This window comes from Salmo salar, chromosome 13 (assembly GCF_965601325.2).
Source record: "Salmo salar chromosome 13, fSalSal1, whole genome shotgun sequence".
Classification (NCBI taxonomy): domain Eukaryota; kingdom Metazoa; phylum Chordata; class Actinopteri; order Salmoniformes; family Salmonidae; genus Salmo; species Salmo salar.
The window spans coordinates 41,588,633-41,660,721 of record NC_138303.1 but is presented as its reverse complement, the minus strand read 5'-3'; the positions used below and the strand labels follow the sequence as shown (position 1 = coordinate 41,660,721).

General features: G+C 41.8%; 3 protein-coding genes across 10 annotated transcripts; 1 reads left to right on the top strand and 2 right to left on the bottom strand.

The window, feature by feature from the left end:
* Positions 1-16,949: 16,949 nt before the first annotated feature.
* Positions 16,950-24,042, bottom strand: LOC106567120 (zinc finger protein 217). 3 transcript variants are annotated; one of them, XM_014136039.3, is made up of 6 exons: positions 23,628-24,039; positions 20,908-22,350; positions 20,604-20,729; positions 18,930-20,381; positions 18,637-18,748; positions 16,950-18,534 (listed from the first exon to the last, which is right to left on the bottom strand). In XM_014136039.3, exons 2-5 carry the CDS (start codon positions 22,208-22,210, stop codon positions 18,648-18,650), a joined length of 2,982 nt encoding a protein of 993 aa, XP_013991514.2. In that variant the 5' UTR covers positions 22,211-22,350; positions 23,628-24,039; the 3' UTR covers positions 16,950-18,534; positions 18,637-18,647. The 3 variants fall into 3 exon arrangements, with proteins under 3 accessions (XP_013991514.2, XP_013991513.2, XP_013991515.2); XM_014136038.3 differs by having other exon boundaries at positions 23,763-24,039; XM_014136040.3 differs by lacking the exon at positions 18,637-18,748 and having other exon boundaries at positions 23,763-24,042.
* Positions 24,043-35,275: 11,233 nt separating this feature from the next.
* Positions 35,276-50,632, bottom strand: LOC106567121 (uncharacterized). Of its 6 annotated transcripts, XM_014136041.3 has the most exons (13): positions 50,351-50,632; positions 49,963-50,025; positions 49,374-49,458; positions 47,916-48,298; positions 42,668-42,847; positions 41,434-41,493; positions 39,207-39,242; positions 38,859-39,080; positions 38,653-38,730; positions 37,466-37,594; positions 37,260-37,340; positions 36,610-36,816; positions 35,276-36,407 (listed from the first exon to the last, which is right to left on the bottom strand). In XM_014136041.3, exons 2-13 carry the CDS (start codon positions 50,005-50,007, stop codon positions 36,354-36,356), a joined length of 1,560 nt encoding a protein of 519 aa, XP_013991516.1. In that variant the 5' UTR covers positions 50,008-50,025; positions 50,351-50,632; the 3' UTR covers positions 35,276-36,353. The 6 variants fall into 6 exon arrangements, with proteins under 6 accessions (XP_013991516.1, XP_013991519.1, XP_013991518.1 ...); XM_014136044.3 differs by lacking the exon at positions 37,260-37,340; XM_014136043.3 differs by lacking the exon at positions 38,653-38,730.
* A 12,261-nt stretch (positions 50,633-62,893) lies between these two features.
* pfd4 (Prefoldin subunit 4) lies at positions 62,894-66,017 on the top strand. Its single transcript, NM_001140679.2, is given in 4 exon segments — positions 62,894-62,941; positions 63,748-63,855; positions 63,983-64,123; positions 65,182-66,017. Coding segments are annotated over 4 exon segments (408 nt in total). The 5' UTR covers positions 62,894-62,914; the 3' UTR covers positions 65,314-66,017.
* Positions 66,018-72,089: the final 6,072 nt, after the last annotated feature.

Here is a 72,089-nt window from a genome sequence, read left to right as displayed (position 1 = left end):
TGTCCATACCACCCTCTGTAGCACTATGCGATCGTGGGCATTGCTGTTGCCATACCAAGCAGTGATACAGCCAGTCAAGATGCCCTCCATGGTGCAGCTGTTTAATTTTTGGAGGATTTGAGGACCCATGCCAAACCTTTTCAACCTCCTGAGGGGGACGAGATGCTATCGCACCTTCTTCATGACTGTGCGCGCGTTTGTGGACCCTTTTAAGTCCTTAGTGATTTGGACACTGAGGAAGTTGAAGCTCTCGCTATCGATTTTGATGAGGGCGTGCTTTCCCCCGTTTCCTGTAGTCCATGATCAGCTACTTTGTCTTACTGACGTTTGAGGAAGAGATTATTGTCCCGGCACCACACAGCCAGGTCACTGACCTCTTCCCTGTAGGGTGTCGCATTGTTGCAAACTGATGATGGTGTTGAAGTCATGTGTGGTCACGCAGTCATGGGTGAACAGGGAGTACAGGATGGGACTAAGCACACACCCCCGTGGGGCCCACGTGTTGAGGGTCAGTGTGGGGGAGGTGATGTTGCCTACCCTCACCACTTGAGGTCGGCCCATCAGGAAGTCCAGGATCCAGTTGCAGAGGGACGTGTTTAGTCCCAGAGTCCTAAGCTTGGTGACGTGCTTGGAGGGGAAATTGGTGTTGATCGCTGAGCTGTAGTCAATGAACAGCATTTTCACATAGGTATTCCTCTTATTTGGGTGGGTGAGGGCAGTGTGGAGTGCAATTGATTGAAAACTCACCCTAGTTTTTACCCAATTACTTCAATTAAGTAAATCAAATAAACCAAACCACCGAAGAAATGAAAATCAAATTATCCTCTCCTAAAAACCCTGCAAAGTTCACTGCATGGTTCAACAAAGATCATATAATGGAAAAAAATAAGCACATGCTCCAACAGTCGCTTTTGCCGTAACGTGCGTGTTTTGATTTCCCCAAACTGGGTCTCTTGACGGCTTCTCTGCAACATGAAACATGACACATCATCCATTATTCTGTACGTGTGCCTTGCTATCTACGCCCGCTCCATATGGCCCCTGTTCTCTCCAGACACCCAAATCCCTTTCCTGGGGCCAGGGGCTGTTTTTGTGGGAACCATTACATTGTTCCTCTTCCTCTGAGGGACGGGGTGACGATGATGAGCAATCACAGACAGCAGCAGATTATCTGCCTCATATTCAACAATTGACCATGTGTCTGCTCTGTTGGCCCAATTGTTAATTCATGTAAGTTGACAATCTGGAGGGGACAATTATGAGTGACGACAGTAGTGGAATTAAAGAGAAAACAGCACTTACACAACTTATATGGGGTTTACTTTTTGAGTAAGATATAAGGAGAAAACTATGGTACTGTCGGACAAAGAGACTGATAATACTACTACAGTAATGCATAATGTACTAAGGGAGTGCCGTCAGCTTTACTGTATTTCTCTTTATCTGCCATTCTACTTTGGTTCAGAAGAATTTGACCTATATAGTATGAAACTGAGAGAGTAGTTTCCTCCACCAAGACTATTTTCCTTCCAAAACTGAACCAAACCAAACTCCATGTAAAAATATAGCTGCGACCAGCAACGAACGGGGTTAACAGTATGATAGAAAGGACACAATATGCTTTGGATAACAAAGGAAGCACTCTATCATGTAAGAAATATCTTCCTTTATCTTCCTTTGTTTAACTACAATATCTGGAGTGAATCTGATGTACACTGTAACAAAAAGTATGTCATTTTACAGAAAATGAACTGTATAAGTTTACAGTAATTTCCTTTATTTGGAAAATGAACAAATTCTCGTAAATTACAGTAATCACCTCTTATTTAAAATGTCCTGATACATAATGATTTATGTCAATAATAACAAATTATGGAAATTAGCTTTGGGGGGGGGGTTATGATTTTGCATATGTAAATGGCCTTTTATGTGTAAATCAGAGACAAAAGACATTAAGTTCACTGTAAATAAAATGTATAAACAACTGGATATTTACAGTTTTCAACAGTAATTCTAGAGAAATGCACTATCCAAATACATTAATGCCTGATTAAAGTAGCTGTTTTAAGATGTCAATTAACTGAAACATACAGTTGAAGTCGGAAGTTTACATACACCTTAGCCAAATACATTTAAACTCCATTTTTCACAATTCCTGACATTTAATCCAAGTAAAAATTCCCTGTCTTAGGTCAGTAAGGATCACCACTTTATTTTAAGAATGTGAAATGTGAAATTTACATACACTCAATTAGTATTTGGTAGCATTGCCTTTAAATTGTTTAACTTGGGTCAAACGTTTCGGGTAGCCTTCGACAAGCTTCCCACAATAAGTTGGTTGAATTTGGGCCCAATTCTCCTGACAGAGCTGGTGTAACTGAGTCAGGTGTGTAGACCTCCTTGCTCTCACACACTTTTTCAGTTCTGTCCACAAATGTTCTATAGGATTGAGGTCAGGGCTTTGTGATGGCCACTCCAATAGCTTGAATTTGTTGTCCTTAAGCCATTTTGCCACAACCTTGGAAGTATGCTTGGGGTCATTGTCCATTTGGAAGACCCATTTGTGACCAAGCTTTAACTTCCTGACTGATGTCTTGAGTTGTTGCTTCAATATATCCACATAATTTTCCTCCCTCATGATGCCATCTAGTTTGTGAAGTGCACCAGACCCTCCTGCAGCAAAGCACCCCCACAACATGATGCTGCCACCCCCGTGCTTCACGGTTGGGATGGTGTTCCAAGGCTTGCAAGCCTCCACCGTTTTCCTCCAAACATAACGATGGTCATTATGGCCAAACAATTATATTTTTGTTTCATCAGACCAGAGGACATTTCTCCAAAAAGTACGATCTTTGTCCCCATGTGCAGTTGCAAACCGTAGTCTGGCTTTTTTATGGCGGTTTTGGAGCAGTAGCTTCTTGCTTGCTGAGCGGCCTTTCAGGTTATGACGATATAGGACTTGTTTTACTGTGGCTATAGATACTTTTGTACCTGTTTCCTCCAGCATCTTCACAAGGTCCTTTGCTGTTGTTCTGGGATTGATTTGGACTTTTCGCACCAAAGCCTGCCAGCTTAGTCTGCCACTAGCACAGTCAGCGTAGTCAGCTCAGCTTTCGCCATTGAGACCGTGTCTGTGCCTCGATCTAGGTTGGGCAAAATTAAAAATGGCGGTGTTCGCTTTAGCAATCTCACTAGTATAAAGACCTCCTCCATTCCTGCCATTATTGAAAGAGATTGTGATACCTCACATCTCAAAATTGGGTTACTTAATGTTAGATCCCTCACTTCCAAGGCAGTTATAGTCAATGAACTAATCACTGATCATAATCTTGATGTGATTGGCCTGACTGAAACATGGCTTAAGCCTGATGAATTTACTGTGTTAAATGAGGCCTCACCCCCTGGTTACACTAGTGACCATACCCCCCCATGCATCCGGCAAAGGCGGAGGTGTTGCTAACATTTACGATGGCAAATTTCAATTTACAAAAAAAAAAACAATGACGTTTTCGTCTTTTGAGCTTCTAGTCATGAAATCTATGCAGCCTACTCACTCACTTTTTATAGCTACTGTTTACAGGCCTCCTGGGCCATACGCAGTGTTCCTCACTGAGTTCCCTGAATTCCTATCGGATCTTGTAGTCATAGCAGATAATATTCTAATTTTTGGTGACTTTAACATTCACATGGAAAAGTCCACAGACCCACTCCAAAAGGCTTTCGGAGCCATCATCGACTCAGTGGGTTTTGTCCAACATGTCTCTGGACCTACTCACTGCCACAGTCATACTCTGGACCTAGTTTTGTCCCATGGAATAAATGTTGTGGATCTTAATGTTTTTCCTCAAAATCCTGGATTATCGGACCACCATTTTATTGCGTTTGCAATCGCAACAAATAATCTGCTCAGACCCCAACCAAGGAGCATTAAAAGTCGTGCTATAAATTCTCAGACAACCCAAAGATTCCTTGATGCCCTTCCAGACTCCCTCTGCCTACCCAAGGACGTCAGAGGACAAAAATCAGTTAACCACCTAACCGAGGAACTCAATTTAACCTTGCGCAATACCCTAGATGCAGTTGCACCCCTAAAAATTAAAAACACCTGTCATAAGAAACTAGCTCCCTGGTATACAGAAAATACACGAGCTCTGAAGCAAGCTTCCAGAAAATTGGAACGGAAATGGCGCCACACCAAACTGGAAGTGTTCCGACTAGCTTGGAAAGACAGTACCGTGCAGTATCGAAGAGCCCTCACTGCTGCTCGATCATCCTATTTTTCCAACTTAATTGAGGAAAATAAGAACAATCCGAAATTTCTTTTTGATACTGTTGCAAAGCTAACTAAAAAGCAGCCTTCGCAAATGGAGGATGGCTTTCACTTCAGCAGTAATAAATGTATGAACTTCTTTGAGGAAAAGATCATGATCATTAGAAAGTAAATTACGGACCCTAGGATCAAGGGAGATACTAAAGTGTTTTAGTACTATATCTCTTGACACAATGATGAAAATAATCATGGCCTCCAAACCCTCAAGCTGCATACTGGACCCTATTCCAACTAAACTACTGAAAGAGCTGCTTCCTGTGCTTGGCCCTCCTATGTTGAACATAATAAACGGCTCTCTATCCACCGGATGTGAACCAAGCTCACTAAAAGTGACAGTAATAAAACCTCTCTTGAAAAAGCCGAATCTTGACCCAGAAATTATAAAAAACTATCGGCCTATATCGAATCTTCCATTCCTCTCAAAAAAAATTGAAAAAGCTGTTGCACAGCAACTCACTGCCTTCCTGAAGACAAACAATGTATACGAAACGCTTCAGTCTGGTTTTAGACCCCATCATAGCACTGAGACTGCACTTGTGAAGGTGGTAAATGACCTTTTAATGACGTCAGACCGAGGCTCTGCATCTGTCCTCGTGCTCCTAGATCTTAGTGCCGCTTTTGATACCATCGATCACCACATTCTTTTGGAGAGATTGGAAACCCAAATTGGTCTACATGGACAAGTTCTGGCCTGGTTTAGATCTTATCTGTCGGAAAGATATCAGTTTGTCTGTGTGAATGGTTTGTCCTCTGACAAATCAATTGTAAATTTCGGTGTTCCTCAAGGTTCCGTTTTAGGACCACTATTGTTTTCACTATATATTTTACCTCTTGGGGATGTCATTCGAAAACATAATGTTAAATTTCACTGCTATGCGGATGACACACAGCTGTACATTTCAATGAAACATGGTGAAGCCCCAAAATTGCCCTCGCTAGAAGCTTGTGTTTCAGACATAAAGAAGTGGATGGCTGCAAACTTTCTACTTTTAAACTCGGACAAAACAGAGATGCTTGTTCTAGGTCCCAAGAAACAAAGAGATCTTCTGTTGAATCTGACAATTAATCTGGATGGTTGTTCAGTCGTCTCAAATAAAACTGTGAAGGACCTCGGCGTTACTCTGGACCCTGATCTCTCTTTTGAAGAACATATCAAGACTGTTTCAAGGACAGCTTTTTTCCATCTACGTAACATTGCAAAAATCAGAAACTTTCTGTCCAAAAATGACGCAGAAAAATTAATCCATGCTTTTGTTACTTCTAGGCTGGACTACTGCAATGCTCTACTTTCCGGCTACCCGGATAAAGCACTAAACAAACTTCAGTTAGTGCTAAATACGGCTGCTAGAATCCTGACTAGAACCAAAAAATTTGATCATATTACTCCAGTGCTAGCCTCCCTACACTGGCTTCCTGTTAAGGCAAGGGCTGATTTCAAGGTTTTACTGCTAACCTACAAAGCATTACATGGGCTTGCTCCTACCTATCTTTCCGATTTGGTCCTGCCGTACATACCTACACGTACGCTACGGTCACAAGACGCAGGCCTCCTAATTGTCCCTAGAATTTCTAAGCAAACGGCTGGAGGTAGGGCTTTCTCCTATAGAGCTCAATTTTTATGGAATGGTCTGCCTACCAATGTGAGAGACGCAGACTCAGTCTCAACCTTTAAGTCTTTACTGAAGACTTATCTCTTCAGTAGGTCCTATGATTAAGTATAGTCTGGCCCAGGAGTGTGAAGGTGAACGGAAAGGCTGGAGCAACGAACCGCCCTTGCTGTCTCTGCCTTGCCGGTTCCCCTCTTTCCACTGGGATTCTCTGCCTCTAACCCTTTTACAGGGGCTGAGTCACTGGCTTACTGGTGTTCTTCCATGCCGTCCATGGGAGGGGTGCGTCACTTGAGTGGGTTGAGTCACTGACGTGGTCTTCCTGTCTGGGTTGGCGCCCCCCCTTGGTTTGTGCCATGGCGGAGATCGTTGTGGGCTATACTCGGCCTTGTCTTAGGACGGTAAGTTGGTGGTTGGAGACATCGCTCTAGTGGTGTGGGGGCTGTGCTTTGGCAAAGTGGGTGGGGTTATATCCTGCCTGTTTGGCCCTGTCCGGGGGTATCATCGGATGGGGCCACAGTGTCTTCTGATCCCTCCTGTCTCAGCCTCCAGTATTTATGCTGCAGTAGTTTATGTGTCAGGGGGCTAGGGTCAGTCTGTTACATCTGGAGTATTTCTCTTGTCTTATCCGGTGTCCTGTGTGAATTTAAATATGCTCTCTCTAATTCTCTCTTTCTCTCTTTCTGTCTTTCTCTCGGAGGACCTGAGCCCTAGGACCATGCCTCAGGACTACCTGGTATGATGACTCCTTGCTGTCCCCAGTCCACCTGGCCGTGCTGCTGCTCCAGTTTCAACTGTTCTGCCTGCGGCTATGGAACCCTGACCTGTTCACCGGACGTGCTTGTTGCACCCTTGACAACTACTATGATTATTATTATTTGACCATGCTGGTCATTTATGAACATTTTAACATCTTGACCATGTTCTGTTATAATATCCACCCTGCACAGCCAGAAGAGGACTGGCCACCCCTCATAGCCTGGTTCCTCTCTAGGTTACTTCCTAGGTTTTTGGCCTTTCTATGGAGTTTTTCCTAGGGAGTTTTTCCTAGCCACCGTGCTTCTTTCACATGCATTGCTTGCTGTTTGGGGTTTTAGGCTGGGTTTCTGTACAGCACTTTGAGATATCAGCTGATGTACGAAGGGCTATATAAATAAATTTGATTTGATTTGATTTGATCTCTAGGAGACAGAACGCATCTCCTTCCTGAGCGGTATGACGGCTGCGTGGTCCCATGGTGTTTATACTTGCGTACTATTGTTTGTATAGAGAAACGTGGTACCTTCAGGCGTTTGGAAATTGCTCCCAAGGATGAACCAGACTTGTGGAGGTCTACAATTTTTTTTTCTGAGGTCTTGGCTGATTTATTTTGATTTTCCCACGATGTCAAGCAAAGAGGCACTGAGTTTGAAGGTAGCCATTGAAATACATCCACAGGTACACCTCCAATTGACTCAAAAGATGTCAATTTGCCTATCTGAAGCTTCTAAAGCCATGACATCATTTTCTGGAATTTTCCAAGGTGTTTAAAGGCACAGTCAACTTAATGTTTGTAAACTTCTGACCCACTGGAATTGTGATACAGTGAATTATAAGTGAAATAATCTGTCTGTAAACAATTGTTGGAAAAATTATTTGTGTCATGCACAAAGTAGATGTCCTAACCGACTTGCCAAAACTATAGTTTGTTAACAAGAAATGTGTGGAGTGGTTGAAAAACGAGTTTTATTGATTCCAACCTAAGTGTATGTAAACGTCCAACTTCAATTGTATTGTAGAAATACATTTTAAACAGCCAATTTTAGGGTTAAATGACTGTATGTTTACCATTTTCAAAAGGATTTCTATAGAAATACACAATCAAAATACAGTAAGTTCTGATTAAAGTAGTTGTTTTAAGATGTAAATGAACTGAAACATATTGTAGAAATGCATTCTAAATAGCCCATTTTAGGGGTAAATTACTGTATATTTATAGTTGAACAGTAATTAGATAAAAATAAACAATGAAAATATATTACTATCTGATTAAAGTAGGTGTTTTAAGCTGTAAATCAACTTTCCAATTTTGTAAAAATACATTCAAAATAGCCACATTTTGAGGTAAATCTAAGTACTGTATATACAGTGCATTCGGAAAGTATTCAGACCCATTGACTTTTTCCACATTAGGTTACACTACAGCTTTATTCTAAAATGCATTAACTAGTTTTTTTCCTCATCAATCTACACACAATACCCCATAATGACAAAGCAAAAATTTATAAAAAAGTTTTCATCAAGGATCTCTGTACTTTTCTCTGTTCATCTTTACCTCGATCCTGAAAAGTCTCCCAGTCCCTGCCACTGAAAAACATCCCCACAACATGATGCTGCCACCACCATGCATCACCGTAGGGATGGTGCCAGGTTTCCTCCAGGCGTGACGCTTGGTATTCCAGCCAAAGAGTTCAATCTTGGTTTCATCAGACCAGAGAATCTTGTTTCTCATGGTCTGAGAGTCCTTTAGGTGCCTTTTGGCAAACTCCAAGCATCCTGTCATCTGCCTGAGGAGTGGCTTCTGTCTGGCCACTCTACCATAATGATTGTTGGAGTGCTGCAGAGATGTTTGTCCTTCTGGAAGGTTCTCCCATCTCTACAGGGGAACTCTGGAGCTCTGTCAGAGTGCCATCGGGTTCTTGGTCACCTCCCTGACCAAGGCCCTTCTCCCCAGACTGCTCAGTTTGGCCAGGCGGCCAGTTCTAGGAAGAGTCTTGGTGGTTCCAAACTTCTTCCATTTAAGAATGATGGACGCCACTGTGTTCTTGGGGACCTTTAATGCTGCATAAATGTTTTGGTACTCTTCCCTAAATCTGTGCCTCGACACAATCCTGTCTCGGAGCTCTACGGACAATTCCTTCAAACTCATGGCTTGGTTTTTGCTCTGACATGCTCTGTCAACTGTGGGAACCTTATACAGACAGGTGTGTGCCTTTTCAAATATGTCCAATCAATTTAATTTACCACAGCTGGACTCCAATACTATAAAAATACATTGTAAATTGTAATTTAATCTGAAATGTAAATTACATTTAGCTAAATGTTTAAATATTAAATCATGTTAAAAATACTGCAGTTTATTACCATTTTTCTATTATTTTACATAGAATTTAAATGGTTACTTTCCATTATTTTAAAGAAAATCTGTCATTTTAAACAGATCTATTAATTCATGGCTATTTTCTGTTATTTAACAAACCAATATTTCCCTCTCCTTCTGTAGAAAAACAGAATATTCTGTTAAAAAAGGGATAATATACTGACAGTTTCATATATGGTTCATGAGGAGAAGATTTTGAGCATTGGCGTTACATTATGCAAATCATTCGTTGTTAATAGTTTCTTTGCTGTTTGAGATATCAACACCAAATTCAGTGTGGTTCATCTTAGGAATGACCATGATAGACATGACAAGTTTCAATGGACACGTAAATGGACACGTAAAATCTGATTTGGGATTTGTCAAGAAATCTTTGGATCAATCACTTATCTTTTCTCAAACTAAGTTACAACATGTAACACTTTCCGAATTTGGTGTCATTTGTTCCTATAGTTCATGAGAAGATTTCTGAAGTATTTCTTGCATATTTTTGCATATTAGCGTATGTGCTAATATGCATCTAACCCTCATATGTGGCCATCTTTGAATGCATCAATGTTATTTTCTCAAACTTTAGGGATTATTAAATTTGTTCAGCATGAGGAAAGACACCTACTTCAAAGTCTAGGTCAAACGGGCGGCGGATGTGAGGGTTTAACTGAGACTGTTTATAACAGCGCCATCTATAGGCCAATCTGTGCCAAAAGAATAACAAGTTACTACTGGCCTCTCATGGTCTCTAGTTTCCGTGTGCCAAATTAGAAAAAAGTTACCAATCTATGCTTGAGTTATTTGACTTTTTTTTAAAGAATAACAATAGGTTTCACTTTGCTATGATCCCTAACTAGGCTTTTTTTTTTTTTTTACAGGTGAATGTCAACATTCAGTAGGCATGATAGAACATTGGGTATTGAAATATACACTAAACTAGCTGCTGACTGAAACACCTTCTCAGGAAAGCAAACACGATGAAATCACCATCAAAGATAGAACAGAAGTTGACATTAAAGAGGCATCAAAACCTTCAAAATGGGCTTACTACAGTACAAGCAGTAGCTGATTCATTGTTAAGGAATCCTTAATGATTTCTACATGGATGAATATAATAATAAAATGAAAATGGAATTAATGTGACTAAACAGCACTCATTGGCTCAATGTATTTTGAAGGAATGCACATGTGTCTTGTCAATGAAATCTTCCTGCTTTCTAACAATAGCTTATAGAACAAAATGTTTCAATGCAACCTCTTCTTGCAGATATAGCTTTGAGATGCATAGTTGTACCACCTTCAAAATAGTACTTGGTACAACATCCGTTACGTGGTGTGATACAGATACAGTTGAAGTCAGAGGTTTACATACACTTAGGTTGGAGTCATTAAAACTCGTTTTTCAACCACTCCACAAATTTCTTGTTAACAAACTATAGTTTTGGAAAGTCGGTTAGGACATGTACTTTGTGCATTACACAAGTAATGTTTCCAACAATTGTTTACAGACAGATTCCTACACTTATAATTCACTGTATCACAATTCCAGTGGGTCAGAAGTTTACATACACTAAGTTGACTGTGCCTTTAAACAGCTTGGAAAATTCCAGAAAATTATGTCATGGCTTTAGAAGTATCTGATAGGCTAATTGACATCATTTGAGTCAATTGGAGGTGTACCTGTGGATGTATTTCAAGGCCTACCTTCAAACTCAGTGCCTCTTTGCTTGACATCATGGGGAAATCAAAATAAATCAGCCAAGACCTCATAAAAAAAATGTGGACCTCCACAAGTCTGGTTCATCCTTGGGAGCAATTTCCAAACATCTGAAGGTACCACGTTCATCTGTACAAACAATATTACGCAAGTATAAACACCATGGGACCATGCAGCCGTCATACCGCTCAAGAAGGAGACGCGTTCTGTCTCCTAGAGATGAACGTACTTTGGTGCAAAAAGTGCAAATCAATCCCAGAACAACAGCAAAGGACCTTGTGAAGATGCTGGAGGAAACAGGTACAAAAGTATCTATATCCACAGTAAAACAAGTCCTATATCGACAGCAAGGAGGAAGCCACTGCTCCAAAACCGCCATAAAAAAGCCAGACTACGGTTTGCAACTGCACATGGGGACAAAGATCGTACTTTTTGGAGAAATGTCCTCTGGTCTGATGAAACAAAAATAGAACTGTTTGGCCATAATGACCATTGTTATATTTGGAGGAAAAAGGTGGAGGCTTGCAAGCCTAGGAACACCATCCCAACCGTGAAGCACGGGGGTGGCAGCATCATGTTGTGGGGGGTGCTTTGCTGCAGGAGGGTCTGGTGCACTTCACAAAATAGATGGCATCATGAGGCAGGAAAATTATGTGGATATATTGAAGCAACATCTCAAGACATCAGTCAGGAAGTTAAAGATTGGTCGCAAATGGGTCTTCCAAGTGGACAGTGACCCCAAGCATACTTCCAAAGTTATTGCAAAATGGCTTAAGGACAAGAAAGTCAATGTATTGGAGTGGCCATCACAAAGCCCTGACCTCAATCCAATAAAAATGTGTGGGCAGAACTGAAAAGCGTGTGAGAGCAAGGAGGCCTACAAACCTGACTCAGTTACACCAGCTCTGTCAGGAGGAATGGGCCACCTTATTGTGGTGAAGCTTATGGAAGGCTCTCCGAAATGTTTGACCCAAGTTAAACAATTTAAAGACAATGCTACCAAATACCAATTGAGTGTATGTAAACTTCTGACCCACTGGGAATGTGATGAAAGAAATAAAAGCTGAAATAAATCATTCTCTGTACTATTATTCTGACATTTCACATTCTTAAAATAAAGTGGTGATCCTAACTGACCTAAAAACAGGGAATTTTTACTAGGATTAAATGTCAGGAATTGTGAAAAACTGAGTTTAAATGTATTTGGCTAAGGTGTATGTAAACTTCCGACTTCAACTGTAGTTAGCTATGCACCAGATCCCTTTATCAGCAAAAGAAAGGGATCCTGTGAATACGACTGCCCCAGTGGATATTGGTCTAATAATCTCAGGGGAACTGTAGCCTTCAGTCTCAGTTATCAGACCCTGTTAGATTAGAGAAAGGGGTGCAATATCTAAACTGCATCATGTTGTGTTGTCTTAGGTCTCTCTTTATGTAGTGTCGTGATGTGTGTTTTGTCTTACTTTTTGTTTTGTTTTATCCCAGCCCCCGTTCCCACAGGAGGCCTTTTGACACTTGGTAGGCTGTCACTGTAAATAAGAATTTGTTCTTAATTGACTTGCCTAGTAAAATGAAGGTAAAATATTTATTTTTTAATAAAAATAATTACAGGCCATGGCCATATACTGTATACAGTGCATTCGGAATGTACTCAGACCCCTTGACCTTTTCCACATTTTGTTACATTACAGCGTTATTTTAAAATTGATCAATTATTTATTTTCCTCATTAATCTACACACAATACCCCATAATGACAAAGTGAAAACAGGTTGACATTTTTGCAAATGTATTACAAATTTTAAAAAAGAAATACCTTATTTACATAAGTATTCAGACCCTTTGCTACGAGACTAGAAAATCAAATCAAAGTTTATTTGTCATGTGCGCTGAATACAACAGGTGTAGACCTTACAGTGAAATGCTTACTTACAGGCTCTAACCAATAGTGCAAAAAAGGTATTAGGTGAACAATAGGTAGGTAAAGAAATAAAACAACAGTAAAAAGACAGGCTATATACAGTAGCGAGGCTATAGAAGTAGCGAGGCTACATACAGACACCAGTTAGTCAGGCTGATTGAGGTAGTATGTACATGTAGATATGGTTAAAGTGACTATGCAAATATGATGAACAGAGTAGCAGTAGCGTAAAAGAGGGGTTGGCGGGTGGTGGGTGGGACATGCGCGGGAGCACTGGTTGGTCAGCCCAATTGAGGTAGTATGTACATGAATGTATAGTTAAAGTGACTATGCATATATGATAAATAGAGAGTAGCAGCAGTGTAAAAAGAGGGGTTGGGGGGGGGCACACAATGCAAACAGGAGTCTAAAAACTGTTGAGAAGCCTTTTTGTCCTAGATTTGGCACTCCGGTACCGCTTGCCATGCGGTAGTAGAGAGAACAGTCTATGACTTTCAGGTGCATCCTGCTTCCATTGATCATCCTTGAGATGTTTCTACATCTTGACTGGAGTCCACCTGTGGTAAATTAAATTGATTGGACATGATTTGGAAAGGCACACACGTCTATATAAGGTCCCCCACAGTTGACAGTGCATGTTAGAGCAAAAACCAAGCCATGAGGTCGAAGGAACTGTCCGTAGAGCTCTGAGACAGGACTGTGTTGAGGCACAGATCTGGGGAAGGGTACCAAAAAATGTCTGCAGCATTGAAGGCCCCCAAGAACACAGTGGCCTCCATCATTCTTAAATGGAATAAGTTTGGAACCACCAAGACTCTTCCTAGCGCTGGCCGCCCGGCCAAACTGAGCAGGGCCTCGGTCAGAGAGGTGACCAAGAACCTGATGGTCACTCTGACAGAGCTCCAGAGTTCCTCTGTGGAGATGGTAGAACCTTCCAGAAAGACAACAAATCAGGCCTTTATGGTAGAGTGGCAAGACAGAAGCCACTCATCAGTAAAAGGCACGAGAAAACGCTTGGAGTACGCCAAAAGGCACCTAAAGGACTCTGACCATGATAAAGAAGATTCTCTGGTCTGATGAAACCAAGATTGAACTCTTTGGTCTGAATGCCAAGCGTCACATCTGGAGGAAACCTGGCACCATCCCAACAGTGAAGCATGGTGGTGGCAGCATCATGCTGTGGGGATGTTTTTCAGTGGCAGGGGCTGGTAGACTAGACAGGATCAAGGGAAAGATGAACGGAGCAAAGTACAGAGAGATCCTTAATGAAAACCTGCTCCAGTGCGCTCAGGTCCTCAGACTGGGGTGAAGGTTCACCTTCCAATAGGACAACGACCCTAAGCACACAGCCAAGACAACGCAGGAGTGGCTTCGGGACAAGTCTATGAATATTCTTGAGTGGCCCAGCCACAAATCCTTCTTTAACCTGACTGCTCCCCTTCATTGAAGTGGATTTAACAAGTGACATCAATAAGGGATCATAGCTTTCACCTTGATTCACCAGGTCAGTCTGTCATAGAAAGAGCAGGCATTCTTAATGTTTTGGATACTCAGTATATATGCCATTTCTAAATGTCAAGAAGGTCGACTGTTGACAACCTACACAAGCTCACAGAAGGTGATCTGATGGGATATTTTTGCTGTAAATGTGTGGAAATCATGCACTGAAATGAAAATACTTTTTAAAAATAAATACAAATTAGCAAGCTCCTGGAACTCCTCTGAACTATGTGGAAAAAAGGTACGGGCCGCAAAAAAAAACACTGGGAAAACTGAGAGTAATAGTCCTATATATTTGCTTGTTGTGGTGAATCTTTTACATAAAACTCTTGAGCAAGTTTTGAAAAGCAGAATATCTTTACAAGAGCATTAGTGTGGAGTTGGAGGATTCGGCACAACAGGAAGTGTCATCAGATGAAGTCTGCTTCCATGCTCTTCCTCTCTGCATTGCCACGCATCTGCACCAACTTCTCCACAGTGTTGGGGATCTGAGGGTGATGCTAAGTGAAATGCTCATTTTGCGTTTATGATTACCCATGGGCGATATGCACTAATGTGAGCTAATGCAATAGATTACACAGCACTGGCCCTGGGGAACAGACAGCAAACAGATGTGGTGTACTCCAAAATAAGAACAAATATCAAAGTTTAAAGTGTTCAATGTGCTGGAGACTGTCCCTTGCAATTTAGCATTGACAGAATGCACAATTATGATATGCTTTGTCAGTCTCATCCTTTTCACTCAGGATTCTGATGCAGGCCAGGAACATTCAACAATAGTGTGCTATTGTATGATACAGTGCATTCGGAAACAATTCAGACCCCATTACTTTTTATTAATTTTGTTGTGAACTTTTTCCTGATCTACACACAATACCCCATAATTTCTGCACAACTATTTTCAGGTCTCTCCAGAGATGTTAGATCGGGTTCCAGTCCAGGCACTGGCTGGGCCACTCAAGAACATTCAAAGACTTGTCCCGAAGCCTCTCCTGTGTTTTCTTGGCTGTGTGCTTAGGGTCATTGTCCTGTTGGAAGGTGAACCTTTGCCCCAGTCTGAGGTTTTGAGCATTCTGGAGCAGGTTATCAAGGATCTCTCTGTACTTTGCTCTGTTCATCTTTCCCTCGATCCTGACTAGTATCCCAGTCCCTGCCACTGAAAAACATCCCCACAGCACAGTGCAAGGTTTCCTCCAGGCCAAAGAGTTCAATCTTGGTTTCATCAGACCAGAGAATCTTGCGTCTCATGGTCAGAGTGTTCAGGTAACTTTTGCAAACTGCAAGCGGGCTGTCATGTGCCTTTGACTGAGGAGTGGCTTCCGTCTTGCCACTCTACCATAAAGGCCTGATTGGTGGAGTGCTGCAGAGATTGTTATCCTTCTGGAAGGTTCTATCTCCACAGACGAACTCTAGATCTCTGTCAGAGTGACCATCGGGTTCTTGGTCACCTCTCTGACCAAGGCCCTTCTCTCCCGATTGCTCAGTTTGTCAATGCGGCCAGCTCTAGGAAGAGTCTTGGTGGTTCCAAACTTTATCCATTTAAGAATGATGGAGGCCACTGTGTTCTTGGGGACCTTTTAATGCTGCAGACATTTTTTGGTACCCTTCCCAAGATCTGTGCCTCAATACAATCATGTCTCTAAGTTCTACGGACAATTCCTTCGACCTCAGGGCTTGGTTTTTGCTCTGACATGCACTGTCAACTGTGGGACCTTATATAGACAGGTGTATGCCTTTCCAAATCATGTCCAATCAATTGAATTTACCACAGGTGGACTCCAATCAAGTTGGAGAAACATCCCACAGATGATCAATGGAAACAGGATGCACCTGAGCTCAGTTGAGTCTCATAGCAAAGGGTCTGACTACTTATGTAAATAAGTATGTTTATTTATTTTTTTTTTATAAAAAAATTCAAACTTTCCGCAATGTCATTATGGGGTATTGTGTGTAGATTTGAGGAAAAACATGTATTTCATCAATTTTGGAATAAGGCTACAACATAAAATATGGAAAAAGTCAAGGGGTCTGAATACTTTCCGAAGGCACTGTACCTCAATCTGATGGATACAACCCATTGACTATAAGCAATGTATAACCGTATTACCATAGGAATACGGCGCCAATTTACACGTGGACAGTTTAAATTTAGTGATGTCCAAAAATAAGTGTCCTGCTTGTCCCTTTTATTACAAAATGCCACCCAGCAGCAACACAAAATACTTAAGAAATGCTATCATCAACAATATAAACCTGACCTTACAGAGACAAACCAAAGATGTGCAGCTAAGCATTCCTGCTCCAGTCTACCAGAATGTATCACCACAGCACAGAACCTCTACCTGCCTGTGTTGCTGAACTCTTTGTATACACTGCCCTCTGGTGTTCACCTACCGTTAAGACATTGAATGAACCAAAGTACAGGTTTGTGGATTAAGATGTAACTGAAAATGCAATTTCTCAATACTTTACACAATATCTTAATTGTGCTAAGACGAAAACACTATTCTCATTACAGAAATTGAATACATTTTCAAAAATGTCAAATGATTTGTACATAAATTGCAGTGACATTTTACCAAAGTTTCATTTCTGCTAAGACTGAAGGTCTGAGTGAATTGGTCCCTCTATTCTCTTTTACAACAACTGCCACAATTGCACTTGATCTAAGTCAAAAGACCATGAAAACAAATGGAGATTACAACATTGAAAAGTACAAACTGAAAAAAAAAACAAAGGCATGTATGACATGGCCACAATTTATTAGGCTTACGTAAGCCAAAACGGGGAAATCATATCAAGTACAGTATAGGCAGACATAGCATTGTTGCATTAGTAATTTCAACCAAACAGGTCAAGTCCAGAATCTGGTCACAAGAACTACCGAATACATGAACCAAACTTAAATGTTAATAACTTAACCCCATGCTAATAATGACAGCAGGACAGGGGAAATCAGTACATTTTGGCTCCTCGTCTATTGCCAGTGATCAGACATGAAAACTATTTTAGATTGACAAGTTGTTTCAAAGGTTACATAAACAGGAAGGTGATAGGCCTATAGTAACACTTGAAAAGCTACCTGTAGACATTTTCAAAGTGAAAAAAATAACACTACTTGCTATGCCCCACGTCATTAACTATTAAATTGTAATGGTCATACAAATCTTAAACGGTATATTTAACATTTTACATGTAAAAACCAAAACAAATGTAACAGAAATAAATAAACACCCCAAAAAAAGATAACAGCAAAAATATGAAATAACAGAAGTCTGATGTATCCACATTGCTTGAAATTATCGCACTGCTTCCTACAAAATGTGCATTAAATTTGTAATAGTTAATGCAAAAAGGAAATTGAGTTGTATCAGAGCCCAAATCGAGGTCTGAAACCTGAGACTGTTTTGTTTCTTCACAGTATACAGCTATTCCTTCAGTGAGCCCTTCCGCTATGCTCTTCCTGACTTACATACAGTATCAACAAATAGTAGACCAGAGCTTCAGAGCAACCAGTGACAAAGCAGGCAGCCAAGTTAACAAAACCCATTGCAAAAGACTCAGTAACAATCAAGATCCTGCATAACATGAGCATACTTTTTTTTTTTCTACACAAAAAGTAGAATCCCTCAAGAATTCTGTTGATATTTGGTCCATGTTTTCCCGCCGTTTTAGAATAGTTGGTTTTGAGGAATCTATAGAAGGAAAATAACCAGCAGTCTTTTCTATGTACATTTCACAGAATATCTGGTAACAGGTTTCAGGCCCCGGTCATGTTTATCCAGGGAAACTACTACCGAATGGCACAGAAGACGTTTTACTCTTAACTCTCCAAAATGCATTGGCTCAATAGTAGACATGATAGCTACAGCAGCTTCATATCACAAAAATAACTGACTACTTGAGCGTCAACCGTCTCTAAACTGACTTTGAGGTAACATATGTCAACATATAGCTTGTTAATATAGCTTGTTTTGCAAACAAAGACGTAAAGCTGTATGCCAGATAAAACCCTACATCAGTGCTTTGACAAATACATAGCCCTTTGATTGCTGACGTACAATCAGAGAGAGCAGCATATTAACAAACAAAAAAAAGGTAATTGATCCTCCGAACACTTAAAATAAATGTTTTATCTAGTACAACCATACCAATATGATATTCAAACAGTCATTCTTCAATACATACAAACTGTAAACTCGGTTGGTATTGGATAGATGTGTATCTACAGAACACAGTTGGGCTGGGTCATCTATGGGTTAAGCCTTCCCTCCAGGTAAGCTCTCAAAAGAAGATGGTGGCTGCAGGACGTTCGCAGCGTACTTCGAACCTACAGAAGGCGATAAAATATGTTCTATTCACCCGAACACAAAACTTAAGACGGGCATAGTTACTTACGCGGCCAGTGAAGTCAACCAAAATAATAGCCTACCATTAGAACCGCTAAGTACTTTTGTCAGGGGGTCCACTGTGTTCACTACTGATGGGGCTGGAATAGGCTCTCCTCTGTAGCATACTAGCTGGGTAGGGTGATGGCCTACTCCCTAGGAAGAGGAGAAGGACAATCTTAGGAGTAGCCCCAAAGTAATAGTTTGATATAAATTGTAATAGTGACAATATGAACATAGCCGTTCAACTCGAAGGAACCCCGTGACATTTTACCTACACTAACATGGTACGAATGAATTTCACATGTATAGAAAAGATTAAGATTTTAGCTCATACCTCTTGGGTTGGTCAGCACTCCGTGACTGGGGTTAGCCACGGTGGGGTGGTAGAGGGAGGCCAGGTCACTGGGGGTGTAGGAGCGGAGGATGTTGATCATATTCCAGTCAGTCTCCATGCTGCTGCTGCTTGCAGAGGCTGGAGGATTGGACGCTTTGATCGGGGCATAGGCCTGAGGCCTGTTGTTAGAGAGAGAGGTTCCTTGTGACGAAAATGAGTTTTTCACTTGGGGTCTCCCGGAGTTCAGCAGTCTGTTGTACTCGGTCCTAAAGCTAGACGTCTCTACAGTGTCCGTTTCCCTTCCGGGAAGCCCTGAGTACCTTGGTCTCTTGCTGGAGGGTTCACCACCAAAGTCCATCGGGGGCAGACTACCGAACCGGCTGGAGAGGCACAGCTTAGCAGTGTCGGAGGGCCATACCACGCCGTTCCAATTTCTGCCTGGGCCACTTCTTACACTCGGTCCGCTCGCCCCTCTGCTGTCTGATGGGCTCTGCCTTGGTCTGTCCACTACAGACCTGTTATCCTTTGTACCTTTGGTGTTGGATTGTTCAGCTGGCTCTGTAAACCTGGACTGGCCCTGACTGGTGCGATGCTCCATCATCATCCTGTACCGCCGAGTGTCCAGGGCTGTCTCCCTTTGTGGTGGTTCGCTGGTCTGGGACCGTTTGGGCCCATGAGGAGAGTCGGTAGGGTGGGTCTTCTCTGCAGATTTTCCAGGAGGCTGTGGAGTTGGGGATTTGGTCCGCCGAGGGTGTCTTCTGTCAATAGGAGGTAGCGGGAGGACATCTTTTCCCTCTAGGGCAGGGGGGCAGCCAGTGTAACGCTTCTGTTTAAGACTTCTGTTCTTCTTGATCGTTTGCAACTTCTCCTTGTGAACCAGCTTTTTGTGCATGAGCAGAACCTCTGGGTACAGAGTGCTAAAGGCACAGGACGAACAGACATTTGAAATCAATGCGTTCCTTGGTATTAGGGTGGCGGAGATGGAGAGTGATACTTTTAAGGACAAATTTAATGGAGCCTCAAAGCCCTTGTCCATCTCCTTTCCTTCCATCTTCGGGTTAATAAGTACAGGGCATTTTATGTGCGCATCATCAGCAGAAGAGGAGTAAGCAGCCGTAGTAATCAATTTCCCATACTCAGCATTCACTTGGGCAAGCGGGCCATCAAGCTTGCCACCGATGCTATTAAATCTATCCTCTGGTTTTACATTGGCACAAGATTTGGTTGCTAGTCTGACATTGGGAGTCTGCCATAGTTTGGACCTGTTGGGGACCTGGTTGTCTTCTCTGTTTCTGGGGAATTCTTTCAAAATGGGAGATGGCACGGATACCACAGGCTTATTAGGGATGTCAGTGTATGGTTTGTCCTTGTGACGTCGATCCAAGTGATATCTCAGTGAGGTCTTCTGGGCTGCAGCATAGTCGCAGTATATACATTTGTATGGTTTTTCACCTGAAAAGACACATTTAATTACATAAGCATAATATGGACCAAACAACAGCAAATAGTCTTCAGATTGATAAAACGCTGAAATAATTTCATTCAGCACACAAGTAATCCAATCCAACTTCATGTTACACCTTAAAGCCAAATACAGGCTATACATCTCAATTTGCAATTGTGCAGCCTATTTCTTAATCATAATCAGGCTTCCCTGTATTATATAAGGTTTACCTGTATGCGTCCTGAGGTGAATGTTGAGGTAATAGCTGGAACGGAATGTCTTGCCGCAGTAACTACATTCCCTGGAGGACACAAGATGTTTCACCTTCATTCGATCAAAGCCATCTTCACTTTTATCTGTAGAAGAAGCAAAAACAGGAGATTAGTCATGTGAAGAAATCAAATAGCCTACTTACAAAAACTTGTGAAGCAAGTGCATTTGCATAGTCCACAAACGAACAGCAGAGGGAGCCATTGTAAACAAATAGCAATTGAAATAAAATGAACCTTTGCTTAACATTAAGTTGATGCATACCTGAATAGAAGGCATATCCCGGTGCTCCCACTTCTAACCCGTCTTCAGACCCCTCCTCTCTGGGGGACCCTGCTCTGGAGAGCTTTCCATCAATGGAGGCGGTGGGGCTCTCCCCCTCGTCCCTCTCCCTCTTGTGCACCCTGGAGTGGAGAACAAGCTGGTGGTACGTCCTGAACGTCCTCCCACAGTCCTCACAGCGGGTCGGCTTATCATTTCTAGTTGACTTCTGATCAGGCTCTGGTGATGGAGTCTCTTCTGTAGTCTGTCTGGATTTCAGATCTCCATCTATGTTTTCCTTAACACCCTTGTCGTCACCTCCTTGGCCTTCTGACCAGATATTTGTCAGTTCTTCTTTATCTGAGCCAGAGTCCTCGTTGTCGGAGCTGTTGTTTTGGCTTAGGCCTACGTCTTTAGCCACACTTGGACCAACTGCGACCTTTCCCTTGGTGGCAAGTTGCCAGGCCTGGTAAGTGTTGAAAGGGTCTAGTTGGGCTATCCATTTGGAGGATCTCTCTGGCGTCGTACTACTTTTCTCAGATATGGGGCAAAGGTTGAGGCCCCGTAAAAAACCTTCTTGACTGAGAGAATCTTCCCGTCTATCATTTTCTCTGTCTTCATCAGCTTCTGATTCTTTACGATGTACTTTACTGTGTTCCACCAAACTGTCTTTATCGGGGAAAAAGAATCCACAGGTAAAGCACATTTTGTAAGGCGTGATTACAGGCTCTGAGACTTGGTCTTGGATGACTTCATTGATAATAATTGGACCGTCCAGGTTCTGCTGGGCCTTTGTCTTATGGAACCTGATATGGTTCCTGAGAAACCAGGGTTCCTTGAACCGCCGGCCACAAAGGTTACAGTGAAAAGTGAAACAGTCCTTGTGTGTCCGCATGTGGCTCTCCAGCTCGCTGGCGTCCTCTGTGGTTCGATCACACACAACACAGCTAAACACCTCCACCTCCTTTACAGATGGCAAGCTGGGTTTGGACCTGGCCCTTTCACCTGGGATCAAGTACTCTGCCTCCACACACAAAACAGCAGGTTCAAACAGTGTTGTGGGGTGCTGGGTCAAGACGTGTGGGCCCAGGTCATCTTGGTGTGTGAAGGTCTGGTCACAAAACATGCAGTCCAGGGCTTCCAGCAGGCTTTCCTCAGGCTGAGGCTCAGCCTTGTCAACGATGTTACAGTGAGGGGTCATGCTGGAGCCGGCCCCTGGCGTGCTAGCACCACTACTAATGTTTAGACTGTCTTGTCCAAGTCCATCTGGACTTTCCACATATGGCAACAACAGGTGAGTTGGCATTTCCTCCCCAAAAGTTGTGCAATTGATCTATATACACTTGAGTATTTCCTTAGGCAAGGAGTTACTGGATGAAGTTGCTGAATATCATTGTGGAAGACTGGCAGTGAATCACCCAGGGGAGTTAGGTCTTAAGTACATTCCTGTAGAAGAAACAGGGGAAAACTAGTTGATATCATCATGGCAAGGTGAATTGGCCTAAGAATGCTAAAAGGCACCAAGATGACTCAAATAAAACAGAAGTTGAGTTCTCATATTGAAACTAGATATGAGACTATATACATTTCCTAGTATGATAAACTAGTGTGAAGAATGCATCATTTTGCTGCACGTTCGACAGTTTGCTATTACTGCAAAGATACTAAACATGACTGGCAAAGCCTTGGCTTGGTTCTCTTTTTAGCAGTTGGATAAAATGTGGAATAACTGGATAAACTAGTTCATACAAGATTACATATTTAAAATGACGACATTGCATAAAGAGTTTGATAGTATCTACAAAAAGATGGTCAATTATTTGTAATTAATTTATTTCAAAATGTTCCTATTTTGGTTTCCACTTCTGAGTAAATGTATTCTGACCTAGCAGAATATGTTCATTCTTTGTTCAACAAGCCAGTGTTGGCAATCAGTTAAAGCTGTACACAGTTTCATAAGGAAGTTACAAGGAAGTTACAAGTTTCATCCTCCATGATGAGAAAATACTCAACCTAAAATATGAGGCTTCTCTGTATGAACCATCCCAGTCAACCACCTATTTTTTTTTAATATGATAGTTTTTTTCTAGTCGTATTTGATCAAACAGGTCTCCAATTTGTTCTCGAGCGATTATTGTTATGCAACGTGATAAAACAAATGATGCACTGGTCGAGTTAATCCAACGGTTATGAATCTGTAATGCATGCCAAATTAAATGGCTAATAGATGAAGTTTTATAGCTATAACTATTCATGTCACACACAAAAAGATAAATCGTGCATATCATGGATTTTCTATTGGAGATACATTTGCTATTATTCAATAATACAGACAAAAGTTAACACTTTTGTAACTCGTTTTGCTAGCTATGCGGCTAGCTACATCCTGCTTACTAGCACTAGCTAGTTAAATTAACGTCTGCTAACCACCCATATTATTTGAAACATTGGGACAGCGGTTTCCTATCAAACATTGCAAAATTCAGCCATTTGGATAAAATAGCTGGCTAACGTTACCTAGCTAAACACGCTAGTTCCTAATTTAGCAGGAACAAAGTCAAAGACATCGCTAACAATTTCTGGACTCAGACATAGCTAATAAAACAGTGATCCAAATTAACCATAATTTGAGTTCACCTTCAGAAATACTTAGATAGCTAGCAATCAATGCTGGTACACTGATTGTTGTTTGTTTCAGATAAAACTGCAACACGAAAACTCACCAATATCTACCAATTCAGGCTTTCCAGGTAAACTTTCGATTAATCGAAAAAATAGTTATCTAGCTAATTGTGAAATAAACTGCGTGTTATGTCCTCTCCCCAAACTAGTTCAAGAATAGTAGCTACTATAGTCACCTTGCTACAATTGTTTGTCGGTCATATTGTTCTTTTTCAACGCTTGCATCCTCACTGTGCAGCTGTTGAGTTCTGAAGCGCGTTCTTAACGAATCCGGGAGAGATGTAGCGCGTGCACTTCACGGCCCCAAAAGCGAGACAGGGACAGTCACGTGGTCGAAACTTTTGATGAAGTAAATTATTCTAATCTAAAGAATAAACAAAAGTTGAATATGCTATTTCGCAAGGTCTCCGCTGTCTTGTGGGACGCACAAATGGACGCGCAAAAAAAAACGTATCTCTTATGAAAACAAGGTTACAGAACGTCTGTAGATATATTAGGCCTGTCCTACAAAAGACAAGAACAAATGTAATCATTGCAGTGGCGTTTGTGTCACGGGATGATTAGTCAGCTATTGATTTGGTCTGAGAGAGGATAGGCCTAGATAAGATAATTAATTGGCTAGTGTTACTCTATTCTGTATAAGACTGATGTATGGGCTAGTACACATTTGATTGTATCCTACATCATTTCCATTTGAGACAGCCACAGTTAGTTAGCAACTAGGCCTAAATAAATTAGCAATGTTTTAGCAACTCTTTGTGCTAAGCAAAATTCTCAACGCCATGTTGACTACCTTTTACATGTCTCTCACTCCACTTCCCATTGCAACAGAACAGAGCACCATTTGGGGAGGGGGGATGGGGACCTAAAACTCAGCTACGTGTGGGATTATGTGCTATGCAGGAGCAGGTCATTGTGCTTTTCAAGCATTGAATGATAGCCCTTGTGACATTAGTTTGAATGTTTAGCTCAAAGAAATAAGTGGTTTATAATTAAGCAATAAGGCCAGAGTGGTAAATGGCCAAAATAGTGGTAAATGGCCAAAATACCACGGCTACGGGCTGTTCTTATGCATGATGCAATGTGGAGTGCAGCCCTTATCCGTGGTATATTAGCCATATACCACAAACCCCTGAGGTGCCTTATTGCTATTATAAACTGGTTACCAACATAAATATAACAGTAAACAAGTATTTTTTCATCATACTAGTGGTATATTGTCTGATATACCACAGCTTTCAACCAATCAGCCAGCATCCAGGATCCAAACTAACCAGTTTATCATCCATAACATGCCATAGCCTACTACAGTACAACCAATAAATACACCTACGGGGTCTACCGAATGGAACATTAAATGAATATCCATTCAAGCTATAAAAAGTGGATGAATGTATTTACTCAAAGAGAGTGTAAAGTCGAGACCAATACTTTATGCTTTCTTAGTACAGCTGATCACCTTTCCTCTTCTTTTCATCAGAGTACTTGCATGTCAAAGCAACAGCTTCTCCCCTCCCCCACACCAGCTCCTCTGACAGCTGGCAGTAGCATAGATCTCACTGTGGTTCTTCTCTCAATCATTATGCCATTGACTACTCCAAAAAATCTATTCACAATTTGCTTTTTCACATAAATGATGTACTAATCCTACTTTACCTCATGAATAGGTAAACTCGCCCTTTTTTATTTTGTGAGGGCTCAAGAAAGTCAGGAAACCTAACTAATAACAATCATATTGTCTTTGGATGTTGGATGTTAACCCCACCCCAACCTAACCCTCCTCCTACTACTAGCATAGATAAACAATACTTGAGTGATTAAGGTTCTATGTTACAGTTTTGTTAGTTTCAGATACTTTGACTTGATGATTAATGAACAAAGATATGTAGATCTTTTTTACTTGCTTTCCTGGTTAGAAACACATTCAATCAAATAATTATATATAATAAAACAATTATATGAATTATAGGATCTCTAAAACTAGACATTGAGATTAACATTTTCAATGAAGAAAGCATTCATCACACCCTCCTAAACCATTTGAATTTTTTTTTCCTATTCTGAATGGTTTAAGGAATACATCACAGTGCAGTAGTCATTGGGAGAGAAACCCATCCCCAGCTGTCAAGAGTGATGAAGAACAGTGAACAAATCCACATCGACCGCTGTCAGCAGGCATTTGCCAAAACATCTCCAGCAACTGGCTGGAACATTGCCATGGATCTCCACCCAGCCTGTATGATGAACACAGAAAGACGACAGAACACACGTTGGGTGATAGTGTGGAGAACAACCACAGCCAATTGGGACATGTCCAACTCCAACTGTTGTCTACAGATCACGTTAAGTCCCCAGGAAATGTACTCTGAGTGACACAATTTTGATGTCTCAAAAGTCCACCAGGCTTGTGTCGGAAACTTTAATTTAGGCTACGTAACACAGTTATGTCAGAATGAAAACCTATTGAGGACAAAAATCCACAGAGCAGTCATTTCATGCCACTTTTGATACATGAATATTGTGTTAACAGCCAAATAGATTTTAGATTAAGTTTTTGATCACAATTTCATGTGATCATTGCTTTATCTATTTGACTTATGCAAATGTATTGAACTAAACATATGGCCAAGGAGGGTATTCTATTCTTCACCAACAGGTTGCTTATTGTTGAATGAAGTATCAATACTGTACCTTTTTTACTTTAGTTGTATGAAACAACATTAGGGAGTTGCTTGCTCTTTTTAGCCTTTTTTATATCCTTGTTTAATCCTGAGGTCCTGTCATACAAATAAGTCTAGAATGTTAATCAAAGGCACCACGTCACGTGACACGCACTGTGTCCTCCCGCTCATTTCCATTGTTCCCTAGCCACAAAGGCTTTGTGAAAACCTAGCAATCTGGAAAGGCAGTATTATGTCTGAGAATCATTTAATGGTCTCAACATGAAATAGCATTTGGTCCTGGTGCAAAACTTGGTGCTTACAAGTTGTATTGTCCAATGATCCTAACAAAAAAAGATATACCAAGCATAAAAAGTTGCTCTCTTTAGTCAATAATTTAGGAAACAATAGAGCACACTGTCTGCCTCTGACTTGAGTTGCAAAACATCCTATTGGCAAAATTAAAGAAATTATAGACATTATTGTTTTTATTTACAGACCTTTAGAATAGACTAGAATAACCTACATTTTCCATTTATTGTTACATTTCAAGTCATTGGTACAATTTTGGAGCTAATATCAGCCTCTATTTTACAAAACAAATTGAATTATAGACTTGGTGAGAGAGGTGTGCATATAATCTTTTAGCATATTAGCAAAACAAAGAATGATTTTGTATTCAGTTCACAGCACTTATATGTGATGGAGGGATGGGTGCATGGGTGAGGTCCTGCTAACAGACTATGCATGTAGAATTGTTTTTGTTGGCATGTGCCAGGAGCAGCTGACTGCATTGTTCCCTTCCAGGCTCAGGGATCAGCTTCCTTTATGATCATACCGATGTTGGATCTTAATTTGATCACCCTGTTGCAGGAGAACTTTACTGCAATGCGGGAAATGTAAAACTTGTAGTGTATTTTAGGTTTAAAAAGGCTTCTGAAGTTTGTAATTTTCCCATAGGAAAATAGATCAACCCCTACAAAAAACTCCATTAATTAAAATCCACATAATAATTCACATTACTTGTTGTTGCAGGATTATTATCCTTGTTTAGCAAATTGTCTCAAATGAAGATCCTGCATCTGTAGTGTTGCTCCATCTGAAAGACACTGATAATACTGTATATAATCCCTCTGCTTACCCAGTCATGATCAGTTCTCTATATCTGTTTTCATCATACATTTTAAGCCTATCAGAAGGATAATTATATTTACAGCATAAGGTACAAGAGTTGTAGTTTGATATTCTAAACTGGTCAGGATTAGTCGTATTAGTTGTATTTTAGGGCTCCTGAGTGGTGCAGTGGTCTAAGGCACTGCATATCAGTGATAGAGGCATCACTACTGACCTTGGTTCAATTCCAGGCTGTATCACAACTGGCTGTGATTGGGAGTCCCATAGGGCGATGCGCAATTGGCCCAGCGTCTTCCCTGGTTAGGGTTTGGCTGGGGTAGGCCGTCATTGTAAATAAGAATTTGTTCTTAACTGACTTGCCTAGTTAAATAATGGATGAATAAAAATAGTAACCTGCTTGTTTGAGAATAGTTTTATTGTGTTGACTGCCCTCTTGCGGCAGAAATGTTTATGTATAAATGGATTGGCTGTTTGGAAATACAATTATTATTTCCTGTATTGCTGTAAACACCACAAACACATTATGAATGCTATGTATGTTATCTTTATGGGAATACAGACCTTGGATTGATCACTTTAGATCTTCAAACACAGAAAAAAATGCCATATGTCAAAGAGGAAGCCTCCCATAGATTTACACTATTAAATATTGGGGAAATTATCACACATAAGGTCAACAACAATCTAAACAATGTTGTTAGCCATGTCCTCCCAGTTCCCTCAAACCAGGAAGATCAGTGACTCAACTCAAAAGACTGACAATACCACACCCTCCAGTGCCACACTAGGGCTCCCGAGTGGCGCAGCGGTCTAAGGCACTGCATCTCAGTGCTAGAGGTGACACTACAGACCCTGGTTTTATCCCGGGCTGTACCACAACTGGCCGTGATTGGGAGTCCCATAGGGCGACGCTTAATTGGCCAAGCGTCATCTGGGTTAGGTTTGGGTAGGCAGTCATTCTAAAATACGAATTTGTTCTTAACTGATTAACTAGTTAAATAAACAATAAAATAAAAACCTCTATAGAGCAACTCTGTGCATCTACATCTGAAAACTATACATCCACATTACACTCAATAAAAAATAATATATGCCATTTAGCGCACTTATCCAAAGTGACTGTGTGTGCATGTACACACAGTCATGCAATGGCCTGCTGATATAAACTCTTGACAATACAGTATATTAGCAATCTATATTGCTATTAACCTTCTATTAGGAGGCCTGGGAATAAGTTGTGTCTTCCTTGGTCCTTGTAATGTGATCCCCCATGTCTCCCTGTAGACATGCTGCTGCAGAGCAGCGCTGCACAGCCATGACACACATTAGTGTTGACAGTAGGCCTCCCCAGTTCCCATAGGCCTCCCAGGCAGCCCACTGTTCCCTTGACTGGGTCCTCTGGGCTGTGTGCTGCATTCATTCACACACTCACACTTATTGTCCTGTGATGAACTGAAGCAGGATGTTCGTAGATCATCTCCTCTGAGGAATATTTACAGGAATTATTTTGCTTCAGTCTTCCTATTCTACACTATTTAATAGTTAGGTGTTTACCAACATCAGCCTTCCTGCTTACTGTAGAAGCACCTCAACAATGATAGAGTGTAAGAGCATTCCACCTGTACAGTATAGTGGAATAATGATTCACTATACTCTCCGACAAAAGGGTTCTTTGGCTGTCCCCATAGGAGAACCCTTTTTGGTTCCATGTAGAACTCTTTTTGGTTCCTGGTAGAACTCTTTCAGGATCCATGTAGAAGCCTCTGTGGAAAGGGTTTTACATTGAACTCAAAAGGGTTACACCCCCACAGATAGTGTAGTGAAGAAGGCACAACAGCAACTCTTCAACCTCAGGAGGCTGAATAAATTTTGCTTGGCCCCTAAAACCCTCATAAACTTTTACATATGCACAATTGACAGCATCCCGTCGGGCTGTATCACCGCCTGGTATGGCAACTGCACCGTCCGCACTATCTCCAGAGGGTGGTGCAGTCTGCCCAACGCATCACCGGGGGCAAACTACCTGCCCTCCAGGACACCTGCAGCACCCGATGTCAAAGGAAGGCCAAAAAGATCATCAAGGACAAAAACCACCCGAGCCACTGCCTGTTCACCCCGCTATCATTCAGAAGGTGAGGTCAGTACAGATGCATTAAAGCTGGGACCAAGAGACTGAAAAATTGCTTCTATCTTAAGGCCATCAAACTGTTAAATAGCCATCACTAGCCGGCTTCCACCCGGTTAGGCAACCCTATATACATAGACTTGGAATTGTTGGCCACTTCAATAATGGAACCCTAGTCACTTTAATAATGTTTAAATAATGTTTACATACTGCTTTACCTTGCACCTTAGAGGCTGGGACTATCTGAAAGCACGTATATCCTACCAACGGGACATTAGAAACTGTAATATCTTATGCTTCACCGAGTCGTGGCTGAACGACGACATTAAGAACATACAGCTGGCGGGTTATACACTCCATCGGCAGGACAGAACAGCAGCCTCTGGTAAGACACGGGCGAGGGCCTATGCATATAAGTGAACAACAGCTGGTGCACGATATCTAAGGAAGTCTCAAGGTTTTGCTTGCCTGAGGTAGAGTATCTCATGACAAGCTGTAGACCACACTATCTACCTATAGAGTTTTCATCTGTATTTATCGGGGACTTTAATGCAGGGAAACTTAAATCAGTTTTACCTAATTTCTATCAGCATGTTAAATGTGCAACCAGAAGAAAAAATTCTAGACCACCTTTACTCCACACTCAGAGACGTGAACAAAGCTCTCCCTCGCCCTCCATTTGGCAAATCTGACCATAATTCTATCCTCCTGATTCCTGCTTACAAGCAAAAATGTATGCAGGAAGCACCAGAGACTCGGTCTATAAAAAAGTGGTCAGATGAAGCAGATGCTAAACTACAGGGCTGCTTTGCTAGCACAGGCTGGAATATGTACCGGGATTCTTCCGATGGCATTGAGGAGTACACCACATCAGTCACTGGCTTTTTCAATAAGTGCATTGAGGGCGTCGTCCCCACAGTGACTTTACGTACATACCCCAACCAGAAGCCATGGATTACAGGCAACATTCGCACTGAGCTAAAGGGTAGAGCTGCCGCTTTCAAGGAGCGAGACTCTAACCCGTAAGCTTATAAGAAATCCTGTTATGCCCTCCGACAAACGATCAAACAGGCAAAGTGTCAATGCAGGACTAAGTGGAATCGTACTACACCTGCTCCGACGCTCGTCGGATGTGATCGGCTATGAAAAGCCAACTGACATTTACTCCTGAGGTGCTGACCTGTTGCACCCTCGACATCCACTGTGATTATTATTACCCTGCTGGTCATCTATGAACATTTGAACATCTTGGCCATGTTCTGTTGTAATCTCCACCTGGCACAGCCAGAAGAGGACTGGCCACCCCTCATAGCCTGGTTCCTCTCTAGGTTTCTTCCTAGGGTTCTGGCCTTTCTAGGGAGTTTTTCCTAGCCACCGTGCTTCTACACCTGCATTGCTTGCTGTTTGGGGTTTTAGGCTGGGTTTCTGTACAGCACTTTGAGATATCAGCTGATGTAAGAAGGGCTTTATAAATACATTTGATTTGATTTGATGTGGCAGGGCTTGAAAACTATTACAGACTACAAAGGGAAGCACAGCCGAGAGCTGCCCAGTGACACGAGCCTACCAGACGAGCTAAAAAACTTATATGTCGCAAAAGGAACACCTATGTGAGAATGCTATTCATTGACTACGGCTCAGCGTTCAACACCATAGTGCCCTCAAAGCTCATCACTAAGCTCAGGACCCTGGGACTAAACACCTCCCTCTGCAACTGGATCCTGGACTTCCTGACGGGCCGCCCCCTGGTCGTAAGGGTAGGCAACAACACATCCACCACGCTGATCCTCAACACGGGGGCCCCTCAGGGGTGGGTGCTCAGCCCCCTCCTGTACTCACTGTTCCCTCATGACTGAACGGCCAGGCATGACTCCAACACCATCATTAAGTGTGCTGTTGCCTGATCACCAACAACGATGAGACAGCCTATAGGGAGGAGGTCAGAGACCTGACCGTGTGGTGCAAGGACAACAACCTCTCCCTCAATGTGATCAAGACAAAGGAGATTATTGTGAAGTACAGGAGGACTGAGCACACCCCCATTCTCAGACAGGGCTGTAGTGGAGCAGGTTGAGAGCTTCAAGTTCCTTGGCATCCACATCACCGAGGGCACGACAAAACCTATTCCCCCTCAGGAGACTGAAAAGATTTGGCATATGTCCTCAGATCCTCAAAAGGTTCTACAGCTGCACCATCGAGAGCATCCTGACGGGTTGCATCACTGCCTGGTATGGCAACTGCTCGGCCTCCGACTGCAAGGCACTACAGAGTGTAGTGCGTACGGCCCAGTACATCACCGGGCCCAAGCTTCCTGCCATCCAGGACCTCTATACCAGGCGGTGTCAGAGGAAGGCCCTAAAAATTGTCAAAGACTACAGCCACCCTAGTCATAGACTGTTCTCTTTGCTACAGCGCATCAATCGGTACCGGAGCGCCAAGTCTAGGTCCAAGAGGCTCCTAAATAGCTTCTACACCCAAGCCATAAGACTCCTGACCAGCTAATGAAATGGCTACCCAGACCATTTGCATTGCCCCCCCCCCCCCCAATCTAATATTTATATATTTCTGTTATGCTCGTCGTTAGAAATGGACCAAGGCGCAGCGTGCGTAGAGTTCCACATGATTTAATAAATGAAACTCACCAAAACAAATACAGATGCAAACGAAACGTAAAGTAATAGTGTGCTCACAGGCACTACACAAAAACAAGATCCCACAATCACAGGTGGGGAAAAAGGGCTGCCTAAGTATGATCCCCAATCAGAGACAACAATAAACAGCTGCCTCTGATTGGGAACCATACTAGGCCAACAAAGAAATAGAAGCCTAGATATGCCCGCCCACTCTGGACCACAGACCGTCGCCGGAGGCTCTGGACCGCAGACCGTCGCCGGAGGCTCTGGACCGCAGACCGTCGCCGGAGGCTCTGGACCGCAGACCGTCGCTGGAAGCTCTGGACTGCAGACCGTTGCTGGAAGCTTCGAGCTATGGATCATCACTGGAGGTTTCGTGCCATGGATCATCACTGGAGGCTTCGTGCCATGGATCACCACTGGAGGCTTCGGGCCATGTATCACCACTGGAGGCTTCGGGCCATGTATCACCACTGGAGGCTTCGGGCCATGGATCACCACTGGAGGCTTCGGGCCATGTATCATCACTGGAGGCTTCGTGCCATGGATCATCACAGGGCATACCAGGCTGGGGAGATGCACTGGAGGCTGGGTGCGTGGAGCAGGCACAGAGCATACCAGGCTGGAGAGATGCACTGGAGGCCGGGTGCGTGGAGCAGGCACAGGTCGTACCGGGCTGTGGAGGCGTACTGGAGGTCTGGGGCGTAGAGCTGGCACAACCCGTCCTGGCTGGATGCTCACTTTAGCCCAGCAAGTGCGGGGCGCTGGCACAGGACGCAGGCACAGGACGCACTGGGCTGTGAAGGCGCACTGGCGACAGTGCGTAGAGCCGGCGCAGGATATCCTGGACCGAGGAGGCATACTGGAGACCAGGAGCGCTGAGCCGGCACAACCCGTCCTGGCTGGATGCTCACTTTCGCACGGCAAGTGCGAGGAGCTGGCACAGAACGCACTGTGGATGCGCACTGGAGACACATTGCGTATCTCCGCAAAGCATGGTATCTGAACCGTGACCAACTCCTCATCGTAATTACAGGGAGTTGGTTCTTGTTCCCACCTTTGCTCCGCTCGCCACCCCGTGTGCCACCCCCTAAACATTTTTGGAGGCTGCCTCTCGGGTTTCCATCGTCTCCTTGATTCCTGGTCTCGTCGCCGTTGTTCCTCCCTCGCTGCTTCCAAACGCTTCCCCGGCAGGCTTTCATATTTCTCCATTACTTCCTCCCAAGTCCAGGCTATTCTCTCCTCAACCTCCTCCAAAGACCAGGATGCCATCTCCTCCCGGGCACGCTGCTTGGTCCAGTTGAGGTGGGATCTTCTGTTACGCTCTTTGTTAGAAATGGACCAAGGCGCAGCGTGCGTAGAGTTCCACATGATTTAATAAATGAAACTCACCAAAACAAATACAGATGCAAACGAAACGTAAAGTAATAGTGTGCTCACAGGCACTACACAAAAACAAGATCCCACAATCACAGGTGGGAAAAAGGGCTGCCTAAGTATGATCCCCAATCAGAGACAACGATAAACAGCTGCCTCTGATTGGGAACCATACTAGGCCAACAAAGAAATAGAAACCTAGATATGCCCACCCAAGTCACACCCTGACCTAACAAAATGTGACAATTTCTTAATTCCATTCTTTTACTTTTAGATTTGTGTGTATTATTGTGAATTGTTTTAGATACTACTGCACTGTTGGATACTATTGCACTGTTGGAGCTAGGAACACAAGCATTTCGCTACACCTGCAATAAAATCTGCAAAAAAAAAAAAATTATAATAATAAATGCCTGAAATGAAATGAATGACATGTATGCATTCACTACTGTAAATCGCTCTGGATAAGGGCGTCTGCTAAATGACTAAAATGTAATGTAAATGTAAATATGTGTATGTGACCAATAAAATGTGATTTGATTTGATCTGGAACCCAAAAGTTTTTTTGAATGGTTCTCCTATGGGGATAGCTGAATAAGCCTTTTAGGTTCTAGATAACATCATGTTTTCAAAGAGTATATTAATAAATGAGTATGAGTGAGCAAAACTGTTCCATATCTGACATTATGCATATTCAAGAGTGTGCACAGTATGTACTGCCGCTTAGGTGGAGTCACAGTAAGTTCAGATGCATCAGTTTATGCATTATCAAAAAGTCTCAAACTCCCACACAGCCATCTGTGTAGTTTGAAGTCGTTAGTCAAAGCACATTTAGAAAATAGCTTCTGTATTTCTCCTGGTCCATCATGTGCTACCTTTTACTACTTCTCTTCTGAAAATAATACGAATTAACTCAGTTCTCTCAGACATATTAGTATGATATTGTTACTGCCAAAGCAAAATGTGATATTGCCTCTTAAAAATGAAATGATCAGCAGGGAAAAGGACAGACAATGGGAACAAATAAAATGTCTAGTCCAGTACTACCATACCCGTAGCCTCCCTCACCATCTATCTCTCTCTCCCTCTCTCTCTTTTCCCTTCCACTTCATGGCAATTTCTTTGATGCACAATTTGAAGCGATCACAGCGATTACAGGGGGCAATGCAAGAACAGTGCTTCAGATAACAAAAGAGCAGTGTGAGTTGTGCCTTCAGGGACGCCGACTCATCACTTAATGGTGGATGATCTCAGACACAGCTATCTAAAACGCATTCCTCCACAGACAGAGGACTCCATGATGGGGCACTTTAAAAAGATTAGAGAGTCACTTCTCTATCACAGGCAGCCTTACAATCCTTCAGATCAGCTGCTAATATAATTTGCCTGTGAGGAGTTTACATACACACTCTCTCAGGCTCTCATATAACAATAATACCTGACCAATGACATAACAATCAAAGCCGTTGGTGGGTGATTAGCAAGGGTGCTGTTCAGTGTTTTCAAGTTGTATCTATTCAATGAGGTGTGGCCTTCAAACATACTGTAAGACAGCTTGGCTTCCTACTTCAGTCATGCAAGATTAACTTGTTGGGTCATGTCTTTTTCAGTTATTGCAACACTTGGTAATCCTGTTTGATGACAACATGAGCAATTATTTAAGTTAACCCTAAATATTTGTATTCTTATTTCCTTCTTGATCAACGTTGGCCTAAATTGAAACATAGAAAAAACAAGGAAAGAAATATTCTACACATGTATTCTCTTTAAACAGTTACAGAAAAAGTATTTTAATAAGACACATATAATGTTATGGTATCATATATTTGTGAAGGGTTGGCACAGGAAATAATCTATTTGCAGATTCTATATATCGTCAATAGATGCAGAAATGAACAGACATGATCCCCAAAATTATAACAGTTTGCATACAGGCACACATACAGTATGTTAAACAGTTCAATCACATGAAAACTAACCACCATTCTTAGGAAAACCCTTACGAAAATGTAAATCAGCTTTGATTCGTGACTATGCAGTATTAGCTCTATAGACTACCAGGTGATATGTGCAGCCCAACAAACGTAACGATTGTGATGTCCCCCTGTGTATGATTATAATAATAAATGGTATATGTATATATAATACATATTATGTATCATATATTTGATATTTCTCATCAATTATATATTTGCATCCATGTACAGTTCCTGCCAAGTTAAAAAGGACATTGTAAAGTGCACGTGTTAATCATTAATCAAAACATCAAAATTTCCCCCACTCCTCCAATATATGTTGAGTATATTCCAATAGTACCTCTTTATCTCAAGCTGAGCTTTATGCATCTATTCTACAAACCATCCTATGAACTTATCTGAAACCGTTGTATGCACTTCACAAGTTCTTTCAGACTAGTTCTATTTTTACACCAAGTGAAAAAAAATGAAGCAAAACGTTATATATCGCATTACATCATTAGGTGCATTAATCTGTCAAAGCAAGGGTAAATGCTGCATAATTTATAGAGAGAGAGGTTAAGTTTAACAGCACAGGCAACTGAAGATGGATGTTTCTCCCAGTACAAGTCACTAACCACACCTCTTTCTACCTATCAAGCCTTTCAACCAAACATATATTTGACCTCCATGACAAAGAACAACTCTGAAATACTCCACAAAGACTTGACCAGACCAGTTACAGCCTCTGTCCCTCAAAGAACTTGCTCTTACCACCATCCCTTCAATAGTGCGATCAGATTATCAAAAACGATGTATCTAACAAATCAAAAGTTCATTTCCAGATTATTTTTGGGCGGGGCAAATAAGGGGTGTTTCCTTTTTATTTGGTCTTCTCTGGTTCTGTTTGTACTCCTGCATCTGACTGGCGTTTCCCCTGCAAGGAAAGGAAAGGTTTTTTTCACTTATCAATGTAGAACTTTATATGAGAATCTACATTAGATTTTCTCACATTACTTTTCCATAAGCAATATCTCTCGACATTTCATTGTAAAGAATGGCTCACAGTCATAATAAGTTGCTGAGGCCATCTAGTGGTGGCACATTTGATTAAGAGCGGAATTGCCAATTCAGCCTACCAGGTTTTTGAAGAACAAGTGGATGGAGTTCCTCTTCTCCAGCCTCTTAGGGAGGACGGGGGAATTGTCTCCACCCTCGGAGGGTCCTGATGCTGGCTTGCTGTCCACAGCAGGGATCTCTGGGGCCTTTGGTTCTTCCTTGGCCACACTTGGGCCAGCTACGGCTTCTGCAGCTGGGGCTGGGGCTTCCTTTTTGGGCTCAGAAGCCTGATTGAATTACGACAAATAATGAAAAGATACATTTCTGAGTGTCATTTTTATCATGTAATGTTAATCGTAAAGCCATTACTCGGTCCAAAGCTGTATTATGACGTTGCCTCCTTTCTCTCACCAGGTAAAGCTGAGCCCACACATTAATACATTAACTAGCACAATACAAGAGCACAATTGACGCAATGAAATAATGACTAGATTAATGAGAGCATTGTTCTGTTTGGTAAAGATATAATTTATAGAAATTAGAAATGGAAAACTATCACTAGTCTAACCAACTGTTTTTGGATAATGTGTATGCAACAGATATCAATTGATCTACCAAATAATGTACACTATTTGTGCAAGATATTTCAATATGGTAGTACCAGCATAAGCTGAACTCAGTGAGATCACTCTTGTTAATTTCACACTGGCCGTCAGGAATGCTCATTTACCCCTTTGAAAGGTTTCTTGAGGAGTCGGACTCCACTTGTTGAAGCCGTCTGGACTTTTGAAGCCATTTGGTTTAGCAGGTCCTCAAATTCACATCATTCCGTTATTGTTTATCACATTTGCACATTTTCCTGTCTTTCCAAAATAACTAGCATGTGTAGTTCCCGTTGAGAACCAAAGTGGGATGTAAGTAGAATATCTGCCTTACCTTGGGCTTGAAAAGAGAAAAGGAGGTTTTGGCTACAGCCGGTTTCTTCCCCTCTTTCGGTGCAGGTGCCGGTGGTGGTTCTGGTTTGGCAGAGGCCTCCAGAGTAGCCGTCTTTGAGGCGTCTATCTCCTTTATCGAAACAGCAGAAGAGAAAAATGTAGTTATGAGCCCTTCTCAGGATTAAGGTGTGTATAAAGGCAAAAAACAACTAATCAGCCACCTGGAAGAACCAGAAAAGAACCCACCAAACAGAGAAGAAAGACATGAGGGGGATGAAAAGCTATACTCTGGAACAAAAACTGGTACTGTAAAAGAGATGTGATGTACTTTGCCCCTTAGGGCCGCCCTATTGATGAGACGAATGAGACCAATTATAACTGATAGCGTGAATACCCAATTCGACCATGCAACCCGACCGAAAGAGAAAAAGACGGCACAGGGTGGATGGAGTATGCCAAGAGTGTTCTCCACTTCTACCTGTACTTCAACAACTGGCTGTGGCTCCACTGGTTCCACTGTCTGTGGACGGCAGAATGATGTTGATCTGAACATGTGCCGTATAACACACTATCTGGGCTTTATACTGAATGGGCAACATGGCATGGCACAGGTAGGTTTGTAAAAGCACAGTTCACCAAACAAATAAAGACACAAAGAAGCATTCGCAAACACACAGTCGGAATGGAAATCAAAGTCAAATTCAGTTTCTGAAATCAATATTTGGTCTGCTGTTATATAAGTTGTTACTTTGGGCTCAAATTACTGAACTATATATTGTTGGATTTCTGATGTTGTGGGATGCTATTAATGTTCACGGATGATGAATGAATGCAGACCTAAGCCCATTCTCCACAAGCCATGCCGCAGTCTAGCTGATTGCGGCACTATCTTAGGTGTGTTGACTCCACATTGAGAAAAACATCAGCAATGAAACTCCATGAAATGTCACAATACGTCACTTGAATGATGAAGATATGTCTACATTTACACAAATGCTCTGAGGGACTGCTCTGTTTGGTCTCTGTACTGCTGCTCTGCACAAGAGAAAAGGCTGCAGTCTGTATGATATAGCAGGTAGTGTACCCACAAGATGCAATGATTTTAATACAGTTATATGAAATGATGGATGTCACAGTGAGCTTAACTCTGTTAGTTTCAAAATGGCTGAATGTTGTATTGTCATTTACCACTGCAGGAGGCTTGGCAGGTGCACTGGCTCCACTTGTTGATTTAACCTTGATTTTAGACTTGAGGCCTAGCAATGCCTCAAATTCAGATCAAACTGTTACAATCTGACACAGACATTCATACATTATATTATTCTCTTTTACGGAAAGTTATCAATTTGCCAAAGATTCCGTTTAAGTGCCTTACAGTGCCAGTATTGCCATACCTTTCTGCTGAAAAGTCTGCTGAACGGGCTGTCAGATTTCGACTTGGTGGCCTCTGGTTCTTTGGAAGCATCCTTTGGTTCTTTTTTTGGTTTGTTTGTCCCAGGTTGGGCTGCTATTTCTGCTTTAACCTCCATCTTAGGTGGTGCTGGGGCTGGAGGTGGGGGTGGTGGGATTGACATTCCTCCTTTGGCTGCTGCTGGAGCATCCACTACTTGTGCAGCCTATTCGAGCGAGAGGCACAATGGAAAAGGAAGCAAAATAGGAACAGTTGATCACCGACACCCAGTTAATAGGTCACAAAACATGATTTATGTATTTATTTAATTATGCATTCATTCAGTACTCACTGTAGTTGTTGCTGTTGGTTGGGCCTCTTTCTGTGACTGTTTTGTGACAACAACAAACAATAGTTAGTGCTGGTAATATGGAGAATAATCACCATTCTGTTTCTGCTAAGAGATCATGTACCTTCTGTCTAAACAGGTTGATTAGAGGACCCGAAGAGGCATCTTTGGCAACTAATCTCTTGTGGACAGACTACGTAAAGAATCGAACTTCTGAACAAATGAAGCAAGATTTTAGTTCTGGTTTTACCAAGGTTATTTGCAACAGGCTCCACAGCTGAGTAAGACGCCCCTTGGCCTGCACATGTATTCTCAGCTGTGGCCTTCAACAGAAGATGGATGCCAGTTATGGCAGACTACTGACACTACTAAATACTTGTTTAATAAGGCTCAAGAATCATTGGTCTGTTTAACTCAGCCTGTATTTGACATTTTTGGTATTCAATATGATGATTTTTTATTTTTTTTCTGCGGCATTCAATAACAGTTACAATCACAGTCATCCAAAAGCCTCTCACTGTAGGTTAATATGTTGCAACTGTAGATGCAAGTGTAGATGTTAACAACGGCAATGTTGAATGAGGCCTCATGTTACCAAAGGGATGAAAATGATAAGAGTGAGATGTGTTTCACTTGTTATTTTTTCACCTTTGTTGGTGTAAGCAATGAGAAAGATGTTCTCTTTCTACTGAAGGTAAATTAAGGCATGAAAAGCTGCCATTATTATTTTAGATGACTTTACCAAAGGGAAATAATTGTATAGCATTAAATATACACTGAACAAAAATATAAAACGCAACATGTAAAGTGTTGGTCCCATGTTTCATGAAATGAAATAAAAGATCCCAGAAATGTTCCATACACACAAAAAGCTTATTTATCTCAGATTTTGTGCACAAATTTGTTTACATTCCTGTTAGTGAGCATTTGTCCTTTGCCAAGATAATCCATCCACCTGACAGTTGTGGCAAATCAAGAAGCTGATTAAACAGCATGATTATTACACAGGTGCATCTTGTACTGGGGACAATAAAAGCCCAATCTAAAAATTGTCACACAACACAACGGCACAGATGCAACTGGCATACTACTGCAGAAATGTCCACCAGAGCTGTTGCCAGATAATGTTAATTTCTCTACCATAAGCCGCCTCCAACGTTGATTTAGAGAATTTGGCAGTACGTGCAAATCGGCCTCACAACCGCAGACCACCTGTACGGCGTTGTGTGGGCGAGCGGTTTGCTGATGTAAACATTATGAACAGAGTGCCCCATGGTGGCGTTGGGGCTATGGTATGGGCAGGCATAACCCAATTGCATTTTATCTATGGCAATTTGAATGCACAAAAAGGAGAATAACATAGCGCTGGGGCTATGTTAACTCTTTTATGGAGGCATGATTCCAAAAGAAGGCATGAAGAAGAAAAAAGACAATAGCTGCCTGTGTAATCATTCCTTCAAGACGTGGTCTCTCTTTCTTAGAGACGCTCTCATTGCCCTTAGGCTGACTCTACACATATTTATCACACACAATGAGCGAGATCACTGACAGCACTATACAGTCTAAAATATGCTTTTATTTTATTTAGTTGATTAGGAGCATAATCAAGCATTACAGGCCAAATGTTTTGCTATTCAGAGGCATATTTGGAATTATGATAGCATTATATGAATCTTCCTTTTCAATACCAAATAAATTATGGTTCTTCAAGATTGTTTGAAGTGGTTTCACAATACATTTTTACAAAGGCTTGAAATATTTTGGCAAAGGTTACAGATTTATGAAGCAATGTCACTCATTTACACAAACTCCTTTTAAATGTATTATAAAACAACCATTAGGCAATCACATATTTTGTGCATATCTATTCACTTATGGACATTACCATTAAAACAACTCTTCAATTCTTTAAACAACACAAATCCTGAGGCTTATTGTGAGGCCCAATTTAAGGTATCTGTGACCAACAGATGCATATCTGTATTCCCAGTAATGTGAAATTCATAGATTAGGGCCTAATTTATTCAATTCAATTGAGTGATTTCCTCATATGAACTGTAGTTCAGTAAAATCAAAATCAATTGTTGCATGTTGCCTTTAAATATTTTTTGTTCAGTATAGAATACAGTATACTATACTGTAGGATCTCTGTGCATAATTGTATCTGTATTAACTGGGATTCAGTGCTTTTGCATAACGTATTATGTTTCAAATAAAAATACATGCTTACTTGGTCTTTTGTAACATCAGGGGTGGCAGTTCCTTGCTTGTTTTTTTTGGTAGGAGTCACCTTGGTAAAACAAAGACATATATATATATATATATATATATATATATATATATATATATATATATATATATATATATATATATATATATTGAGTCACGTGTGTCTGCGTACAATCTTCGATGACAGTCAAAATTGTGACTAACCTTTGTTTCCTATGAAAAGATCTAGCATTTAAGTGTATGTTGATGTTTCATTTCTTTCTTTCAAATGAAATGCAATGCATACAGAAGATAACAGCAATGTTTATTTTGATAAGAGAGTTACTGTCACAGGGTACAGTGAAATGACTATTTTCCTAAATGTCTTTAAATTAGTCATATAGCCATTGACGTCTACGGCTGTCTAACTGATGGCACACAAAGAGGCCCCTGGCAAAGCACATACAGTACATGCTCTCTCATTGTGACAGCCATTGTGCTCTGGAGATGGCGTAGGCCTTCCCTCGCTCTATCTTCATGCATTTCAACTTCCAATGGCACAGGCCTCCCTTGTGAGCTCACACTACTGGCTGAACAAAAGACCACCACATTCCCGCATGTTCAAAGGATTTGATTAGCATGGCGCTGGGGCTATGTTAACTCTTTATGGAGGCATAATTCCAAAAGAAGGCATGATGAAGAGAAATGACAATAGCTGCCTGTGTAATCATTCCTCCAAGACGGGGTCTCTCTTTCTTACAGACGCCCTCATTGCCCTTAGGCTGACTCTACACATATTTATCACACACAATGAGCGAGATCACTGACAGCACTATACAGTCTAAAACACAATGGCATCACTGATGGAGCATGCTTTCTCATTTAGTTGATTAGGAGCAAAATCAAGCATTATAGGCCAAACGTTTTGCTATTCAGAGGCATATTTGGAATTATGATAGCATTATACGAATCTTCCTTTTCAATACAAAATAAATTATGGTTCTTCAATAGTGTTCATAGTGGTATCACAATGAATTTTTACAAAGGCTTGAAATATTTTGGCAAAGATTACAGATTATGAAGCAATGTCACTCATTTCCACAAACTCCTTTTAAATGTATTATAAAAACAACCATTAGGCAATCACATATTTTGTGCATATCTATTCACTTATGGACATTACCATTAAAACAACTCTTCAATTCTTTGAACAACACAAATCATATTAATTTTTTTTTTTTTTTAAATCGACTTACTAGTGTTTTAAAGAAGTTCATAACTGGATTATCTTCTGTTTGACTCTCACCCTCTTGGTTTTCCTCAAGGTGATTTCTTTCCTCGCCAATTCCGGGGCCTTTGACCTCCTCTGCCTCTGGACTAGGGTTGGGAGGCTTCACTGAAGTCTCTGTATCCTCCTTTACCTCATCAAGTGGCTCCTATAGACAACCACAAATAATTATCCCTCAGAAATGTGAATGTGGTGGAGCACTGGAGCTGATATGCAAGCAATGAGTCTGTTAGATGCAGCTTTGAGATGGGAGCACAATTCCAACCATGCCTCTGCCTACTTGGGGCACGATCAACAATCACCCTTTTATTATAGCCTGTCCCCTCACCCCACACACACACACATACTCATTGATATTCAGCAATGTTGGAGACTTCTGTCTCTCTCTTTCCTCTGAGAAATGTCAGCAAACTCAAATATCTTGTTTTGTGGTATTCTAAGAAAATCCTCCATTCTTATCCAACAATATATACCTTTAATTGAATATTTCTTACAGTAATATGACTTAGTTTAAATGAAACAATGCTCCTTCATTATCTGGGCTTCACTCCAGTCATTGAACAAGACTATCTATTCAACAGGAACATGAGTTGACTCTATCTAATATTTCAACACATCCCACCCTCTTACATTTAAATTTTTTACATTTTAGTCATTTAGCAGACGCTCTTATCCAGAGCGACTTACAGTAGTGAATGCATACATTTCATACATTTTTTTTCCCATTTTCTTTTCATATATATATATTTTTTTACATAAACTCCCCAGACGGATCTATACGTTAGGAAAAGATTCAATGAGAATAACTGAGTTGAATTTGAATTTAAGTTTCAAGTTTTTTATTGCCACGTGCACTAGTACAGTGAAATGCCTTACTTGCTTGCTCCTTCCCGACAATGCGGTAGTACTATAAAAAATAAATACAAAAAGTCAAGTAGAACAAAAAAACACATGAGAAATAGAAATAACAACACAAGAAAGTGGGTAAGCTATATACAGGGTCAGTTCCTGGGTCAGTGCGAATACCATTTTTACAATGTGCAGGGATACTGGAGTAGTACGGTTAAATGTGTATAGGGGTAAGGTGACTACGCATCAGGATTTATGCTAAACAGTGTAGCAACAGCGCATATGATGATTGCATGAGAGTGTGTGTGTGTGTAGTCAGTGCTTGTTGTGTGTGTGTGTGTGTGTGTGTGTGTGTGTGTGTGTGTGTGTGTGTGTGTGTTTGTGTGTGTGTGTGTTGGCGTGTCAGTGTGAGTGTGTGTAGAGTTTGCATAGAGACTAGAGAATCGAGAAATTCAATAAAATAGAAGGGTCAATGCAGATTGATAAATAGCAACCAAAAAAATGGCTACATTGACTGTCTTATGGCTTGGGGATAGAAGCTGTTCAGGAGACTTTTGGTGTCGGACTTGATTCTCCAGTACCGCTGCCGTGCGGAAGCAGAGAGAATGTTTATGTACATGGGGCAGATACACAGCAAATTCTGCAGTGTTAAATGTAACACTGGTCCAGTTTATATATGGGTCTACACTTGTCAGTGTTTAATTAACACACAGCTTAGTGTAAAGCCTGACTTGCATATTTCCCAGAGTGCATTGCTTTTCAAGTGAATTATAGAGCTACCACACATGACTGTATTTTTTAGTGACAGGCATGGTTGTTGTAATAATCCATTTTCAGTCCTGTGGCCTTCACCAAGTGAGATCCTGATTGAATATGTTAGCATTAAAATGTAATTATTTAACACGATACAACAAGTATTTAATAAGGCCTTATTTTGAGGTCCTAGTTTGACCCTAGTACAGTGGCCTTGAACTCAAGGTTTTCAGGCCTGCAATTCACATTATGATGGCTTGCAAAGTGATTTGTAATTCCTATTGCACTCCAGCAAGAGTGGAGATATATTTTTTATTTTACATGTATGTTTTTGTCATTTAGCAGATGCTCTTATCCAGAGCGATTTACAGGTGCAATTAGGATTAAGTGCCTTGCTCAAGGACACATCGACTGATTTTTCACCTTGTCTGCTCGGGATTCATGTATGGGATTCATGTACAGGGAAAAATATATGTTATTTATATTTGAGTAGAATAAGATTAATTAATCAATCAATGTACATAGATATGGAAACAAACAATTTAATGAATCAACATGCAATAGAGCATGCTGGGAAATATGATAATGATGGGCATGGTTTTTGCTGAACACTGGCTTTAAACACCAACACTGGGGTTAATTTACACCAATGAGTGTTAATTTAACACTTACAGAGTTCATTTAATAACACCTGAATGAACACTAGAAATGTTACACTGAAAAATCAACACCAGGTAACACTGAACAATTTGCTGTGTACAAGTAAAACATTAACACGATTCATTGAAAAATAAACCAGACTTTGAACGAAAGTTTAAAATAATTTAATTGCAAAGATCACAGCTAAGATAAAATATACTGAACACAACATAAATATAAAGCCCAACATGCAACATTTTCAAAGATTTTACTGAGTTACAGTTCATATAAGGAAATCAGTCAATTGAAATAGATTAATTAGGCCCTAATCTATGGATTCCATGACTAGGAATACAGATATGCATCTGTTGGTCACAGATACCTTTTAAAAAAGGTATGCGTATGGATTGGAAACCAGTCAGTATCTGGTGTGGGCATCATTTGCCTCACACATCTCCTTCGCATAGAGTTTATCTGGCTATTGATTGTGGTCTGTGGAATGTTGTTGATCCTGAGCATCCCAAACTTGCTCAATGGGTTACATGTCTGGTGAGTATGCAGGCCATAGAGATTTGCAGATTTCAGGAATTGTGTACAGCTCCGTGCGCATTATCATGCTGAAACATGAGGTGATGGTGGCAGATGAATGGCACGACAATGGGCCTCAGGATCTCATCACGGTATCTCTGTGCATACAAATTTCCATCAATGAAATACAATTGTGTTCATTGTCCGTAGCTTATGCCTGCCCATACCATAACCCCACCGCCACCATGGGACATTCTGTTCAAAACGTTGACATGAGCAAACCACTCACCCACATGATGCCATACACGCTGTCTGTCATTTGCCCTGTACAGTTGAAACCAGGATCCATCGGGGGAAGAGCACACTTCTCCAGCGTGCCAGTAGCCATCGTAGGTGAGTATTTTCCCACTGAAGTCGGTTACAAAACCGAACTGCAGTCAGGTCAAGACCCTGAGGAGGACGACGAGACCCTGGGGAGAACGGCAAGCACTCAGATGAGCATCCCCGAGACGGTTTCTGTGCAGACAGTTTGTGCAGATATACTTTTGTTGTGCAAATCCACAGTTTCATTAGCTGTGGCTGATCTCAGACGATCCCGAAGGTGAAGAAGCCAGATGTGGAGGTCCTGGGCTGGCGTGGTTACACGTGGCCTGCGGTTGAGAGGCCAGTTGGATGTACTGTCATATTCTCAAAAACAACGTTGGAGAATGCTTATGGTGGAGAAACGAACATTCAATTCTCTGGCAACATCTCTGGTGGACATTCCTGCAGTCAAAATGACAATTGCTCGCTCCCTCAAAACACGAGACATCTGTGGCATTGTGTTGTGTGACAAATCTGCACATTTTAGAGTGGCCTTTTATTGTCCCCAGCACAACATGCATCTGTGTAATGATCATGCTTTCTTGATATGCCACACCTGTCTGGTGTATGGATTATCTTGGCAAAGGAGAAATGCTCACTTGCAGGGATGTAAACAAAACATACCATAGCCCCAACGCCGCCATGGGGCACTCTGTTCACAATGTCGACATCAGCAAACCGCTCGCCCACATGTCGCCATAGAGGTGGTCTGCGGTTGTGAGGCAGATTTCTGGGATCTTTTATTTCAGCTCATGAAACATGGGACCAAAACTTTACATGTTGCGTTTATATTTTTGTTCAGTATAATAAACCATACAATCATATAACCATGTCAGATTAGTAAAACAATTATAATACTAGTACTGCAATTAGTCTCCTTTTGTAGGTATTCACAGTGTCAAATAATTTATTCACGGAATTTAGATTCTTTGAGGAGGATCCTGCTCCTCAGCTGTAAATCACTCCATATCAAATGCTGTTTCAGCGGAAGTCTCCTCCTCGCATTTCAAATCCCCTCTCTGCCTCAGACTGACCTTAAGTGTAATGTTAATAGTGCCGCAGCCCTCTGCAGACACCTCAGTACAGACACGGACAGGGCTATATACCGATTCTTTAATGATTTTCATACATGCGGATTGCAGCTGAACGAGCAACCTCGATGATAAGTCGCTTGTTTCTTTCCCTTCATCGTTCTTCTTGTTTTTCTCAGTCGTCTCTTTAGCACTGGGGCTAGATTCAAGTTCTTCTGACTCTATAGCAGCTACATCTTCAAGAACATCTGCAATTTCTTCCAGCTCTTCTAGTTCTTCAGCGATTGCTGAGTATATAGCAGCTTCATTTTCAAGAACATCTGCAATTTCTTCCAGCTCTTCAGCGATTGCTGAGTCTACAGCAGCTTCATTTTCAAGAACATCTGCAATTTCTTCCAGCTCTTCTAGTTCTGCAGCGATTGCTGAGTATATTGCAGCTTCATTTTCAAGTTCATCTGCAATTTCCTCCAGCTCTTCTTTGGGTACGGGGCTCTTCTCCACAGTTGTATCCTCTGTGGGTTCTTCACCAAAGACCGGTTCTGTTGTCTCCTCTTCAGGTGGGCTGACACTTTCCTCCGTAGGCTGCTCTTCAGATCTTTCAGTGGTGATTTGAATGATGTCTGCCGTAAGAAAATCCAGCAGTGATGAAAGTTCAGGCTCTGCCTCCGGAAATGAGAATCTGACTGCCAGTTGCTTTGGAAACAAATGTGCAGCCATCAAGACTTCACTTTTCTCCTTTGAATCAATAAGAATTTTTGTTAGATTTGTAATGTGTTTTGTTAAACACTGGAAAGTGAAGAATGACGTGTTGATGTTCACACAACAGATGCAATATTATTGTAAGTTAATGTTACCAATTCAAAGTACAACTCACATTATAGTGGCTATATCCTTAGTTAACTACATTGGAATAACCAAAATCATTTAGATGTAGATATATGAACATCTCAAGTTAGGAGTTGATGATCATTAATCAATGATCACTACACTGAGTAAAGTTGAAATGGAACTTATGCCAACCCAATTTGAAGGGACTACTGATTAGATACTTACAGTGTGGATCCCATTGATCACCGTTACAGGGACTTCCGGGGAACTCTTACTCTCCTCCACAGTTTTCTCCTTTATGGGCTCCTCCTTTTCAGGGGCTGGATCAGGGTTGGGTTGAGGTGTAGCTTTCTTCTTGAAGAGGTTGTCAAATACGTTAACTCTTTCTTTTGAACTCTCCTTGGGCTCCTTCTTTTGGTGGTTTGGTTCCGGTATGGTTTTCGCCTTAGCAGTCTCTGCTTCCGTTTCTGGAACATTCTCAATGACAGGCTCCTGTTCCACCCCCACAGGCGCACAACCACTGCCGTTTGCCTCCACTATACCTGGCTCTTTAGCGGGAGGCAGTGAGGAAGGCTGACTGTTCTGCTCCACAGCTGCTTCACTGGTATCTGCAAGAGATAGGTTACTTGGTGTGGTGTGACAGGAAATAGAAAGTTATTTGCTATGATTCATCATTTGTACACAAGGATCAGGTTGGTAATAACTGGCTTTGATCAATCTATCGGATGTCTGGCAATATGTAATTTTGAAGAAAATGGGAGTATGTGTTTTTAAATAGCATGCAACTTTACCAAATGTGTTTTCTATTGATACTACCCTTATGACTAATCAATGCAGTACTAAGGTCATTACCCTAAATGCAATGCAAGCAAAACCTTCCCTTGCTCTGTATGTAAAACTAATGTGCTACTAGAGACATATAGTCTAGTCGTGTGAAACAAACACAACCTGTTCTAGAAACAGTGGCTTTAGTGTCTTATTTGCTGATATCAAATAATATTTTTGGGGGTGCTTATATTTGTCCTGTCACACACAAGTATGTAATGGACATGTGTTGCTTCATATCCCAACTCCCCCTGAGCAATTAGGTTTAAGTGCCTTGCTCAAGGGCACAGCGACAGATTTTTCACCTAGTCAGCTCCGATATTCGAACTGGCACCTTTGGGTGACTGGCCCAACGCTCAAACCTCGAGGTTACCTGCCGCCCCTTGACGACCAATATCAATATTATCGCGTTTGGAGAAAATACATATGGACTTGCCCTGAAAATCCTTGTACCTGACTGTTGATCCAGTGAGACAATATACACATAGAGGATGAACAGATGTTTGATCTATCTATGTTCAAGGCTACGCCTAGAGTTAACATTGAACACCACCCAGTAGCACTGACCGACTGCTGTATTTACAGAGAATTAAGAGAGACTTGTAAATTGATCCAGACTAATCCAACAATTCAAGATTGATTACAAGTGACATACTGTCACTGTCATATCATCCCATTGGAGCTGTAAATGAATAACTAGCATTATAGACCGAGCGAGGTGTTGCAACCAGTTGGGCCCAAAGTTTAGGGTATTGACCATGGGGTAACAATCAGGTGACAACAGGATAAATGGCTACCAAACCACTCAAAGCCATATATTAGTGGATGTAATAATGGCCTTGTGTACTGGGCACTTACCACTTTTCTCCAGGCCATCGTACGAGATGCTTACAGCATGGCTATTCACTTCTCCTTCCGGGTGCTTGTCCAGAGCCTGCTCGGACTATAAGAAGAAAGATTGTTGATATCAGTTTCTCTTGCCATCATTGTTTTCATCACATCACTTTCATCATTACTCAATTTTGTACGGCCCATCAATTATATAGTATTAGATGTATGTGGACTTGTAATATCCCTATTAAATTACTGTCTGTATCTTGAAACTGCTAATATTAGACAGTAAACACTTCCAGGGGTGGACTGGGACCAGAAATCGGCCCTGGCATTGCTAACACACTGTTCCATTTTTTTCCCTTGAGGTCCCAACACCAACCCACTTTTTCCTCTAAACCCCCATACTGGCCCATTATTAGCCAGATCATCATCATTTTGCTAAAAGTAAACTTAAGTTAGACAGGCCCACTAGGCAAAAAATGGACCAGCTCATCTGGTATTTGCCCAAAATGCCAGATGCCTATTCCGCCCCTGAACTAGCCTTCTTGCCCCTGTATTCCAACATTCAAAGTAAGAGAAGCATGCTGTAAAGTTTGGCTTTTCTCATCAATACCTTATCTTCGGTATGTCCTTTGTTTTTGGAATGCTCATTGCCCATCTTGATCACAGATGAAACCTGCAGAAGAAACTGTTTGTCAGTGTTTGTGCATTTGTTCCTAAGGTTAATGATGTGATGAGATACTCCATTCTTGCATCAAAATAGTATACAGTAGCTTCCAAATAGCTTCCAACAACAGCGTGAGATGAATTCAAATGTTATGATGTATACCAATAAAATACGCTACTCATCTTGAATAAACAAATAACATTTGAAGCAAAGCTAATAGATACAACATAAGAAGAATAGCATACTATATGTTCACATTTAATGGCTATAGAGAAGCAACAATAAACCAATGACAATCGAAACAAAGCTAAAAGTATTTGAGGCTATGTCTTACCTTATGCCAACTCCTTTGGTGAGTTTACTAGTCTGTCTGTAATATTCCAGCTACTGCTGGGAGCAAATTGGAGATTGACTTACTGCTTTGCAAACTGCTAAACTAAGTATATATAGATAAGAGTTTAGCCCTGTTCTTAAAGGGGTGGGGCTATCTCTTACTAATAAAAAAGGGATCTATTTGAATGCCAAACACACAACTACAGCAATAACACTCTGTCAACTGTCAGAGCATCTCTGATGTACTCATGCTAATGTCATGAATTCTGTCTGGAGATTTTCAAATGAGAACATGATGATAAGCTTTGCTTTATCAGACAGATTTTGATGACATTGCTGGAAACCTCAAAGAGCCCATGAGAAACTGCAGAGTGTGGTAATGACTAATAGGTTAGGATACGACAGGATGCGAACGTAGGATATGTGAAACCATTGGAAGCATTGCTTGTTTGCTTGGTGGGGCAGTAGTCCAAATGACTGACACACAATAACTACCTACTTTCATATTAAGCTGTTATACAGCTTAAACACAGCTTTCTTTTACAGTGTTTTATTTAGGTTACTGGATTCAGTTACTTAATATGACAGAAAGAACAGCTCATGACCAATATGATTGTGAACAAAACAAGTTTAAAATAAGCCAAAAGTTAGATGACAGCATACCGCCAAAGAAGTCTATGATAATGTAGAGTTGTTTTTCTTATTTGGCCTGAAAGCTGGATTCATTTTAAAATCATTGACATAACATAACATTATACACTACATGACCAAAGGTATGTGAACACCTGCTCATCAAACATCTCATTCCAAAATCATGGGCATTTATATGGTGTTGGTACCCCCATTGCTGATATAACAGCCTCCACTCTTCTGGGAAGGATTTCCACTAGGATGTTGGAACATTGCTGCCGGGACTCAGCCACAAGAGCGTTAGTGAGGTCGGGCACTGATGTTGGGCGATTAGGCCTGGCTCGCAGTTGGCATTCCAATTAATCCCAAAGGTGTTCGATGGGGTTGAGGTCAGGGCTCCGTGCAGGCCTGTCAAGTTCTTCCACACCGATCTCGACAAGTCATTTCCGGATGGATCTCGCTTTGTGCACTGGGGCATTGTCATGCTGAAACAGGAAAGGGCCTTCCCCAAACTGTTGCCACAAAGTTGGAAGTACAGAATCGTATAGAATGTAATTGTATGCTGTAACGTTAAGATTTCCCTTCACTAGAACTAAAGGGTCTAGCCCGAACCACGAAAAACAGCCCCAGAGACATTATTCCTCCTCCACCAAACTCTATAGTTGGCACTATGCATTTGGGCAGGTAGCGTTCCCCTGGCATCTGCCAAACCCAGATTCATCTGTTGAACTGGCAGATGGTGGGGTGTGATTCATCACTCCAAAGAACACGCTTCCACTGCTCCAGAGTCCAATGGCGACGAGCTTGACACCACTCCAGGCGAACCTTGGCATGGTGATCTTAGGCTTCTGTGCTGCTGCTCGGCCATGGAAACCCATTTCATGAAGCTCCCGACAGTTATTGTGCCAACATTGCTTCGAGAAGTAGTTTGGAACTTGGTATTGGGTGTTGCACTCGGTGGTCCTGTTCTGTGTCGACATTGTTGCTCCTAGACATTTCCACTCCACAATAATAGCACTTACAGTTGACCGAGGCAGCTCTAGCAGGGCAGAAATGTTACAAACTGACTTGTTGGAAAGGTGGCATCCTATGACGAAGCCACATAGAAAGTCACTGAGCTCTTCAGTAAGGCCATTCAACTGCCAATGTTTGTCTATGGAGATTGCATAGCTGTGTGCTCGAATTTATACACCTGTCAGCAACGGGTGTGGCTGAAATAGCTGAATACAGTAATTTGAAGGAGTGTCTACATACTTTTGTGTCACATCTGCTTCTGCTATGCCCTCTGGTGTTCATCCGGTGTCTTCTTGACTTGCAGTTACTCCCCCTGAACACTCTCTCCCTCTCCCTATGTGATTGTGTGGTTGGAGACAGGTGTGCTGGAGTCAGAGCAGATCCCTACCAGCTGCAACTCATTCCATAATCAAGACCTCTACAAATACTCAGTCGTGCCACTTCCACTCTGCCAGATTGTAATCTCTGCTCAGTCAGTTCATGATTATAGCCATTTATGATTATTCAAGATCCTGTTACTTCGCTGTGCCTGGTTCCCTGCCTGACACCGTTTATCCTCTCATCACAGTTACCGCTCTGTCTCTAGCTGCTGTCTCCTGTTCCACATCTCAACTACCTTGCTCTGGATTTTACTCACCACCACTACCTTGGATTCCCCTCAGCACCTGTTTACCCTGTTCTACTCAGCTAACTCCAACCCGGATCTGCGCTCCATATCTCTCTGTGTAACAATAAATAATTTGATTAATTCATCTGTTTCCTCATCTGAGTCTGCTCTTGGGTTCCCCTGTGTCGTGCCGCTTAACACTTTTGTATATATAATGATCCTAACAGGGGAGCACTGTTAATCAAGACAGACAAAGTGCTGTATAACCTAATCAATGTGGATCATCGTCCATGGACTTGCCACCATAAGGCAATTGTTTGGCTTTCATAGATCAATTGGAAGTTGATAACAGGCAATCAAAACAGAGGTGCTGCTCCAGAAAATAGCAATTGATCCAGACTTAGGAGTGAAGACAAAACCAATATCAGCATTAATTTAGTTTGTTTTAGTGGCCCAATCAAGTGAAAAAAATACATGATCAGTGATACTCATTATCAATGCCAAGCTGACAAGATACAGCTGTAGGCTATAGTTCAAAATTACTAACTAATGACTAACTAATCCTTTTCTGTCTGTCCGGGAGTGTGAATTAAGCAGAAGGATCCCAAACCAAACTAAAAAGAATGAATATTCTCCTCAGAAGCTGATGGTACAATTTTGAGGGACTAATAGCCTGTGAGCTACTTTCTTTCAGTTGTGAGTGAGTGGCCTGAACAATACATAGACTGTCCCTCATTGAATTCCATGGAGACATGCCAAATCACTCCTGCTACTGTAGCCAAAGCATGCAGGCAGGGCCATTCTTTGCAAACGTAACCTCAAGAATGGAGTTTGTGATGATTAATTATTAATTATGATCTGAAATAGTTTTATTACCCTATGTATGCTGTTTTAGCCCGTTTATGCCTGTTTATTTTGTGCAAAAACACTACCATTCAAAAGTTTGGGGTCACTTAGAAATGTCCTTGCTTTTGAAAGAAAAGCACATTTTTTGTCCATTAAAATAAGATCAAATTGATCAGAAATACAGTGTAGACATTGTTAATATTGTAAATGACTATTGTAACTGGAAACGGCTGATTATTTTATGGAATATCTACATAGGCGTACAGAGACCCATTATCAGCAACCATCACTCCTGTGTTCCAATGGCACATTATGTTAGCTAATCCAAGTTTATCATTTTAAAAGGCTAATTGATCATTAGAAAACTCTTTTGCAATTATGTTAGCACAGCTTAAAACTGTTGTTCTGATTAAAGAAGCACTGGCCTTCTTTAGACTAGTTGAGTATCTAGAGCATCAGCATTCGTGGGTTTGATTAAAGGCTCAAAATGGCGAGAAACAAAGAACTTTCTTCTGAAACTCATCAGTCTATTCTTGCTCTGAGAAATGAAAGCTATTCCATGCGAGAAATTGCCAAGAAACTGAAGATCCCGTACAACGCTGTGTACTACTCCCTTCACAAAACAGCGCAAACTGGCTCTGACCAGAATAGAAAGAGGAGTGGGAGGCCCTGGTGCACAACTGTGCAAGAGGACAAGTACATTTGCGTCTAGTTTGAGAAACAGACGCCTCGCAAGTCCTCAACTGGAAGCTTCATTAAATAGTACCCGCAAATCACCAGTCTCAACGTCAACAGTAAAGAGGCGACTCCGGGATGCTGGCCTTCTAGGCAGAGTTCCTCTGTCCAGTGTCTGTGTTCTTTTGTCCATATTAATATTTTATTTTTATTGGCCAGTCTGAGATATGGCTTTTTCTTTGCAACTTTGCCTAGAAGGCCAGCATCCCGGAGTCACCTTTTCACTGTTGACATTAAGACTGGTGTTTTGTGGGTACTATTTAATGAAGCTGCCAGTTGAGGACTTGTGAGGCATCTGTTTCTCAAACTAAACACTCTAATATACTTGTCCTCTTGCTCAGTTGTGCACCGGGGCCTCCCATTCCTCTTTCTGTTCTGGTTAGAGACAGATTGAGCTGTTTTGTGAAGGGAGTACACAGCGTTGTACGAGATGTAAACTTCTGACCCACTGGGAATGTGATGAAAAAAATAAAAAGCTGAAATAAATCACTACTATTATTCTGACATTTCACATTCTTAAAATAAAGTGGTGATCCTAACTGACCTAAGACAGGGAATTTTTACGAGGATTAAATGTCAGGAATTGTGAAAAACTGAGTTTAAATGTATTTGGCTAAGGTGTATGTAAACTTCCGACTTCAACTGTATGTAGATATTCCATTTAAAAAAATCATCCGTTGTCAAAATGTGTATGAACACTTAACAGTGAATAATAAGGGGTCTCTATAGCATAATGTCATTCTGGAATTTCTGTGAACATAGTCTAATGGACCGAGTTGAAAAAAGACCGCTCCTGCACATTTTTCATCCCAAGTCAAGCACTGATTTCGATTGCATGCATTTCATTATTTTGTTGTTGTGGGGAGAGTAACATTAGTAAACTCCAAAGATTATACTTTAAGGAAAATGTTTTAGATATGTCATCGACGTGTGTAGGTGGCAGGGAAGTCAGGCGCAGGAGAAACCAACTTGGTATCACTGGAGTTGTTTTAATAAAATAGTAAACAACGAACTCCAAAACCAAAATGTACATAAAATAACATGGGCAACAATACACGTAGCTCACTACTACAAAATACACGACACAAAATAACATACAAACAATCTCGGACAAGGACATGAGGGGAAACAGAGGGTTAAATACACAACAGGTAATGAATAAGATTGGAAACAGGTGTGTGAAAACAAGACAAAACCAATGGATAATGAAAAATGGATCAGTGATGGCTAGAAGACCGGTGACGTCGACCACCACTCGAACAAGGAGGGGCATCGACTTCGGCAGAAGTCGTGACAGTACCCCCCCGACGCGCGGCCCCAGCAGCGAGTCGACACCGGCCTCGGTGACGACCCGGACGAGGTGCAGGGCGATCCAGATGGAGACGATGGAACTCTCGCAGCAGGGAAGGATCTAACACATCCTCCACCAGAACCCAGCATCTCTCCTCCAGACCATACCCCTCCCCAATCCACGAGGTACTGAAGGCCCCTCGCCCGACGTCTCTAATCCAGGATGGATCGAACGGAGTATGCTGGGGCCTCCTCAATGTCCAGAGAGGGCGGAGGAACCTTCCGCACCTCAGCCTCCTGGAGCGGACCAGCCAGCACCGGCCTGAGGAGAGACACATCGAACGGCCAAGGGGCCAGAACCGGCTGATACCCCAACACGCACTGAAAGGGAGAGAGGTTAGTGGAGGAGTGGCGGAGCGAGTTCTGAGCCATCTCTGCCCAAGGCACGAACGCCGCCCACTCCCCTGGCCGGTCCTGGCAATAAGACCTCAGAAACCTACCCACATCCTAGTTCACCCTCTCCAGGTAAGGCTGACCGAGACCCCCAGATGCTCCATGAACGCCTTCCAGACCCTTGACGTGAACTGGGGACCCCGATCAGACACTATATCCTCAGGCACCCCGTAGTGCCGAAAGACGTGTGTAAACTGAGCCTCCGCAGTTTGTAGGGCCATGGGGAGACTGGGCAAAGGAAGGAGACGACAGGACTTAGAAAACCGATCCACAACGACCAGGATCGTGGTGTTACCTTGTGAAGGTGGAAGATCGGTTATAAAATCCACCGACAAGTGCGACCACGGCCGTTGTGGAACGGGTAAGGGTTGTAACTTACCTCTGGGTAGGTGTCTAGGAGCCTTGCACTGGGCGCACACTGAGCAGGAGGAAACATAAACCCTCACGCCCTTAGCTAAGGTTGGCCACCAGTACCTCCCACTAAGACAGCGCATCGTCCGACCAATCCCAGGATGACCAGAGGAGGGTAACGTGTGAGCCCAATAGATCAATCGGTCGCGGACAGCAGACGGAACGTACAGACGCCCAGCTGGACACTGAGAGGGAACGGGCTCTGCACGTGACGCCCGCTCAATGTCCGCGTCCAGCTCCCATACTACCGGTGCCACCAAACAAGAGGCTGGGATGAAGGGAGTGGGATCCATGGACCGCTCCTCTGTGACATACAGCCAGGACAATGCGTCTGCCTTAACGTTCTGGGAACCTGGTCTGTAAGAGAGGGTAAACACAAAACGGGTGAAAAACATGGTCCACCTTGCCTGGCGAGGATTCAGTCTCCTCACCTGCCGGATGTACTCCAGATTGCGGTGGTCAGTCCAGATTTACATTTACATTTAAGTCATTTAGCAGACGCTCTTATCCAGAGCGACTTACAAATTGGATGAGAAAAGGGTGTTTAGCCCCCTCAAGCCAATGTCTCCACGCCTTCAAAGCTTTGACGACAGCCAACAGCTCCCGGTCCCCGGTCCCCCACATCATAGTTTCGCTCAGCCGGACTGAGCCTCTTAGAGAAGAAGGCACAGGGGCGGAGCTTAGGTGGCGTACCCAAACGCTGAGAGAGCACAGCTCCTATCCCAGCCTCAGACATGTCCTCCTCCACTATGAATTGCAAAGACGGATCCGGATGAGCCAACACAGGAACCGAGGTAAACAGAGCCTTCAGTTTCCTAAAAGCCCTGTCCGCCCCAGCCGACCACTGCAAGCGCACCGGACCCCTCTTCAGCAGTGAGATAATGGGAGCAGCTACCTGACCAAAACCCCGGATAAACCTCCGGTAGTAATTGGCAAACCCTAAAAATTGCTGCACCTCCTTCACCGTGGTGGGAGTCGGCCAATTACGCACGGCTGCAATGCGGTCACTCTCCATCTCCACTCCTGACGTGGATAGGCAATATCCTAAGAAGGAGACGGACTGTTGAAAGAACAGGCATTTCTCAGCCTTGACATACAGGTCATGCTCCAACAGGCGACCAAGCACTTTGCGCACCAGGGACACATGCTCAGCGCGTGTAGCAGAGTAAATCAGAATGTCATCGATATACACCACTACACCCTGCCCGTGCAGGTCCCTGAAAATCTCATCTACAAAAGATTGGAAGACTGATGGAGCATTCTTCAACCGTACGGCATGACGAGGTACTTATAATGCCCAAGGTGGTAACAAATGCTGTCTTCCACTCATCTCCATCTCGGATACGCACCAGGTTGTACGCACTCCTGAGATCCACTTTAGTGAAGAAGTGTGCCCCGTGCATTAACTCAATCGCCGAGGCGATCAGAGGTAGCGGGTAACTGTAACCCACCGTAATTTTATTGAGACCTCGATAATCAATGCACGGGCGCAGACCTCCATCCTTCTTCTTCACAAAAAAATAAACTCGAGGAGACGGGTGAAATGGAGGGCCGAATGTACCCCTGACGCAGGGATTTGGAGACATGTCTCCATAGCCTCCGTCTCCTCTTGCAACAGGGGATACACATAACTCCTGGGAAGTGCAGCGTCTACCATGAGATTTATCGCACAATCCCCCATCGGCGAGAACCAAATCGGCATATTCGGGGGGAATGCGCATGGTAGAGACCTGGTCTGGACTTTCCACCGTAGTAGCACCAACGGAAACCCCTACACACCTACCTGAGCACTCTCGCGACCACCCCGTGAGAGCCCTCTGTGGCCAAGAAAAAGTGGGGTTATGACAAATTAACCATGGCAGTCCCAACACCATGGGATACGCAGGAGTGTCCATAAGGAAAAGACAAATTTTTTCCTTGTGACCCCCCTGTGTCACCATACTCAAAGGAGCTGTGGCTTCCCTGATTAACCCTGACCCTAATGGTCGACTATCTAAGGTGTGAACGGGGAAAGGCACATTCACGGGTACAATGGGGATTCCTAAACTATGAGCAAAAGCTTGTTCAATGAAATTCCCAGCCGCACCTGAATCTACTAGCGCCTTATGTTGGGAAAAAAATCTATAAAAGTAACAGACACAAACATAAGCGCAACAGAGGGCTCTGGATGAGAATGGTGCCTACTCACCTGGGGTGGCGCCAGAGCACCCTGCCTGTTACCTCGATTCCCAGAGGAACCTACCCGACACCGACCAGCAGTGTGACCTCTGCAGCTACAGATGGTGCGCGAGCGGGAACCTCCTCCGGTCTCCCTGTGCACCCCCTCTCCCAGTTCCCTGGGTATAGGAGAGGGAGTGCTGGAGGATGGAACCACCAGACCCCGATCTGGACGTCCGCGAGCAGCCAGCAGGTTGTCCAGCCGGATGGACAGATCCAGCAGCTGGTCAAAAGTGAGGGTGGTGTCTCTGCAGGCCAGCTCCCGATGGACGTCCTCATGCAGACTGCAGCGGTAATGGTCGATCAGGGCCCTGTGATTCCATCCCACACCGGCTGCCAGGGTCCTGAGCTCTAGGGCAAAATCCTGGACGCTCCTCATCTCCTGCCTCAGATGGTAGAGGCGCTCACCCACCGCTCTGCCCTCGGGTGGATGGTCAAAGACTGCCCGAAAACGGCGGGTGAACTCCTCATAATGGTCCAACGCCACATCTCCTCCTTCACACATAGCGCTGGCCCACTCCAGGGCTCTCCCGGTGAGGCACGAGACTAGGGCGAAACTCTTCTCACGGTCAGATGGAACTGGGTGGCCCGTGGCCAGGAAAAGGCCTAATCTGAGTAGGAAACCCTGGCAGGTGGCAGCACTTCCGTCGTACCCCTGAGGCATGGATAGACGGATGCCACCGGAACCGGGTTGAGAAGGGGCGCTCAGGATAGACCCCAGTTGGGCTGGTGGAGGCGCTGGGAAAACTCTCGTCTCTCCCAGCGGTCCATATTCTGGACAACACGATCCATGGTGGTGCATAGATGGTGAAGCTTCTCCGCATTCTCCTGGACGCGCTCCTCCACCCTTATGTCCGGGGTACCTCTCTCCTGCTGACTTCATATCTTCGGTCCAAGATTCTGTCATCGACGTGTGTGTAGGTGGCAGGCGCAGGAGAAACCAACTTGGTATCACTGGAGTTGTTTTAATATAATAATAAACAAACAACAAATTCATAAAATAACATGGGCAACAATACCCATAGCTCACTACTACAAAATACACAACACAAAATAACATACAAACAAACAATCTCGGACAAGGACATGAGGGGAAACAGAGGGTTAAATACACAACAGGTAATGAATGGGATTGGAAACAGGTGTGTGTGAAAACAAGACAAAACCAATGGATAATGAAAAATGGATCAGTGATGGCTAGAAGACCGGTGACGTCGACCGCCGAGCACCACTCGAACAAGGAGAGGCATCGACTTCGGCAGAAGTCGTGACAAGATATTTGCACATTATTTATTTGTATGTTTAGCGCACATAATATAATAGTATGCATTCAAATGTCTGCAATAGAATACATGTGGAGAAAACAAAATGTAGACATGCATTAATAAATGCATTTCTATATCTTCCAAAATATTTATTAGATCGGGGGCTGAGTGCCAAGATGGAGGTACGGTGGCTTCAACACAGCACCCCCTGTTAGTAATCTGTTGTATATCTAAATTATTGCATAGATTCAAATTTAAGAAGGAATTTACGCATTTATCATCATTGGGATGTTCATAGTATAGAATATTGACCTTGTGCTATTTGTTCACTAAACAGACATTACCATATGTGCATTTTCTAAAGAATATGTACATTTTAGTTGCCCATAGCTGCCTTTCGACAACTCATATATTCTGCCAATATTTGAACTTGGGAGCATTCTGTTTGTTCTGAATATTTACAGAGCAAATGTTTTGGTTTCTCCAATCACGCGTAGAGTTATTGTAGGCACATTTTTTAATGCATTGACACACCCCAGTGTGTCAGGTAGGCATATGAGCAGAAAGGTAGAAACTTTTAGATCTAGGACAATTTTTGGTATCAGCACAATATTCCATTTGAGCTTAGTGTTGACATGGGTGGCCAGGTCTAGCTAAAATGTACACATCACTGACCACTCAAAACCTGCCCAAAAGGCCTGAAAACTAGCCAATGTTTTTATAGCAGCAAGAGAGGAGTTGCCAGACTTATACAATAAACTATTTTTCTATAACGTTATTGAGACAATTAAGAAGGAAATCAATGTAACTTGTAAAGACCTTAGAAGAAAATTTGTGTTTTCATCAAAATAATAATTATTGCGAGCTGTGACATGACAAAGGAATTTGATAAAAAGATAATTTGCCCTTATTAAACTTGCCAGATCATTTTCCATCAATGGATGTCGATTTAACATGTTTGACTGCTATGATTAAGTTATAAGGCATGAGGGGGTATGGTATAGGGCCAATATACCACAGCTAAGGGCTGTTCTTAAGCATGACGCAAAGCGGAGTGCCTGGATACAGCCGTTAGCCATGGTATATTGGCCATATACCACAAACCTCCATGGTGCCTTTATTATAAACTGGTTACCAACAAAATAAGGTTTTATACCCGTCATATACCATCTCAAACCACCCAGTTTACAACTAAGCAATAAGGCATGGGGGGGGGGGTATATGGCTAATATACCACGGCTAAGAGCTGTTCTTATGCACAACGCTATGCAGAGTCCCTGGATACAGCCCTTAGCCGTGGTATATTTACTGGCCATATACCACAAACCCCCGAGGTGCCTTATTGCTATTATAAACTGTTACTATGGTAATAAGAGAAGTAGATATCTATGTTTTGTAATACCCTTGGTATACAGTCTGATATACCACAGCTGTCAGCCAATCAGCATTCAGGACTCGAACCACCCAGTTTATAATTGTAAATAAATCCCTTTTGCTCATGTGCATAACTATAGATAAATCTGACAAGAGAGTTTGAGTGATGGAAGTTGGACAGAGGATCTCGAAATCTCTGAGCAAGAAACACTTGGACAAACTTTAAAAAAAAAGAATGTGCGGCTATTTTCTGGCAATTGTACTGTTAAGACTACCAACAGTTATGGGCTCCCGAGTGGTGCAGCAGTCTAAGGCACTACATCTCAGTGTTAGAGGCGTCACTAAAGTCCCTGGTTTGAATCTAGGCTGTATCACATCCGGTCGTGATTGGGAGTCCCATAGGATGGGTCACAATTGGCCTAGCGTTGTCAGGGTTTGGCCGGGGTAGGCCGTCATTGTAAATAAGAATTTGTTAAAATAAAAAAATTGACTTGTCATTTCAATCGGCATAGACTCTGGGTTTATGATTGTAATTCAACTTTTCCATGATTTGTAGGCAAGATGTATGTAAACTGAATTAAAGATTTAGCAGCTTGTTTAGTTCAAATTGGCAAACTAATTTATTCAACATGAGGTGATTTCGAGGTAAGAAGTGCTTGTATTTCACAATAGCCTGCTGGAATAGACTACTGAGGACAGGGTCATAATTTCAATCACTGAATTAGATATTAATAATATGTATATGAACTGAATATGATTGTCAACAACAGCCAGTCTTTAAAAATGTTTACCTGTAGCCTAATCTGACTGATTGTTCCCGACAACTGATCGGCAATTGCAATAGAGCTTTGATAACTTCTAACTGAGTTAACTAAACATGTCCATTAATAAATTGCTTAATAACGGAAGGCTACAACAACAAACTGAAGTTATAGGCTATTTATTAAATATGTTTGCCAGCCCCAGGTAGGCTACACAAGTGGTATAAATGGATTTGTTATTTCAACATATTTATTGTATCAAATGGTATTCTAGTAGCCTACAATGGCATATAAATTAATTGTCTACTTGGTGGGCAACAGGTGCAAATTTATCATTATCCACATTTAATGTCAGTTTCATTGAGGACTTTTCCCCATAACAGAAGCACCCGAGGGAGTTCCATAACTTCCATTTCAAATTTCCACTCGCGCAGCCCCGAGACCCAAGAACTGAGCATGCATAAAACACTTGATACTGTTTTCCATTAGCAAAGTCGACATTAGAATGGCGTTTAAACCACCTCCAAGCAAATGTATTTAATAAACTGAGCTACTTTTAAGTTGGGCTATTTCTAAGTTGCGTGGGTTGAACTCGATATACTTTAAAATGACTAAAGCCAAATTGAAACTGTAGACAATTATAATGGACCTACATTCATCCAGTTCCTTGATAATAATCACCAAAATGAAAGTAAGACAGTAGGGGACTATTTTTTGCAAATTTTGACACTGAGGAAATAATATAAACAATTTTAGTGGAGCCCTCCGGACCTCTTTGAATACTGAATTTAGCCCCCGGGGCGGGCAAAATGAATTTGACACCCCTGGCTTAATGAGTGTAATTTACGTATTTGAAGCGCTGAATATAGTAAATCCGCTAGGTCGTGGTAATGAGCATGTATGATGCCTATCACCACTAAATTGCATCTGAAGAAGTCGACGTTTTCTAAATCAATAGCAAAATGGCGGCCACCATGAAGAAGACAGTTGTAAGCTAAAATCAGTTTTAATAATTCACTCCGATCTCCATACAGGCGCCACACCACTGCCATTCGTGCAGTAAATATCTAAGACACGTGTTCTACAATTTAGTTTGTGAATACATAAATTCACTGTCTGATTTTGTTTTTATTCGTGCTCTACTCGTGCGTTGTTTGGATCACAGCTAGCTAGCCAGCTAACGGTAGCGATTTTAGGGTAGTTTAGCTACTAACGTTAGCTGGTTATCAACAAACTACTCTTAACATCTATCCGCGATTTCCTTATTAAACGTGTAGCCACCATGGTGTTAGTTTAATGATAGCTAGTGCAATTTGAAGAACGCGTTGCCAGCTATTTTGTTGCTACACCCTAGTTTTAATGTAATTTATATGGCTACACCTAGCTAGAGCGCTCGTATTGGGCTGAGACCTCTGAAGTCCTAGCCATTCTGGGGCACGTTCAGCAGGACTGAACTTTCACATAGAAATGGGCTATGTAGATCAAACATGCCTCTGACATGTAGAATAAGACATATCGTCTCTATTCATGGGATTTATATCTGCAACTTTCGAGAACGTTTGGCAACTGAACATGGCCTGGCTCGTTATCCTTTTTTCGTATCCCTTATTCAGGCGTTGTTTAGCTAGTAAGTTGGCTAAATAGTGTTGTCAAATATGGTTAAGAAACCCTGTGGTATTGTTCTGTTTTAAAAAATATAGCTAATTATTTGGCTAGCTATGCAGTTAGCCAAGCAGCTTTGACTATAGCTATATAGGCTCATTTTGGACAATCTCTATTGACTTCCCCTTAACAGGCAGTTGAAGATGTCAATGTCACATTTGAGGACCAGAAGAAGATCAATACATTTGCCAGAAACACGAATCGAATGACAGAATTCAAAGATGAAATAGAGGCAAAAAAGGTAAGGGTTAATTATTGATGAGGAAAATCTGAATAATTAGATTTTCTTTACTTGTTTCTTCTTAATCTAGTACATCATGTTGTCACTACTGTTATATTATATAACCAACTATAACCTCTCTTCTCAGAAATCTCTACAGAATCTGCAGGATGCCAGTGATGACCTGATGATGGCTGAGGATGACACTCTGCTCGTCCCGTATCAGATTGGCGACGTCTTCATCAGTCACACCCAGGAAGAGACCCAAGAGATGTTGGAAGCTGCAAAGGTATTGTTATTATAATTTTGTAAGACAATGTCCACATTCTGACATTTTAGAATGTAATAATATGTTGAATGCCAAAGCATAATGCCATTGGGAAGGCCTAAAAAAATTCATTGATCTTAAAGGACTAATCAGCTGTAGAAACGATAAAGCAGTCGCCCCACCCCTGGTTCAGTAAAAAGCTGAGGGATGGGGCTGGAGAAATGTAACCACTCAAATTCATAGACATAGCTATGGATGTAAGGACTGATCATCCATGATATGTTAACCATGTTTTGAGGCTATATAGTGTTTGTTAAAAAAAAAAAAACTAACCTTTTCTGGTTCTGATGGGGAACAACAGTTGCTCATTAGGTATTTATAAGTTATATTTGACCTTTATTTAACTAGGCAAGTCAGTTAAGAACAAATTCTTATTTTCAATGACGGCCTAGGAACAGTGGGTTAACTGCCTGTTCAGGGGCAGAACGACAGATTTGTACCTTGTCAGCTCGGCGATTCGAACTTGCAACCTTTCGGTTACTAGTCCAACGCTCTAACCACTAGGCTACGCTGCCGCCCCACTCCATATTCTTGAAGAATCAATGGGTACATATAAATTAATGATAAGTTACAAAAAAATATATGTAGCAACTGCTGATTGCCATTTTAAAGTAGTAATGCATACTTTTTTTTCCCACTTTTTGCATGCTTTTGGTGTGAGTTCTCCCCTTACAACAATTCTATGTAAAATTGAGGTCCATGAAATTCACAATTAAGTGCTTGAAAAAGTAATTGAAAGTCCTTGAATTTGACCTGCCACTCTCTGAACCCTCTATTATATGACTTGTGTAGAAGGTAGGGGTGTAGGTCTACCTTGGAATTCGGGATGCCTACTCCTAAGGCAAACACGGATGGGTTATTTAACGTTGCATGGGTTATTTAACGTTCCAATTTTAACGTTGCATAATTAAGCCAAAGGCCGGGATATCAAGGCATTATGCTTTACCCTATTACTAAGAATGCAACCTGAATAATTGTAACCATTCTGATTTATTAACATGCATTGTTTGTATCCACAGGAACAACTGCAGCAGGAGATCAAAGACCTAGAAGGGAAGGTGTCGGCGATACAGCAGGTGTTGGGTGATCTGAAGGTCCAGCTTTATGCCAAGTTTGGGAACAACATCAACCTGGAGGCAGATGAAAGCTGAGTGCTTTCTAATGTGCAGACTTTAGCCTGGTCCCAGATCTGTTTGTGCTGTTTAGCGTGACACTGAATCAATGATTATGATTATAGGAGTTGGCAAGATGCCACAAACAGTCCTGGGATCAGGCTAAGAGGGCAACTCTTTACACATGGACTTTTCATGCAGCTCACATATTATCCAATCCACACAGTGCCGACAGGATGCTTGCCAAACCAACGTGTTTATCCTTTTCTCAATATCAACATGATTTTTCTCAGCAATGGTTTACAATGGTGTATTGTCTTATTTTGTATGAATGTTGGTGAATGTATCCCATTTTACTTTGAAGACTCGTTTTGGTGGTTTGTTTCCCCCTGTACTTGCACTGGGTCTTCCTATGGACTGACACAAAATACGTCATTGTACAGTAGACGGCCATAAAGGAAAAACAACCCAAGGAAATATATTTTGGGTGTTGGAGCTGAAGAAACTGGAGTTTGTTTGTTTATTTGGATCTCCATTAGCTTTTGCAGAAGCATTAGGTACTCTTCCTTGGGTCCACAAACAACATGACAAGGACAGCCACATACATTTTAAAATACAACGATACAAACAATACAACAAAAAAAAAGAATACAAACAAAACCGTTTGTGGTTGAAGAAAAGAAGGGAGCAGAGGCAGCCACTCTTAAGACCCCAACATGTAGGCAACTGTATGTGTATACCCCAAAATGTATCTTAAAGGTGCAATCTATAGTGTAAATTCTTGTTACAAAATACTTAGCAGGACTGACGAAAGGAGTCTTTGCGAGTGTACTGGGCATTTGTCTTAAATGGAACCACATTTAATTTTGTGAGTTTATGTTTGGAGGGTGGATGGGTGTGCGTATAATGTGACTGTTTAGCAACCCAAAATGTTGCGTGTTCGAATCTCGTCACTGACAACTTTTGCAACTACTTAGCATGTTAGCTAAGCCTTTTAGCTAACCCTTTAACCTAACTCCTAAACCTAACCCAGCTAATATTAGCCAGCTATCTAACGTTAGCCACAAGAAATTAGAATTCATAACATTGCAGATTCGTAACATATCATACAAAATGGATGGACATCCATTAATTAATAAATACCATACGGAACATAAACTAATTGGAGTGTCTCGGATATACGTACAGAATAATACAAAATGCTCTGAGACCAGGTTGCACAATAAGGAAATAATGGATGCCAGACATATGCTGGTGGAAAGTGTGCTGGTGCTGCAGTTACATGAACCCCACTGAAGGGGGCAACAGGAGAATGCTTGGTGTCAGTCTGAGTCCACTCACTAATATTCAGCCTCAAATATTACTTTTGTCTGGTGGAATCTTCACAAGCAAAATACTTTTGTGAAATTAAAATTCCTTAAGGTCTTTGTTGTGCAAATATTCCTAACAGAAAAGGTATTTGACAGAGTGTTGAAGTTCTGTCTGGAAGGATTTTACCGTACAGATTTTGATAGTGTCTATCCAAGGGAATCAAAGCTGGGAACGAGAGACTGAAAAACAGCTTCTATATCAAGGCCATCAGACTGTTAAATAGCCATAAATAGCCGGCTACCACCCTGTTACTCAACCATGCTACTACCCTATATACTTTAATAATGTTTACATACTGCTTTACTCATTTCATATGTATATACTGTATTCAATTCTACTGTATTTTAGTCAATGCCACTCCGACATTGCTCGTCCTAATATTTATATATTTCTTAACTCCATTCTTTTACTTTAGATTTGTGTGTATTGTTAGATATTACTGCACTGTTGGAGCTAGGAACACAATCATTTTGCTACACCCTGCCAAATATGCATATGTGACCAATAAGATTTGAATAAACTAAGATCTGAAATGCATCCAATCCATGTACTGCAGCCCCATACACAACATAATACACAGACCTCATTAAAGTGTGCCCTGAAGTGTGGACTGCTTGAGCTAATAAAATATCAGATAAATAAATGTAGGGTTTGAAGTTGTGGCAGACACCTCTGGAGGATCGAGATCTCAATTAACAAGTTCCTCTACCCCCCAGGCTTCCTGTTCAGGCATTCACTGGTAAGATTAAGAGAACCACACACACAGAAACACACACACAGGCTTGGCTTTATGCACAGCTTGTTAAACCCTGGCTCATGGAAATCGGAAATCACTGGACTTATTTCCCAGATGGCCTTGTGTGTGTTCTCTTTTCCTCCTCCCCCCCTTCCTCTCTCTTTATTTCTCTCTCTTTCTGTCGTTCTCCCTCTGCACTTTTAATAATTAGCTCAGTGAAGAGGAGATGCAGATCTGTGTCTCTATGCAGATCTTTATAACACGGAGCTGTGTTCAGGCAGAGAGAGTTTTTACATCAATGATGTGACTTCCATTCAACCAGGTATTGAAATTCAATTAAATGATGTCCATAGCAAATTTGTAGGCTATTAGTTAACTACTGGTACCTGATTACCATATACACCCACCCCCTCATGATACACTACCCTTGATGCTAGAATTAGTCAGAGGCATTAGGTAATTTTGTCCACAAAATGAATTTGTTGTTATTCATTTCATTGATGGTGTCAGTTTCTAGGGTAACTGAGCGCTATTGATTTACATTGTAGCTGCAGAAACCCTCCAGGTGTTTCTGTGTTTCTATTACTAGTACAAGCGCTACATAGTATTCACCGTATCCCTTTTTTTTTTCAATTTACACCAAACAGCTTTTTGTTATAAGTGAAAGTGAAAGATGTCACTGTGCCTTGATTCCTTCAAAATGCAATCTCAATTATAGAAAGAACCATCCGAGAGAGTCAGCTCAATAATTAAAGGGCAAGAGTGAACTCCTCCCTGTCAGGCTCCCGACACAGAGGGGATTGTGGTGGTTCAGATTTAGAACAGTAGGCCATCACATTCACAGCACCTTAACTGGCTTTCAATCCCCTAGTGTCCTTTCACTGTACTTAGCCCATCAACACACATTGTGAAAGTATATGAGATGAATACTAGACTGTACTGTAGGCTATTTTTTTCTGTTCATTGAGCCATATAGATATTGTATCCATCTATTCGGTTTGGCTCACCTCATCAATTTACGGATCAGGGAAGTATTTTGAAATTCCAATTGCTATTAGTTTCTGTATGTTTTATGCATAGCCGCGGGAAGTAGGGGTGCTGAGGGTGCTTAGCGGACTGATATAGCCGTTTGCAGTGTGGGCCAACCCCACCCGTCAAAGAGAAAAATATTTAAGTGCCTTTGAATAGGGTATGGTAGTTGGTGCCAGGAGCACCGGTTTGTGTCAAGAACTGCAACGCTGCTGGGTTTTTCATGCGCAACAGTTTCCTATGTGTATCAAGAATGATCCACCACCAAAAGGCCATCCAGCCAACTTGACATAACTGTGGGAAGCATTGGAGTCAACATCGGCCAGCATCCATGTGGAACGCTTTCGACACCTTGTAGAGTTCATGCCCCTGACAAATTGAGACTGTTCTGAGGGCAAAACGGGATGCAACTCAATATTAGTAAGGTGTCCTTAATGTTGTGTATAGTGCATGTTACTTTATTCATATATTTTCCATTGTGAGGGGTACTGTATCATGTAGTTTAGTATTATTGTACATCATGGATTGTGCATGTGTATCATTCAGAGGGTGAATGGGCAAGACAAATTATTTTAGTGCCTTTGAACGAGGTATGGTAGTAGGTGCCAGGCACACCGGTTTGTGTCAAGAACTGCAACGCTGCTGGGTTTTTCACGCGAGACAGTTTCCCATGTGTATCAAGAATGATCCACCACCCACAGGACATCCAGACCACTTGACACAACTGTGGGAAGCATTGGAATCAAAATGGTACCAGCATCCCTGTGAAACGCTTCAACACCTTGTAGAGTCCATGCACCAACCACCTGAGGCTGTTCTGAGGGCAAAAGGAGGGGGTGCAACTCAATATTAGGAACGTGTTTCTAATGTTTGGTATACTATAGTGTGTATTCATAACTGTAGTGATCTTAAAAGTCCATTTATTTTCAGTTGTATGGATAGACCTAACACAAACATATACAATTGTTTGTATAAATGTATGAATCAGTGCATGTGGAGCTTCTGATTAGAGATGACAAATCCTTGATTTGAAAGTTCATCACTTCATGGCTTTTGTGTGATAAAATACATACTGTACTGCACTGCAGTAGTTGACATGAGAGGGCTAGGATCCATGGTTTTGACAGCTCAATCATAACAGATTATGGACGCATGACAAGTAAGTGACAGCAAGAGGATTTAGGAAGTAGTATCATTCTAAACCTAAAGTACAACAGAACAAGACGCAGTTTAGAGAGAGGTTCAGCAGAGTCAGTGAGCATGGGAATCAATGTTGTTTATCATCAGTGTGAATACTATATGCGGTGTCCCGAAGTGCACCCTCTTATTGGCCTATATAACCCCAAAGGGCTGGTCAAACTAGTGCACTACATAGGAAATAAGGTGCCATTTGGGACATAGATAATGTTGTGCACTGATTCAGGATGAAGCAAATGTCGCTCAAAATCCATATGGAGCATCAGCTTAAGAATTTGTTATTGCCCGAGAGCTTTGATGTGAATTAATTTAAAGGTAAATGCATTTCCATCACTTCCTGTGGTCTGGGAGTCAGGTTTGCCCCTTTGACATCAGCTTCCATTGTCATGTGATCTTCACTGTCATCAGCTTTTTATGTAGAGTGATATTAGAGCTTGATGTTCCTAGCAGGTATATATATAGTCTTTATGACATTTATTTCACTAGCCCATGACAATAAGATCACTATGGGGGTTTATAGCAGCATAATAGGTTGAAAGACTGTACATGTATGCACACTCTAAAACTGTGGGGTTCAACAAGGGTTCTTCTAAGATCCTCAAAGTTATTTGAAGAACCTTAGTGTTCTTGGCACTGAAAATTACAACGGTTCTTCCAAGAACCCCATAGGAGGTGGGGGTTCTTGCAGTAAACTAACTGCCCACCTGAAATATTTGAATTTGAAAGGACAGCAGGTGCAGGCACTTAACTGAAAAATTTAAAGATCTCCTCAATTTAAGGTAAGGTTTGTCCCTTATATGATCTAAATTGATATTGTTTTATGATGATACTATATATTTTCCATATTTGTGCAAATCTTTCTAAAAAAGAAAATGGACACAATTCAATGGATATCAATCAACAAAGAAGTAAGAATATGCTGAAGGCTACTGTAGCTGTATTGGGTGCAGATGACTGAACTTCTCACCTTCTGCAGGTATACAGACGAGGAGGCATACAAAGGTATCTCAATTGGTATGTTATGCAGATCACGTGTACCATCCTCCTACCTTACCTCTTCAATGAAAATCCCATAGGCCTCTACATTATGGACAAGGTATGTGTATGAAAACCATTATCAAAATAGTTGTTTTCATTCAAATTCACCACATAAACCAAACATCTGTATAATTAACATTTTGGGGATTCACAGACTTCACCCTCCCTACACCTCTGATGAATATATTAAGAAACCTGTTCGATCACCATGCACTGCAAAATCATTCTGGCTATGGATACGGAGAACATCAACACATTAACATCAACACGCCAGAGGATATACCCATTGGACGTGGGGCTCTGCTGGGAGTTTACCTCATTTTGATTTTTTAATTCTGCTTTGCCACTAAAATCGTAATAAACACTGACAACTAAAATATTGTGTTATTATTGTTATGTGTCTTATTATTAATAATAATAGGGGAGGAGTGGTAGTTCAAAAATTGACCCCAAAAGGTTCTTTAAAAGTTTATTCCAGGATCCATTAAAAGGTTTTTTTTGAAGAACTTATAAGGGTTCAGTTTACATTTGAAGATGCCCTAAAGGATGCTCCAAGAACATTTTGTTGTTAGAGTCTATGAAAGGTCAATGTAGAATTAGGCCCATCCACCACCCGACTCTCTCTCACTTATTAGTCTGGGGATGAGGTTAATGTAGAATAGGTTCAATGTAGAATAGCATCTTACTATTTTGAAATATGTGAATGGGAATGTTGACTGTTGCTTTGCACCACAAATGCCTTTTCCATATCCCCGGCACAATGCACCAAATTATCCCACCAAAATTAAACACACCAGAATGTCTCCTATAAATGAATAACATTAGCTACCAAAGACTGGATGACAATTGCACTGCAAAGAACTTGGTTTATACTAACACATCCAATATTTTTGAAAAACAATTTTATAGTACATTAAATGCTTTTTCACGTTAGTGATGGAAAACTTATATCTTCTCGAGAATCGGCCCCAAATAGAGGTCTCAGCGAGGGTGGCGTTATGGAACTTCCTTTAGTGATGAAAAGGTTTGAAACGTATTTAGAGTGGAGGTCCCCAGAGACATATAACCTATATACAGTATATTCAGTCTATACATGATATAGCTCTGGGGATGGCCTATCATAATATTCAGTACTCTAAAATAAGATCAGTACAGAGTTAATGCATTTATGAGTCCCTTGACTTTACCAATAAAGAGGTTTTATTCTATGCCCCTCCTCAACTCTACTGGTGTTGCTCACTCCAGCCTGAGGTTGATATTGCACCTGGCAAGATTATATTTTATACTGTGACTTTACAATTTTCCTTAACAACACTTCTGGATGTGTTTCCTGATCATTTAATTGGTTTTAACACTCCAGTGGAGTCGGGATTGGCAAATGTGATATAGATGTGCGCCAAGACTGTCACTCTGCCAGTAAGTTTTCAATTAAATAATTTTAATA

What these genes read in the sequence shown, in the direction of transcription:
- LOC106567120 (XM_014136039.3), bottom strand. Translation starts at nt 22,210, where the DNA reads ATGCCAACTCACCTGTTGTTGCCATATGTGGAAAGTCCAGATGGACTT. An exon ending in GGGATATGCCTTCTATTCAG is followed by an intron (nt 20,730 to 20,907) that starts GTATGCATCAAC and finishes CTTCTTCTACAG; the next exon opens with ATAAAAGTGAAGATGGCTTT. An exon ending in AGTGCTGACCAACCCAAGAG is followed by an intron (nt 18,749 to 18,929) that starts GTATGAGCTAAA and finishes TCCTCTTCCTAG; the next exon opens with GGAGTAGGCCATCACCCTAC.
- LOC106567121 (XM_014136041.3), bottom strand. Translation starts at nt 50,007, where the DNA reads ATGGGCAATGAGCATTCCAAAAACAAAGGACATACCGAAGATAAG. An exon ending in AAGGACATACCGAAGATAAG is followed by an intron (nt 49,459 to 49,962) that starts GTATTGATGAGA and finishes TTCTTCTTATAG; the next exon opens with TCCGAGCAGGCTCTGGACAA. An exon ending in TCAAGAAACCTTTCAAAGGG is followed by an intron (nt 36,817 to 37,259) that starts GTAAATGAGCAT and finishes TAATTCAATCAG; the next exon opens with GCTTCTGAGCCCAAAAAGGA.